This window comes from Garra rufa, chromosome 3 (genome assembly GCF_049309525.1).
Source record: "Garra rufa chromosome 3, GarRuf1.0, whole genome shotgun sequence".
NCBI lineage: Eukaryota > Metazoa > Chordata > Actinopteri > Cypriniformes > Cyprinidae > Garra > Garra rufa.
Genome location: NC_133363.1, coordinates 62,668,650 through 62,740,738, shown reverse-complemented (window position 1 = coordinate 62,740,738; position 72,089 = coordinate 62,668,650). Strand labels below are relative to the sequence as shown.

Here is a 72,089-nt window from a genome sequence, read left to right as displayed (position 1 = left end):
GATGCACCTGTATATCTTTTAAAAAGAAATGATCGTTTAACTGTGTGGTGCATAACAAAATAAACTATTCTAGCATTAAAAGGTAGAATAAATAATAATAATAGTAGTCAGTCCGGCCCATGGTATTTTCTTTTATAAACCCACCCGGCCCCCATTAAAGTAAAGGAAATGATGTGGCCCTCTCAGAAAAAAGTTTGGGGATCCCTGCTATACAGTATGCTTGCCCTGTATGGTTCATGATTAAAAAGGAAAATTTGAACAAACATAAAAACAATTAAATGTGTTATTATAATTAAAATGACGGGTAATGATAGATGATTACAGAATTTTTACGACCCTCTAACAAAGTCCAACTCAACCTCTGAATGGCACACTTTAATTACCACATCGTTTGCATTTTTAAACTCTCTAATACATAAACTGTTTTGATACAAATAGTTATACAATTTGTCTGAAGAGACTTACCTGTGCTGGTGGTGGTGGTGGTGGTGATGTGCCTGTTTTGGATGCTGGAGATTGTTTTCTGACCTGTAACATGCAAAATAAATTATTAAATGACATTCTATCAATGTTGATTATATAAGTATGAATTATGTGCATACAATGTATTGTTGACTATTGCTACAAATATTACCAGTGCTACTTAAGACTGGTTTTGTGGTCCAGGGTCACATATATTAAATGTATTTCTTGAATGGTGCTTGCACCATTGAGTGGTAAAAACAGGCCTGTAACAAATTGTATTGATGGTATAGTTTGTTTTCTTTGTTATGCTTTTATCCCATAAAAATACTCTGTTTCTCAAGTTTGAGGTGCTGAGTGTATTGATAGAGGTCGCGTTATCCAAAAATTGTCCGTCATTGACAGATTTTTTAAATCAGTGGCAGAAAATCAGATGGCCGTCCATCATTTTGACAGATTGCACTGCGGGTGATCTATTGTAACTTCTAACTGTAATTTGTAACTGTAAATAAAAAAAAAAAGTGTGGCAGCAGAACACTGGATCCAGAACAAAAACCAAACTGCCACAAGGAACCTTTTGCTATGCATTTGATAATACACATGCAATGCATGATACAACGATCATTAAAAAGTACCAAAATGGTATTAATTACTTGAATTTCCTAATGAGACTGACAGAATTTTAAATCTGAAATTTCAAAACCTTTTCATGTTGAAAGTAACAAAGATCTTAAGCTTATTGCGATTTATGGATAGGCGCATTACTGTGCTCTATCCTGTAGCTGTTCCGCCCGGAAACGTAGCGGCCCTGGAGAGTTCGCAGCCCTCGCGGGGGTCCTCCGAGGAGCTAGTTCAAGAGCTTCCTGCCAGTTCGCTGTTACAGCAGCAGCAGCTAGAGTTCTTACTAGAACCAGAAAGTATGACCATATTAGCCCGGTTCTGTCAGCACTGCATTGGCTCCCTATAAAACATCGTATAGATTTTAAAATCTTGCTAATTACTTATAAAGCCCTCAATGGTTTAGCTCCTCAGTACTTGAACGAGCTCCTATCGTATTATAGTCCTTCACGTCCACTGCGTTCTCAAAATTCTGGCAATTTGATAATACCTAGAATATCAAAATCAACTGCCGGCGGCAGATCATTTTCTTATCTAGCGCCTAAACTCTGGAACAATCTACCTAACACTGTTCAGGAGGCAGACACACTCTGTCAGTTTAAATCTAGATTAAAGACACATCTCTTTAACCTGGCTTACACATAAAATCATTAACACATTTCTATAATTCAAATCCGTTAAAGGATTGTTAGGCTGCATTAATTAGGTCAACCGGAACCGAAAACACCTTCCATAACACCTGATGCACTCGTTGCATCGTAAAAAGAATGGCATCTACGCTAATATTAGTCTGTTTCATTCTTATTCCGAGGTCACCGTAGCCACCAGATCCAGCCTGTATCTGGATCAGATGGTCACTCCAGTCCCCCGGATCCAGTCCGTACCCAGCTTAGATCATGGATCACCACCTGGAGATGACTTCAATAGCCGTGGATGTCAACCAGATGAGCTCCAAGGCGGACCATCAATAAAGACCCCGCCAACCTAGACGGCCATCGGCGCTACACCACAGGATCCTGATGAGTTCTCTACAATCAGACATTGGTACAAACTGTTGTTTGGTCTGGCCAGAGGAGAACTGGTCCCCCGACTGAGCCTGGTTTCTCCCAAGGTTTTTTTCTCCATCTCTGTCACCTGTGGAGTTTTGGTTCCTTGCCGCTGTCGCCTCTGGCTTGCTTAGTTGGGGACGCTTTCCAGCGATATCGTATACTATTTGAACTGAACTGACGATGATATCACTGAATTCATTGATGAACTGCCTTTAACTGAAAATTGATTGTTACAATAATGCGTTACTTACACACTATTGTGCTGTTTAAATACTGTGCAGTTGCTTTGACACAATCTGTATTGTAAAAGGCGCTATATAAATAAAGGTGACTTGACTTGACTTGACAGGTCTCCGAGTTAGTTCCTCGAGCAGCCATCCTGCGGCGCGAAGCGCGGGAATGAGGCGGCGCGAAACGCGCGAATAGCGCGGCGCGGATTGAGCGTTTCAAGCGATTGCCGCGCCATTCGCGCGAATCGCGCGACTTCAAAAATCTGAACTTTGGCGAAAATCCACGCCACGTTAACCAATCAGGAGCTTGCTCTAGTAGTGTGACGGAGGCAGAAATCCGAAACAACAATGGCGGACAAAATCACCGTTGCTGTCTGTGGTTCCTCAGAGCTGTACGATACATCTTTGGACTTTTGTAGAAACAGGAATAAAAGGGATCTTGCTAGGAATAAAGTGAGTGAAGTGGTCGGACAATCTGGTTAGTTTTAAAAAACGCTCTTTACTCAATTTGACCTACATATACATACATATTGAGACAAGCAAGCTAAAGCTGGCAAATTGAGCTCATTCACCTATTTTACAACTACTTTCCCGCTGACGAGTGGCAGTCTGGCAGAAGCCCCTCCCTTGACGCGAATTCGCGTCTGTTGTGAAGAAAATGTCACGCGCGAATGGCGCGAGTAAACAAAATGTTCAAGCGTTCAACTACACGCGAATAGCGCGTTTTTTCCGCGAAAGTCGCGTCTGGTGTGAACGCACCATAAGACTCCTCATGTGCCTGAGGGCCGCGGAGTACCTCTCGTTCTGACTGGCGACCAGACAGAGGAAGACCTCCATTCCTCATGTGCCTGCGGGCCGAGGAGCACTCTTGGGGTCATGTGCACTGTCCTCTCGGGTCTACGGACCGAGGACTACCTACACCATCTGTCCGCGGAATGCTAGACAGTGGTCGTTGCAGTCCCTCTTGTTCTGGCTACTCCCAGACAAAGGACTAAGACTCTGCGTGTGCCTGAGGGCCGCGGAGTACCTCTCGTTCTGGCTGGCGACCAGACAGAGGAAGACTACCATTCCTCTTGTGCACGAGGGCCGAGGACTACAGGGCCTTCTTGTCCACGGAATGCTAGACAAGGGCTCTCTCTTTTCCACCCTGGTTGAGCAGACACTGCGCAGGGTTTGGAAATTATGGGGGCGTTGGTAGTCTCGTTCCCCATAGCATTCCTTGACGCGGCTCGAGTTCCGGGAACGTCTCGGGTTACGTATCATAATTCCCGCACCCTGCGGCGTTTGCTTCATTCCTAAAAGAGCTGCCGCCGGCTTGAAATGCACGCGCTTTATACTTCCCGATCGATGACGTCACCGCGCCTGTGACGTCACTCCCGTCATTTCATTGGTTGTAGACATGATTCAGAGTGCGGCCCGCCAATGACGTTCCCCATAGCGTTCCTTGACGCGGCGTCTCGTTCCCTCAGGGAACTAATGTTACATACGTAACCCGAGACGTTCTTTGTTCAATTTGCACAATCAAAATTAAACAGATAAAAATTGGCTTCAAACTTTCTTTCTTTTTTCTTTTCTTTTTTTTTTCAAATACCTCACAAACAGATATTTGTCTCTGTTTAATTTCCTGTTCTACAAGTTTAGGTTGTAGCATCCAAAAAAAAAATGTAACACGTAAAACATGAGTCATTATTCTGATTTTGCGCTCGCGGTTGGTCCGTACCATTAACGCCGGGGGAGGAGACTGGGTGGCTGGATTAGCCTATACAGCGCTGCCGCTTTATGTACTGGAATGAGGTTCATGGATTTGACCATGCAATAATTTTATGGATAGGCCTAATTCAGAGCTAGTGGTATAGTGCAGAGTATACATAGGTATATGGCGACTACCCACTTTATCAGTCGCCTTTCCATGTATCCACTTATAATTCACTCTGATGCACATGATTCAGTAGTGTCCTGCATTAGCCAAAAATCATGACAGTACATCACATGAATAGCTAATTCATGTTTGCGCCTAATGCGCCCGCTCTGTCCACTCTACGGGTGTTCATAGTACGCAAGAGCATGTCAGGGTCAGAGCCACAGAGAGATCTCTATACGGCTCTGGTCAGGGGAGGCGCGTAAAATAATAAGTATTATCGATTACTAATTTGGATCAGTATATTGCAACTAAAACATTACCTTAACAATGAAAACAAGCAGTTTTTATATTTCTTAAACCAGCTAGTGAATAATTTATACTGTGGCATAAATTATGCGTATAGCCTACAACCCACACTGGTCAGATCTCAGTAACATTGGGCGCGTTTTCATTAAGCGTATTTTCAATTCGCAGTTTCAATTTGCGCAATTTAAAGGGTAATGTAAAGGCAGCTAGAAAGGAAAAAAATTATACAGTTTTTCCAAAATGTTACAAAAATATGTAATGCAAACGTGCATTGTGCGTGTTTACAGCCAAATTTATGATGGCGTGGTGAAGTTATTTTTAGTTTCGATATTCGAAACTTCCGCTTGCCACTGTTCAAAGATATCACTATCAGGATTAGTTTTAATAATATGCAACCAATTTATATAAACATGAAAAATTATTTAAAAACTGCCCAAGTGTGTAGCAGTAAATTTAAACTGGAGACAGATGCGCTTTCGCAGCGCTTGATGTGTAAGGGACCGTCTGACAATTCCTTCAACTGGGTTTAAACGTATTTTAATTAAAATGACTTTTAACATTGAAAAAAGCACATTGTTAAACGGTAAAGCTTGTAAGAAATAAGTACAAACAGCAAACGGTTTTTATGTTCCAGTGGTTGTAGGATGTTCCTAGTGGCCAGAAGAATTTGCCAACAGCTCATTTACTGTGTGAACGGTACACAAATAATTTTTAGAAAACAAATGCAGTTTACCAAAGAGTTTTTTTTCATGCTCCAAAGGTAGTATATTCCTACTTCCATGACTGACCTACAACAGGTGAGATTTTGTCAATATCTCTCTTATACTGTATGTACAGTACACAATTTATGAAAAACGTACAGTAAATTACTAGTGGGTTTTTTACGTTCCGAATGTTGTAGTATGTTTATAGTGACTAGACAGACTTAGTATAGGTGGCATTTTGCCAATAGCTCCTTTACTGTATGTACAGTGTTCAAACATTAGCATAAAAACCGACTATACACTCCCAAAATATTTTTTTTCATGTTCTAGGTTGTAGAATGTTCCTAGTGGCAAGATTAACTTACTACATGTGAGATTTTGCCAATATCTTCCTTCATATATACAGTTTTCTTTCATGTTGCAAAGGTTGTAATATTTTGCAGTTACAAGACTGACTTATGAAAGGTGAAATTTTGCTGAAACCTCCATTACTGTACGTACAGTGAATAAAAATAAATCTTGAAAAAAGTAGTTGTAGTATGTTTGTTCCAAGATACCAATACCTCCCTTTAAATGTGTGAAGTATGAATTACCTTTGGAACATGATAAAACCTTTTTGGTAGATTACAGTAATTATTTCTTGAAAATATTTGTACACTGTACTGTAGCCCAAGCCATTCTGGCTGCTAGTAACTTATTACTACCTTTGGAACATTTAAAAAAAAACTTTTGATAAATTACTTTAAAAAAATGTGTCTGCTGTATAAATAGTAAAGGAGACTTGGGCAAAATTTCACTATTAGTAAATAAGTCTTGTAACCAGGAATGTACTACAACATTTGGAACATTAAAAACCTTCTGGTGCATTACAGTATTTTTATTTTTATTTTTTATATATTTTTTTTATAAAAATATGTATACTGTGCGCATACAGTGAAGGAGATATTGGCAAAATCTCACCTGTAGTAAGTCAGTCACCTACAGCCTTTATGAACAGCCTTCTATGTACTTACAGTAGATTTTTAGTGTACATATATGAAGGAAGGTATTGGCAAAATCGCACCTGTTGTAAATCATTATAAGTGTTAAAAGCTTTATGGTTTAACAATGTGTTTTTTCAATGTTAAAAGTCATTTTAATTAAAATGCATTGGACGTTTAATCCAGTCAGTGGATTTTTCAGATGGTCCCTTACACCCTTACACATCAAGTGCTGCAATAGTGCATCAAAGCTTTCTCCAGTTTAAGTTTGCTGTTGCAATACAACAGTTTTAAATTGTTAAAACTAATCGTGATAGTGATATCTTTGAACAGTGGCAAATGAAAGAAATTCGGGGAATATCTAAACTGAAACTAACTTTACCACACTATCATACAGATAATCTGTGGCTGTTAAAGCAGTCACAGTTACTGGGTTCTGATTTCGACAAAAAATTATACTATACCCAAAGCAGCACCGCTCTGGCTGTAGGCCAATCCAGCCACCCCGTCTCCTCCCTGGCGGTAATCAAACAGACTATGGCTCTGGAACGGACCAACTGCAAACGCAAAACACACAAAAAATGGAAAATCTGAATAATTAGTTGTGTTTTATGTTTGTTAAAAAAAATCTGCCACAACCTAAAATTGTAGAACAGTAAATTAAACAGAGAGACAATTTTCCGTTTTGAAAAAAAAACACGAAAAAATTAAAGTTTGAAGTTTAATTTTGATGGTGCAAATTGAACAAAGAACTGCAAACCGTTACACGGACCAATAAAACACACAATGACCTACAAACCTTTCATTTGGACCCTAACGCATCATATTAACTTGTGTAAAATGGGCATTGGATGACCCCTTTAACATGCTTAGATACAGCACTCTGTGAACAGCCAGCTTCTTTGACAATAAATGTTTGTGGCTTACCCCCCTTGAGAAGGGCGTCTGTCTTCTGGACAACTGCAGCTTTCTTCATGATTGCTTAGCCTAGTGAACCAAACAAAGACCATTTTAATGGCTCAGAAAACCTTTGCTGTTGTTTTGAGTTGATCTGCTGATTGGCATGTCACCATATTCTAATTTGTTGAGTTAGTTAATTGGTGGGTTTTTGTTAAATGTAAGCCAAATCATTACAATTAAAAGAACCAAAGACATAAACTACTATATAAACTTTCTATTTCTATATTGAGATGCACCTGTATGTCTTTAGAAAAGAAATTATCATTTGTCTGTGTGGTGCACATCAAAATAAACTATTCTAGCATTAAAAGGTAGAATAAATAATAATAATAGTAGTCAGTCCGGCCCATGGTTTTTTCTTTTAAACCGACCCGGCCCCCCATTAAAGTAAAGAAAATGATGTGGCCCTTTCAGAAAAAAGTTTGGGGACCCCTGCTATACAGTATGCTTGCCCTGTATGGTTCATGATTAAAAAAGGAAAATGTAAACAAACATAAAAACAATTAAATGTGTTATTATAATTAAAATGACGGGTAATGATAGATGATGACAGAATTTTTACGACCCTCTAACAAAGTCCAACTCAACTTCTAAATGACACACTTTAATTACCACATCTTTTGCGTTTTTAAACTCTCTAATATATAAACTGTATTGATACAAATAGTAATACAATTTATCTGAAGTGAATTACCTGTGGTGGTGGTGATGTGCCTGTTTTGGAGGCTGGAGATTGTTTTCTGATCTGTAACATGCAAAATAAATTATTAAATGACATTCTATCAATGTTGATTATATATATGAATATGAGTATGAATCAGATAAACTACTCACATCAGCCTGAGTACTCACTCTTTGGTCTTTTGGTTCGACTGCTTACTTTTATCAACCTTTTGCTTTCACTGTCATCTATAAAATATGTTGTTGAACCTGTATAAACCGGCTCTAAAAGAAGCAGTCGAAATGATAAGCATTTTATATTAGTTTCTCTTCTGGCTTTGGTACTATTTTTATATTTTTATTGTCTGTGTGTTGTTGTCTCTGTGTACTGGAAGCTAATAACACTGAAACAAATTCCTTGTATGCGCAAGCATACTTGGCAATAAAGCTCTTTCTGATTCTGATTTTCATAAACAACTTTTTAAAAAGGTGTATTTTTTTCAAACATTTAAAAATAGTTTAGTATAACTACAGTTCACATGATCACAAAGTATCCTTTTCAGTAGTGTAGTGTCATTTTTTTCATTTGCTTGTCTTCTCATTCAGTTTTCTAATTTGTTTTTTTAATTAGTCTAACTTATCTTAATAATTGAGTAGTGACTCATTTGCATGTATCTCTAGATATAGTTTCAATAGATATATTTTCCAAACACTTTTTCACACCGGGCCATGTGGGTTTGGATTTTGTTTTGTTCCCTTAAAAAAAAAAAAACTTTATTTAAAAGCTTCATGTTGTGTTTACTTGTGTTATCTTTGATTAATATTTAAATTAGTTTGATGATTTGAAACATTAAAGTGTGACAAACACTCAATAGGTTAGTTTAATGCTTAGATTCTTTTGCCACATTCATACATGCTCCGCTCTCCACCTGCTATCAAATGTCAGAGTGTGCCCTGTTTTATATAAAGAACAGGTTGTTGAACATTTGTTAAAGTCTGATCATGTTTGTGGAAGTGAATCATGACACAAACAAAACAGATCTCTAAGGACCTCAAATCAAAATGAATAAATAAAGACATTAATAAAATGCACTTGGAATCATTTTTGATTTTTATTAATCAGAAAAAAAGGTACAAAATTAATTTGTAAAATCTTGCTTCAAGAGAAATTCAGTTAAAATATAATAAATAAAAGACACAGGAGACAAGATGAACCCATTAGCTAGCACATAAAAAAAAAAAAAAAAAAAAAACATTAAAAACATTTTACCACATTTTAAAAACCTGTAATATTGAGCTAATACACACAAAAACACAAACCAACATATTCTCACTTGTGAAAGGTTATCCCATTTTTTTAGGAACTTCAATCTTGGCAGTTGTGTTACATCTTATACAAAGGGCCATAATAGGATAATTTGATTTTATTTTAGTTTCACATTCTGTTGTCTTTATAAACAAAAGCTATAAATTATTGTACATCTTGTATCACTTATTTTGTCAGTTCAAATTAACAAACTATATTTTGACATTTCACTTCACTTCTGATCTAGCATTTCTTCTTGCAATCATTTCTGTGGACAAATCATTTCCATTCCACTCCCGAATGACGGGAGTGACGTCACCGACGTGATGACGTCATACGACCAGGAAGTATATAAGCACGTGCGTTTCAAACCGGCTTCAGCTTTTGTCATCCCTGCCAGCGATTCATCGTTGGTGGGGATACACACAGCTTGTGTGTGTTTTGTTTGGGAGCGGAGCATGCTCAGTCAGCCCTCGAGGGGGCTGGCTGTCTGCAGTGTGAGCGCCTTCCGCTGCGGGTGCTCCGTTCCCGGAGGGCTCTCTTCGAGGAGGGAGCCTTCACCAGCGTTCCTCGCGGGTCTGGCCCCGCTTCCGCTGAGGCGGAGCGGCACCTGCACTCGTGGGGTTCGCAGCTCGATCTGCTGGAGGGTATGGAGACGGGTGATCCCCTATCTCCTTCCTCACCCGGCGGATAGGTTGATCTCCTCTTGGATGCGGAAGCCCGCACTGCGGTTTCTTCCCCCCGAGAGGAGGTCTCAACACTACTCTTGTCTTCCTCCGAGGAGGTTGACGTAGAGAGTGTTGATCTCACCCAACCGCCAGTAAAATCCCTGCAGTTTGAGGAGCTCCTGGAGGTGGTGACTCGTGCGGTAGCCAGGCTTAATATCAGCTGGCCCGCCGAGCACAGTCGAAATGAGCCGCACGAAAGGAAGCTAGATGAGCGCTTTCTGCGGACACACAGCCTTCCGTTTTTCCCTGATCTCCACAGTGAGCTGTCGAGATCATGGGAAAAACCCTTCTCAGCCCGCGTCTTCACCCCTTCCTCCGGTTATTACGGTAACGTTGGGGGGGTAGAGGAGCGCGGCTATAAGATGATGCCCAGGGTTGAGCAGACGCTTGCGAGCTATCTGTCGCCCGCAGCGGCATCATCTTTGAAGGCTCCTACCTTGCCCACCAAGCCATTAAAATTAACATCCAGCTTGCTGGGCAAGGGGTACGCAGCAGCAGGTCAGGCTGGTTCATGCTTGCACACAATGTCGGTGCTGCAGGCTTACCAGGCTGACCTGCTTATTACATTTTCTAGCAGCGTGGAAACTACTGCCAAATGTGTCTTCATGGGTTCTCCGTACGGTAGAGAAAGGATATCAAATCCAGTTCAGCGCTCCTCCGCCTCAGTTCAGCGGAGTATTTCCTACTCTGGTAGGCCCAGAGCAGGTTCTGGTGATGGAACAAGAAGTAAATTCTCTTCTAAGGAAGGGAGCCATCGAGCTGGTCCCTCCTCAGCACAGAGAATCTGGGTTTTACAGCCGGTACTTCATCGTTCCCAAGAAGGATGGAGGACTGAGGCCCATCTTAGATCTCAGGCTACTGAACCGCTCAGTCATGAAGCTAAAGTTCAGAATGCTAACTGTCAAGCAGGTCGTGTCTCAAATCAGGTCCGAGGACTGATTTGTCATGATAGATCTCAAAGATGCATATTTTCATATCTCCATCCTTCCTCAGCACAGGAAGTTTCTCAGGTTCGCTTTCAGGGGCGAAGCTTACCAATATCGAGTTCTTCCTTTCGGCCTAGCACTCTCACCCCAAACATTCACGAAGTGTGTGGATGCTGCGCTGGCTCCTTTGCGACTCCAGGGCATCCGCATACTCAACTACATAGACGACTGGCTGATCTGGCTGGTCACCAGATGGAGGCCTATCACCTCGGGGCCTGAGGGCTGAGGTGTATAACTCTCCCTCTTCGCTGGGTGCTCCCCAGGCAGAGATGTTATTCCGCTTGCGCCCTGGCAAATTTCCCAGGCGAAGCAACCGAGCGTCCTGGCATACTCCCCAGGCGCTACCTGTCCCTCTACGTCTGGCTGGTAGACACTCTCCTCGTGAGTCCGAGGGCCGAGGCAGATCATATCCCTCTTCGCTGGGTACTTCCATGCAGAGATGTAATCCCACTCGCGTCCTGGCAGTTTTCCAGGCGGAGCTAATTCAGTCCCTCTCGTGCTGGCTGTTCCCCAGACAGAGTTTGGACTACTCTCCTCGAGCGCCTGAGGGCCGAGGTCCTTGCTATGATTCCTCTTGTGCTGGGCACTCCCCGGGTAGAGATGTAATTCCACTCGCGTCCTGGCTGTTTCCAGGCAGAGCCATTTCCCGTGCTCTGGCCAGAGTTTCCAGGCACTAATTGCATCCCTCTTGATCTGGGTGCGCCCCGACAAAGGATTGCCCTCTCCTTGTGTGCTCGAGGGCCAAGGAGGACCCCTCTCTGGCTGGTGACCAGACTAGGGTGTATGACCTTAACCTCGTGGGCTCAAGAGCCGAGGTTTATATAATCCCTCTTCGCTGGGTACGTCCCAGGCAGAGATGTAATCCCGCTTGCGTCCTGGCACTCTTCCCAGGCGAAGCAACCTAGCGTCCTGTCATAGTCCTCAGACGCTACCTGTCCCTCTACGTCTGGCTGGTCCCCAGAGAGTCCCCACTCTCCTCGTGAGCCCGAGGGCCGAGGCGGATCATATCCCTCTTCGCTGGGTACTCCCAGGCAGAGATGTAATCCCGCTCGCGACCTGGCAGTTTTCCAGGCGTAGCTAATTCAGTCCCTCTTGTGCTGGCTGTTCCCCAGACAGAGTTTGGACTACTCTCCTCGAGTGCCTGAGGGCCGAGGTACTTGTTATGTTCCCTCTCGCGCTGGGTGCTCCCCAGGCAGAGATGTCATCCCACTCACGTCCTGGCTGTTTTCCAGGCGGAGTTCTTCTGGTCCCTCTTTTGCTGGTTTCCCCAGACAGAGTGACCACTTTCCTCGCGAGCCCGAGGGCCGAGGCATATGCCATTTCCCTCTCGCACCGGCACTATCCCCGGACAGAGGTGTAATACTTCTCCTGTCCTGGCAGTTTCCCAGGCGGAGAACCGTCAGTGCTCCTACAGGTAAGTATCAGCGGGCACTGCCCTCTGATTCTGGGCTGGTCCCCCGGACAGAGGTGTACCATCTCTCTTGCCCTGGTAACCCCAGGCAGAGAGCTTTTTCCTGGCTTGATCCACCAGAAGCAGCGCTTCCCTTTTCTTTCCCAGACAAACACCACTGGGCAGGAATTTGGAATTCTGGAGACGTTGGCATATCGTTCCCCAAAGCGTTGATGACGCAGTGTAGAGTTCCCGAAAGGGAACGTCTCAGGCTACGTATGTAACCCTGGTTCCCTGAGGGAACGAGACACTGCGTCATGGGCCATAATTCCCGCATTCCTACCGCGCATCGCTTCATTCCTGGAAGCTGAAGCCGGTTTGAAACACACGTGCTTATATACTTCCTGGTCGTATGACGTCATCACGTCGGTGACGTCACTCCCGTCATTCTATTGGTTGCAGACTGATTCAGAGCCGGGTTCGCCAATGGCATTCCCCAAAGCGTTGATGACGTAGTGTCTCGTTCCCTCAGGGAACCAGGGTTACATATGTAACCTGAGACGTTCTCCTCTGGCCAGACGAAACCAGCAGTTTGTACCAATGTCCGATTGTAGAGAACTCATCAGGTTCCTGTGGTGTAGCGCCGTTGGCCGTCTAGGTTGGCGAGGTCTTCATTGATGATCGGTCTCTAGAGCTCATCTGGTTGACATCCACGGCTATTGAAGTCATCTCCAGGTGGTGATCCATGATCTAAGCCGGTGCGGACTGGATCCGGTGGACTGCAGTGACCATCTGATCCAGATACAGGCTGGGTCTGGTGGCTACGGTGACCTCGGAATTAGAATGAAACAGACTAATATTAGCGTAGATGCCATTCTTTTTACGATGCAACGAGTGCATTGTGTGTTATGGGAGGTGTTTTCGGTTCCGGCTGACCTAATTAATGCAGCCTAACAATCCTTTAACGGATTTGAATTATAGGAATGTGTAAATGTTTTATGTGTAAGCCAGGTTAATGAGATGTGTCTTTAATCTAGATTTAAACTGACAGAGTGTGTCTGCCTCCCGAACAGGTAGATTGTTCCATAGTTTAGATGCTAGATAAGGAAATGATCTGCCACCGGCAGTTGATTTCGATAATCTAGGTATTATCAAATTGCCAGAATTTTGAGAACGTAGCGGACATGAGGGACTATAATGTGATAGAAGCTTGCTCAAGTACTGTGAAGCCAAACCATTGAGGGCTTTATAAGTAATTAGCAAGATTTTAAAATCTATACGATGTTTTATAGCGAGCCAATGCAGTGCTGACAGAACCGGGCTAATATGGTCATACTTTCTGGTTCTAGTAAGAACTCTAGCTGCTGCATTTTGGACCAGCTGGAGTTTGTTTATTAAGCGTGCAGAACAACCACCCAATAAAGCATTACAATAATCTACCCTTGAGGTCATGAACGCATGAATTAATGTTTCAGCATTTGACATTGATAGCATAGGTCGTAATTTCGATATATTTTTAAGATGGAAAAATGAGGTTTTGCAAATGCTAGAAATGTGGCTTTCAAAGGAGAGATTGCTATCGAATAGGACGCCTGGGTTCCTAACTGATGACGACGAATTTACAGAGCAGCCATCTAGTATTAGACTGTGTTTTAGGTTATTACTTGTGGAGGTTTTAGGTCCAATAATTAACACCTCTCTTTTTTCAGGATTTAACAGTAAGAAGTTATTTGCCATCCAGTTTTTAATGTCAGCTATGCATTCTGTTAGTTTTTCGAATTGATATGTTTTGCCGGGCTGCGAAGAAATATAGAGCTGAGTTTCATCAGCGTAACAATGAAAGCTAACACCATGTTTCCTTATGATATCTCCCTACGGTAACATGTAAAGCGTAAAAAGTAATGGCCCTAGTACTGAGCCTTGAGGTACTCCATACTGCACTTGCAATTTAAATTATACCTCTTCATTTATTGCCACAAACTGATGACGGTCTGATAAGTACGATTCAAAACCAAGCCAGTGCACTACCATTAATGCCTACATAATTTTCAAGTCTATTTAAAAGAATGTTGTGGTCAATAGTATCAAACGCAGCACTAAGATCCAGTAGCACTAATAGGGAGATGCAACCACGATGGGTTGACAAGAGCAGGTCATTTGTACCTCTAATAAGAGCAGTCTCAGTACAACGATATGGTCTAAAGCCTGACTGGAAATCCTCACAGATACCATTTTTCTCTAAGAAGGAGAATAATTGTGAGGATACTACCTTTTCTAGTATCTCTGACAGAAAAGGGAGATTCGAAATTGGTCTGTAGTTAATTAATTCAGTGGGGTCAAGTTGTGTTTTTTAATGAGTGGCATAGTAACAGCCAGTTTGAAGGTTTTGGGGACATTTCCTAATGATAGTGACGAATTAATAATATTCAGAAGAGGATCTATGACTTCTGGAAGTACCTCCTTTAGTAGCTTAGATGGAATAGGGTCTAACATGCATGTTGTAGGTTTAGATGATTTAACAATTTTATACAATTCTTCCTCTCCTATAATAGTGAATGAGTGGAATTGTTCCTCAGGAGATCTACAACGCATTATCTCATGCGATACTGTTGCGGGCGGCTGTATGGTTACAATTTTATCTCTAATAGTGTCTATCTTGGAGGTAAAATACTTCATAAAGTCATTACTGCTGTGATGTTAGGAAATGTCTGCACCTGTTTCTGCTATATTTTCGTTAATTTAACCACAGTATTGAACAAATACCTAGGGTTATGTTTGTTTTCTTCTAAGAGAGACGAAAAGTAATCCGATCTGGCAGTTTTTAATGCTTTTCTATAAGATAAGTTACATTCACGCCAATAAGTACGAAAAACCTCTAGTTTTGTTTTCCTCCAGCTGCGTTCCATTTTCCGTGCTTTTCTTTTTAGGCCGCGAGTGTGATCGTTATACCACGGTGTTACACTGTTTTTCTTAATCTTTTTAAGCGCAGTGGAGCAACTGTATCTAAAGTGCTAGAAAAGATAGATTCCATAGTTTCTATTACATCATCAAGTTTTTCTGAGCTATTGGATATGCTGAGGAATTCAGATAATTCAGGAAGATTACTTACAAAGCAGTCTTTTGTAGTAGAAGTGATGGTTTTACCGTACTTGTAGCAAGGAGTTGAATTTACAGTTTTAGCTATCTGGATTATACAAGAGACTAGATAATGATCTGAGATATCATCGCTTTGCTGCAGAATTTCAACACCATTAACATCAATTCCATGTGACAGTATTAAATCTAGAGTATGATTTTATGGTATTTTCGTCTTTTAAATAGCTTATAAATGCGTGCGTATTCTACTTGCACTTTCAGTTTTGCGGGTATTGGCAAGTTGGCATCAATTGTTTGAATGGGCGACAACGAAACTACAAAAAAAAAAACACTTTGAACCCAAAATATTGCCAAACAGGTGCTTTTGCATTGCATTTTGACACTAAATCGTACGCCATTCTCTTTCTGTAAATTCGACTCCTCTCGTTCTCCTCACGTGATAAATGAAATATGACGCATTATAGTTCAGTTTTTAATTATAGTGCATGCTCTCGTCTTCTTTCCTAGGAAACCTCCACGCCCAAGGTGATACCAGTATTACCAGTGTTGTCACATGTCGATTAACCAGTGGGGAAATTTCCTCATCGTCACAACCCTAGTTTATATTAAAAAATATAAATTCAGTTTTTACACAGACCGATCGTTTTATGTCTTAAAGCGATAGTTCACCCAAAAATGAAAATATGATGTTTATCAGCTTAACCCCAGAGCATCCAAGATGTAGGTGACTTTGTTTGAAGTCTGTCAGCCTTATGATGGATATTGTTATGAGTTAACCATTTAGAAAATAATAATAATAATAACAACAAAAATGATAACACATTTTTTTATCAAGACTTTGTCATTTTACTATTAGGCACATTCTCGCATTTATATTCTATGTCCATGGATGGAATCGACCAACAAAATAATGCTTTTAATATTTTTTATTATTATTAATATTATTAATGCTGATGATTTATGAGTGCATTTAAAATATACATTTTTAAATATTCTTCTTTGTGCCATTGGAAAACAACTGAGTTGATCACAAATTTGGACCATTCTTAAATGTCCAGGATGGATCGACTTAAGGGTTACAGTTTTAATAACATAAGTTAGAACTGTTATAAAAAAAAAAAAGATTGTTTTATGTCTTAAAGCGATAGTTCACCCAAAAATGAAAATGTGATGTTTATCAGCTCAACCCCAGGGCATCCAAGATGTAGGTGACTTTGTTTGAAGTCTGTCAGCCTTATGATGGCAGTGGATGGGCACAAACCTTTAAAAGTGAAAAGTAAACAAAAACATGCACAGACAAATCCAAATTGATGTCCTCAGACACGAAACGATTGTTTTTTTTAATGAGAAACTGAACAGTATTTATATCATTTTTTACCTTTGATCCACAGCCACGTCCAACTGTCCTGAGCACGATCATCATCCGGCTCGTTACATGTGTACGCGTTCTGGCGTAGTATACGTAAATGCCGGAAGTCATCTATCCCGTGTGTATGACACTCATTGTTTGCACAGTGCACAGAGATTTGGTGTATAGCGGCTATTCAAAATGATAATTACTTGCACTTATCCTGATTGTTCAAACCGATTTAAAGCTAAAAATTACGTTTGCTTGCGCGAACTCATCCGGGACTGCTGACTGTTCACCGATTTCCCCTTATGAAGTTTGCGTATACTACACCAGCGAGGACAGTTGCTCAGGACAGTTGGACATGGCTGTGTATCAAAGGTAAAAAATTCTATAAATACTGTTGTGAGAAAGGCTCATTAATAATGAACAACAACCTACCATGGGCATGCGCACGGACACACTTTTCCAGATCACAGGGACTCTGATTAGACGGCAATTCGGCATATTCGGCGGAGTCGAATATTGCATCAGCCGTAACCTGTCTTCAGCGAGAACGAACTACGAGCCTCAGTGTCAGTGTCATTTAATACTGTATATGTTGCTATGAATGTAAGCATACAGATATTGTGTACTGTGATAAGAAGAAGCATTGCACGTTAGAATATATCTTTATTTGATATGTTGCAGACCACACACACGCACGTCGACATCCAAGTCAGTGCTGACACTTCTACGGACGTAGAGTACCAGACTACAGCTCTGCATAAGTACTTCTGCTCACCTTCTATGTGCAAACTGGAACATTGACTCACCAACACCTGGTTCCCCCCTTCACAGCATATGCTTGTACCAATAAACCATTAAACTTGATTTGTCTCTGCTCTGGTGTTCTAACCGGCACACCCGGACCAACTCCACCACCTTAGATCCGACTAGCACCTCACAGTCCTTAGCCCCTCAGCTATAACTGTTCAGTTTCTCACAAAAAAAACTATTGTTTTGTGTCTTAGGACATCAATGTATCGTCACGAGACGCGGGGTGTAATTTGGATTTGTCTGTGCATGTTTGTTTTTTACTTTTAAAGGTAAAACCAAGCACCAAGCCCATCCACTGTTATTATGTGGCTGACAGACTGCAACGGTTTGAGTTAAATATCTGAAGAAACAAAGTCACCTACATCTTGGATGCCCTGTGGGTAGGCAAGATAAAAAAAAAAAATGGTGAACTATCCCTTTAAGACCTCAATGTATTGTCATGAGCTGTAGGGTTTAATTTGGTTTTGTCTGTGTATGTTATTTTTACTTGTAAAGATTTGGTAACCACTGACTGACCTTTAAAGAGCATCTCTTCAAAGTTATGAACCTACTTGTTCAAAGTAATGTAAAAGTTAATACTTTTTTTAAACCTGTATTTGACCTATATATTTACTGACAGCTTCGAACATTTGAACAGGAAATAAATGGGAAACAATTAGAAGCAGCAGCAACTATACATTTGTGCTTACAATGCAGACAGTCACTCGTGCATTCTAGACATCCTCTGTACTCCTCCGTCTCTTGTTCCAATTTTGAGAGATCCCCATCAGCTTCTTGCCAATCAGTGCAGCCTTCTTAAGAACCTCTGCAAAACAAATTTGTTTAAATATACTGAATATGCAAGATCAAATTACAAATAGCATTTTTGTGCTTGACTGAATTAGGCTAATGCTTAAAATGAAAATAATTTTGTCAAAAAGATGACATAAAATAAGGAAACTGCCCTCACCTACAGAAAGGAAAACAACAGAGTAAAAAACAAGCTGTACAGATTCTATTCCAATAGACAGCTTTTCTAGAATGTGTTTAGTAAATGTTAAAAAAAAAAATGTTAAAACAACACATTAAAGAAAAACAACTATTACTCAGAATAATACTAAAAATAATAATAATAATAATAATAATAATAATTCTAAATTGTCATAGTATTGGAGTGTCATTGGAGGGGCATTAGGGAAATCAATAGAGAATTAATGTTCATTCATTCAAACTAATGTAATTTAATTTTGTATTGATAAAATCAGTTTATGAAGGATGAATATGCAATGTTTTTTAAAGGACCACTTAAATTATTGTTATGAGTTAACCTTTAGAAAATAATAATAACAGCAAAAATGATGATACATTTTTGAGAGGTAGGACAAAACAGGATGCAAAATTGAAAAAATAAAACTTTGTACTCAGACAAAGGAAACTACATTTATGTATCTTATATGTACTAAGCTACTGAGCTATGCTTTGATACAACCTCCCAACTTTTCTCTTTTTAAAAAAAAAAATGTGTTTTTTAACTTGGAATGTGTAATATAATTTCAACTTTATCTTTAACAGCTTTCTATATGTTTTTAACATTTCAAAACACATTCTCATGTTAGTAGACAGATTACACTTTCACATGTGACCAACAATTCCACAACAAATACAAAATATCATAATGAAATATCATCAAAATATTCATCTGACGGAGGTGACAGAACTGACGGAGTTGACCAAAACCTGAATTTGTAGTCATTTTAACTATCAAATACATTGAATCAATTAATTGCTGTATTAAAACAACCACAACAAACAGTGAGTATGTTATTGTTTATAAAGCTTCTATTCAAGAGTCACATTTAAGTATTTTGATATATTATTGGAACACAAAATCTTACGGTGGTGACATCTGACGGTGTTGACAAATTTGCCATTTCTTTCACAAAACAAATGGAGTTCATGTAGTAGACATTTTTTTTTTTCTGTTGATGCTAGAGGCTAATGGAACCTGCTTCAGGAGAATAAAATGGTTTAAAGATTTCAAATAATTTTCTCAGAAATTGGATGTTTGGTGTTGACATATCATAGTTGTGACACACGAAATATTAACATTAGAATTAAAATATTCTTAAACTATAAAACTTAGCAGAGCCTGTGTGACATTGATGTACTCTGCAGAAGAGGACTGTGGCAAGGGGGTCCTTTTAGAGTGATAGCCCCTGATATTCCCTGATTTTATTACATTTTAAGTAATGTCTGACGGTGTTGACAAAAAGTGAGGAAACACCTTCGAAACCTTATTAAACACACATGTCTGACTGAAAAACAACCTTGCTTTAATATGAGATATTATTAAGTGTTGCCTTTGATAAAACAAGGTCTTTTTCATCATTAAAATCTTTTTTTAATCCATTTTATAGCATATGAATGAATAAACCCTTCTCTGTGGACACACAGTTTTAGATGTAGTGAGAAGACAATAAGTGTCATAGATTTCACATAATAATGAGCAAATGAAATTGAAGGGGATAATTGTGTTAAATACATTCTATTATTAATCCCCATAGCATTTACAATTGAAAATATGTTTTATTTTTAAAACTAATAGCAGTTATAATTGGTGGACATGTTTTGTCCCATGTCTCAAGAATGACTGTATATATATATATATATATATATATATATATATATATATATATATACACCCTGGAGCACAAAACCAGTCTTAAGTCGCTGGGGTATATTTGTAGCAATAGCCAAAAATACATTGTATGGGTCAAAATTATTGATTTTTCTTTTATGTCAAAAATCATTAGGAAATTAAGTAAAGATCATGTTCCATGAAAATTTTTTGTAAAATTCCTAGTGTAAACCTATGCAAATGTAATATTTGATTAGTAATATGCATTGTTAAGAACTTAATTTGGACAACTTTAAAGGTGATTTTCTCAGTATTTTGATTTTTTGCACCCTCAGATTCCAGATTTTCAAATAGATGTATCTCGGCCAAATATTGTCCAATCCTAACAAAGCATACATCAATAGAAAGCTTATTTATTGAGCTGTATGTATGATGTATACATCTCAGTTTTGTAAAATTTAACCTTATGACTGGTTTTGTGGTATATAGTGTTCCTTCTTTAATTGGACATACATTCAGTTATGTCTACCAACTTGTCAAATATATTGTTAATACCATTATAATTAGTTCAAAACAATTAATGGTATACAAGTATTTAGTATTTACAGTTTTTGCATAAGTTACTTATTATATTGGACTATATATAACATTATGAAAATTAATTTATATGCAATGTTTTACTACAAATCAATTTATTTTCACTGTCTTTAAACTGAGATTTATCTTGTTGCACCCTCGTGTATAACATTAGTACTATGGCCTTCATCTCTGAATCACATTAATATAAATGGCTAATATTTTTTGGGATGATTACAAATGTTTAATGATTACTTTACTGATAATAAAGCCTGTATTAACAATGTGATTCATTTTGTGTGCGCCCCCCTAAATTTTTTTAGCACCAGCCGCCACTGTTCGAAGCACTGAAGTGTTCCCCTCAACTGTATCGTAAAAAGCTTAATCACTCGAAGCTCTTCAACACGTTGTACACTAATGACATCTTGTGGTCAAAGGTGGAAAAAGTCTCTTTTGCGTCCCAGATGATTATGATTTTTGGACAGTTTCATAAAATAAATCAATTTGTGCTACGAAAACCATAATGTTTTACTTACACAAGGTATAAATTAATTAATCTGTAAATAAACTTATAAAAGTACAAGTAGCTATGATTCGTGTAGGCATAGATGATTAAAGTAAATTAAGAATATTGTTAAGTTGACTAATATTACCATTCAAAGCTTCTGTGTTGAACGTCACATCACAATTTTTTTTTCGTATATTGTAGCTTGACCATTCAAACACCCTGTTTCTCTGTGTTAAACGTGAATGTATTAATTTTTTCTGGCATTGTCACATGATTTTATTCATTTATTTTATTTTTTTAATTATTTTATTATAATGTTTGTGTGTGTACTTCTATGTTTGGTAGGTAAAGTAAATGTTGTAAATTAAAAAAAATTGAAGCTATAAGGTAACAATAATCTAATAAGACCTTGTATGAAATGGGTTTGGCTAAAAGAAAACTTTGGTTTTGTCAATACTACTAGGTACTTATACTATATTGATTGGGTTAAATAAAATTGCATTACTAAAAATAGACTAAATGTAATCAGTTTTCTTCGACTAAAACTAGACTAAAATGTCATCAGTTTTTGTCGACTAAAACTAGACGAAAATAGTCATGGGTAATTCTGACTAAAATAAGACTAAAATGCTCAGACTTTTAGTTGACTAAAACTTGACTAGACTAAAAAGAGTATGAGCTTGACAAAAACTAATAAAAACTAAAATTACAGGTTCACACAAAGACTAGACTAAAACTAAAATTAAAATCGGCCGCCAAAAACAACACTAGTTGCAAACACACATACACATCAACGATGAGACCGGACCCAAAGCATAGAACTCAATCAACTAAAGGGTGGCTAGTGATACGCAGACAGGTGAGGGTGATTAACTAATAACGAATTGACGAGGACAGGAACTAATATAAATGGGCACATGACGAGAGAAGACAACCAAAAAGTCCAACAGGGTGTGACACTGTTAAGCATAATGTTTGTTAATGATTTATTAATGAAAGTTATTATAAAGTGTTACCAAAAAAGCTTTTATTTTTGGTTTTACACAAATCACAAACATTCGTGTACCACTTGTCCAAACACAACAAACAAACCACTGTAATTTGTCATACTATCTAATGAACATGGTATATTTTCAACTGTCCCTAAACTAATAACTAAACACAACACAGTGAATGCAGTTTTCCTAATCGTTTACACATTTAATTATAAAATGGAAGGTACAAAGACCAAGAAAAAATATGCAAAAATAAAAAAACAGGCACGGGGTGTAAGTCTATATGAATGTGGAGTGAGTAGAGAAAGTGATGGAAGGTGGAAGGGGTAGAATGAGATGGGCAGAGAAGATGATGTAAGAAAAGAGAAGAGGAGAATGAAAGGGAGAAGAGACGAGTGGAGAGGAAGAAACTGTAAGAAGACATGGATATAGAAGTAGACAGAAGGAGACGTATAGAAGGTGCAGATGCATTTTAAATACAAACACAGTTACCCTAATTGACCATGTGAGAGATCATGGCCTCTCCTTTAGAGAAGATTGGAAACCAAAAAAGTCAATAAGTGTTGATAGTATAGATTTTTAGCCCTCTGTCACATCAGTTTTCCTTTTTGTCTTTTTTTTTAATGCAACAGAAGCAAATATAGTACCTTCTCATTTATATGAAAAGCCTCTGCATATGATACTGCTGCTGCTCTCTTCTCTGCATCATACACTGAATCGGCTTCTTCTGCTGTTTTGTATCTTACAAGTCGTCCTCCAACTGCTCCTAAAGGTGAAGCTCTGAGAAAGACCCCCGCTGCAGTGACTCGCCTGTTCAGGCCCCATTTCTACTGTGTTTTTCTTCTGTATTCGTTTACAGTTTGGGCTGCTGCGTTGACTCTTTGTATCACTGTTGGAAGGTGTTCTGGCTGAAGTAAAGTCACAACTGATGCCACTGCAACACTAATGCCCAGAAAAGCACCAATCAGTGTCCCTCCAGTCACTCCTTCAAGCCTTTTTACATATTCCATATGAACAATGTTCTTTGCTTCTTCTCTTTTCTCTTGCAGAGAAAGAGTTTTATGTTTGATTTAATATTTAATGGTGGAGTCATTATGTATAGTAACATTCTATATTCTTGTCAATCACCATTTGAATTTTGTCGTCCATCATTTTAAGCATGTCACTGGTATAGCAGCCATTCACTTTTACCATCTCATCTATCGTGTCCAGCAGATTTTTCACCTGAACCTCATTGCTCTTGTACCCTGAATGACAATCATTCCAGTAAGTGTTGTCGATGACATGACAGCGGCCTCCACATTTATCAACCAGCTGCTGTAGTTTGGGACTTTTCTGAACAAATTTCTCAATTCTTTGATTCTCTTTTAGTTCTTCACCATGAGTGAATAAAACCACTGAGTGTTTAAAGGTATTTTCTTGGCAAATTTGAACAATTCTGTCCACAGTCTCCATTTCTTGTATTGTGTACCTCCCGACCTTCAGGACAATGACTAAGGCATCGATAGCTGGAGCGCTTTCAATCATACATCTTATGATCTCATGTTTAATCTTCCTATCATCATCATGATTAGTATCAAAAAATCCAGGTGTGTCAATAACTCTGATCTTTCTTCCATCAACAGTCTTTTCACTGCTAGCACATTTAGTTGTCTCAGATACAGGTGAAGCAGCACTTGAAAATACATCATTTCTAAGAATTGTGTTCCCAGCACTGCTTTTGCCATCTCCTGTTTTTCCAAGAAGAACAATTCTTCTTTCTGGCAGAGATTCACTTGCTATTTAGGAAAGACACTTGTTATTAGATTTTCCAAAGCAAACTGAACATTTTCTGATTGTGTTGCCACTTTATTAAACATTCACATGGACACTTTTTTCAAACACTCACTATAATTATAATAATCGAAAGCTGACATTGTGCACCATCACTCAAATAAATAAACCAGTCTTAAAGGTTGTATTAGCGATTCTAACATAAAAACATAAAGTGTCAAATTCAGCTGACCTTTCTTCACGATCCGCTCGCTGCCTGCCCCATAAATCAGCTGTAAAAAAAACGCGTCTCTCTGGTCAGCCTAGAGATATGCCAAAAAAAACAATCGGTGCTACCAACCTTTCCACACATAAACAAACAGTGTTCCAACCAATCACCGTCAGGGGTTTGGTGTTGTGGACTTTCGCTCCGCCTCCCTCACATCCCTGCACCAGTAGGAAAGTCCACAACACCAAACCTCTGACGGTGATTGGTTGGAACACTGTTTGTTTTGCTCTGGAAAGGCATATCTTGGACCCTAGGCTGACCAGAGAGACGTGTTTTTTTTTACAGCTGATTTATGGGACAGGCAGCGAGCGGATCGTGAAGAAAGGTCAGCTGAATTTGACACTTTATGTTTCAGCCTAGAATCGCTGATACAACCTTTAAGCTACAGGCTAAATGTCCATGTTGCCAGCTTTGTATGTTTAAATGTTGAATAATACAAATGTATACATGCACACATAATCACAAAATCCAGCATTTGTTTGCTGTTACCCATTTTTTGTGAAACTAGGTGTATAATATAAGTGGTTTTATACCTTACCTCCCATTTTTTTTCTTTCTTTCTTTTTATTTAAAGATGATGTGGGTTTCTGTAAGGAAAAATGATATGTGATTATTCTTGATTAATTATTAGGAGAAACAAGTTGCAACAGTCTCTGTTCATCATGATTTACCTTGGCGATGTTCTTATGTTAAGAGAAATATAAGTGCGGTCATGGTACCAAAATAAAATAATAAGTGAAGAGCGCTGTTCAAACGGCTTTGTTTTATTTAATAATATTTTTCAAAATATTAAATTACCTGAATTAAAAAAAAAAAAAGTTTTGGAGAGGAGAAGGTAAAAAGCAATACAAAACAAATAATGTACAGGTTATGTTGCCATTCCTTTGCTCTCAAACTTAATGCAATGTAATAATAGGCCTTATTTAATAATAACATTAATAGTGCAGCATGCATCTAACTCTGGGTGAAAAGCTTATCATAATCACAAATCCATGAGAGCAGTTTACAAATTTTGGGAACGGATTACGAAAGCGTGCGCACGGATTATGATTTTGTGGGTACGGATTCAAAATCTGAGGGTCAAAATCTGTCGTGGGCACGGTTTGTTAAACCGAGGGAACAGTTTAAGAATTTGTGAGTACGGTTTATAAACTGAGGGAAGGAATTGCAAACCGTCCCCACGGATTAATTATTTTTCTTCTGAAGGTGACGTAAGGGGCTCCGTGGTACGGGGCTCCATATTGACGAGTCATTTTTTTTTTTTTTTTTTTTTTCTAAAAGTCATAGTGGAGTGGGCTACAGGAATGACAGCAGGGGAAGTACTGTCAACAATAAGTATTCTTATGTGGAGACTTATAATTAGCATTTCACCTGTAGTTCTACTCCTTCGTTTGGACATTTATTCTCCAAGACATTCAAATATGCAGGGATTAAAGTTCTTCCGTTACCTGCAACAAGCCCACGACGGATCTCCTTCAATTAGAGAAAATGAGGGGGGAAAAAAACATATAGCGCATTGTTGTTGTTCTGCCATCACACCAAAAATCATCCCAGCCGCGGCCTCAGCTTCTCAGTGACAACATAGTGACGCCGCTCGCATCATTCACAGTCAGGTAATAGGTTGTTGGCCCATGACGTCACTGCTGTGCCTGAGCGCATTAATTATTATTATATTATTATTAATTTGATTGCAACGTTATATTGTTCTAAAGTCTATTTTTCCACCGTGTACCACTTGCATAAACACCACAGCCGTAGGGGCTGACATTGTTGTTTCATGGGCAGAACTTGAGACTGGGAGTACATCGATCTAGAGTTCACGAGTGGGAAGTCACGGGTTTGACTGCCGCTCCAGTGCACTTTCACGGGCAGAAGGTTGGAAAAACACGGGTAACAGGTTGCCTGGAATGCGGCATTCAATAAATGCACTTCTTGTTAAAGGTGCACTGTGTAATATTTAAGATGATCTCTAGACAGAGGTGCAATATAATATACATAACTATGTTTTCAGGGGTGTATAAAGACCTTAATTAATGAACCATTATGTTTTTATTACCTTAGAATTATCAGTTTATATCTACATACACCGCGGGTCCCCTCACATGGAAGTCACCGTTATGTTTCTACAGTAGCCTTGAATGGACAAACTGCTCTACCGATCGCATTTCATCACTGTTGTTCTAGGGAAAAAACAGTGAACAGAAAATTTTGTGTCGTTGTAACGTATACTTACAGTTTTAAAACGTAATATTTCTATATTCAAAAATGTATATTTAAAACATTTATCTCAACATGAATTTATTTGCACTTATGCCACCTCTGAGCCTCATTAAATGTCTGAAATTGCAACTGTCAATGGGATCTCTCTCTCTCTCTCTCTCTCTCTTTTTTTTTTATTTATTTATTTATTTTTTTTGTTTTGTTAAGTTTTAACTCTATACCATATTCCAATAGAACCTAGATGTCTGGTCACTTATGTTTCTTTACTGTAATAATAATCTGCTGTCTAAGTGTGTGAACTGCAGAGTACTCACTTTTACTTCCTTTAATTGTTCCTCCAAAAGAATCAAGACAGAAAGTGGAGAGTTCACTGGATGGTCACACCAAAATCGAAAAAAGGAAAGAACAACTTCCTCCGTTTAGGAACTTTTTCAGATGATTATATATATAGGCTATACAGTGGTTTGAAAAAGTGTTGGCCCCCTTCCTGATTTTTTTTATTTTTCATTTATTTTTATTTTTTTTCATGTTTGTCACATGTAATGTTTCAGATCATCAAACAAATTTAAATATTAATCAAAGATAGCACAAGTAAACACAACATGCAGTTTTTGAATGAAGTTTTTTTTTTTTTTTATTATGAAGGGAAAGCAAAATCCAAACCCACATGACCCTGTGTGAAACAGTGTTTGCCCCCTAAACTTAATAACTGGTTGGGCCACTCTTAGCAGCAACAACTGCAATCAAGAGTTTGCAACAACTTGCAGTGAGTCTGTTACAGCTCTGTGCAGGAATTTTAGCCCACTCATCTTGGCAGAATTGTTGAAAAACACTTTTTCACACAGGCCCATGTGTTTATATATATATATATATATATATATATATATATATATATATATATATATATATATATATATATATATATATATTAGGGCCGGGACTTTAACGCGTTAATTTAGATTAATTAATTACACAAAAATAATGCGTTAAATTTTTTTAACGCATTTTAATCGCACTTAGTTTTGCACCGCGGAACGTTTCTCACTGGATGAGATTCGGCGGACCCATTATACTGGAGCACCAACTAGCGTTCAGACAAGGGCTGTATCCGAAATCGCCCCCTATACCCTATTCACTATTCCCTACATTAGTCCACTAGTACAGTTCACTTGAAGGAGTGAATGAAAACGAGTGAGTGAATTCGGACACTAAGCGCACCGGAAGGACTGACGCTTTTGCATAGTATATTGCTTACTGTTTAACAATCATTTAAAACGCACAGTTCGAGTAGTAAGATTAAAGGATTTATCTTGAACTAGGTCAAGGAGTTTATGTATAAACATTGGTTAAACAATTTAATAATCAATTTACAACAAATTTGTACCTGTGTTGTACGCTGCATTACGCAGTGGACGAGCACGTTGTAAAATGAACAGATGGATGATTCAGCTGCGGGCGCCATCGTCTGGAGAGACGCGGGAATTCAGTCGGCGCTCGACTCTCACAGTGCATTATGGGTTATCTCTAGCTGTTGAGCGTACATCGGTTGTACACTCGTTTTTGCGGTGCATTGTGGGATTGAATGAGTGCACTCGAGAACGTCCACTATGGTTTCGAACACCACTTAAAATGGCTGTCCCCTCAAATAGTGTCCTATTTGAGGGTATAGGGGGCGATTTCGTATACAGCCAAGCTGCGTCCTTCCTAAATAGTATTGTATGTCCCAAATCGTAGTATGTTAAACAAGTATTCCAAAGATTCCCGGATGGTCTACTACTTAACGATCAATGCACACTCTAACGGCTAATATTGCCCACAACACACTGCGCCGTGAACAAGGATTCATTTAGAACTACAAACACGCATAAAAAGTGTTAAAAAAACTACAAACATGGAGGATATGCGCGACCAACGGACAGGTAGAGAAAGGGGTTTGAGTGATAAATAATCAGTGTGTAACCTGATAAAAAATATTTTTAAAATATTATCCGCGTATATTCCATGTGCAGCAACATTTATAGTGATAGGTTTGGTCATTAACGTTTAAATGCATAATAAAGCAAACACAAGAGCAGAGTTCTCGGCATGAAAGATTCGTCAAAGAACGTGCCTCTTAATTTCTCTCTAATACGGTAGGATATTAAATTAAACGAAATGTAGATAATGTTAACTGTGATGATTGACAAGGCAGTTTAAACAGTGACAGGAATCAGGTAACTAAGCAACAGAGCGTCAGTTAAAGAAGCAGTTAAGCATTAAAGAAGCAAGTAGTATGTCCCAAAGCTTGCTTACTATTCTGCTATATACTCAAAAGTATGTACTTTTCTTCACAAAAAGAGTACATACTTGTAAATAATTTTGTTGGCTTAAGCTTATGTATTCAGTCATTATTCAATGGTACACTAAAAATCCATGTAAAAATCTTACTTCTCACTGTTCCCAGGTCAAATGCAATTAATTTCGATTAATTAATTACAAAGCCTGTAATTAATTAGATTAAATTTTTTAATCGAGTCCCAGCCCTAATATATATATATATAAAGTTGATCAATTTTATAAGCATTATTCCTTCAGACTTTATGGCTGTTGTAAACTTTACCACTCAGAAGATGGCGCCAAACAGACTCCAGACAATGCCTTTATATATATATATATGCTTTAATCACGACAAGGAGGACTTAATACAATCACAGAGAGTCCCCCAAACATAAAGAATACAGCAGTTTATATAGCAAAGACACATATCAAAAGTAACATTATGTCCTATTACATCATTCTCCTTTAATAAGATTGGTTAATTTATAAGCCAATTTAGCAACTCCCCTCTGTTACTGATTACTTCAGCTTGTTCCTTAAATCCTGAGATTATTCTTATTCTTATAATTTTCAGACAGACCGATGTTTTAGCACTACTAAAGTTTAGACGACAACACTGGATTAGAACATTTCTGTTCCCTAAAACATACTTAAATGTTAGGCCTGCAGGGGAAAAAAGTAAGTGTAAACTGATTTTATGATTGACTTGAAAATGATTAAATGCAAAATGTCTACATACTAACAGTCTAATTCAGAAAATCCTGCTGGTCTGCAGATCTCACCATCACTGGATGGTTGCCTGTTAGTTTGTGTCTCGTAGTGAACAGGCACACAGCGGTTTTCAATGACCTCACAAGCAACAATCACATAAGAGCGCTCAGTCTGAATCTGAACGTCACACTGACCATTAATAAAGCTGCTTCTAACAGTGTACACGTCAAACCTTCCCTCACTGATGCACTTGTTTCCTGTGTCTCTGACGCCTCGTCCATTGCAGATTCTTACAATTCTACTCTTGTCATTTTTACGGAGGAAGGACTGGCGCGGAGTTCTGCCACAAAGACCCATACGCGTTAGGTAACCTGCCCAAGAATGTCGACTCCTTGTGTTGAAATCAGATGCAAGAATATGTCGGTGTTTGAAATTATTGTAAGCGTTGTTATTCTGAGATCTCTGGCAGGGAAACATGTCAGATTGATCATTGCTGATTCTGCTGTTATCCCATCCATCAGTGAACACCAGAGGGACGAGGAGTAGGAGGACAACTGCCAGTCTCATCCTGAGAACAGAAGAGTGACAGACAGCTTCACAATAAGTTGAAATATGCCAGATGATAAGATAATAAACACAATAATGAACAAAATCCTATAGTAGTGCTGCATGTGAATTTGGGGGGAGGGGAACTGCAGTTATATAAAAAATAAAAAAAAACTCCAGGTTTGCTGTGCTTATTCATAGGATTGCACAATTGTCATTATATATCAATATGACTTTGACAACCACAGCTTGTAGATCTCAACAAAATTTAAAATGCTTATAGCAATAGTTACACAACAGTTACAAATTGCCATTGTTTGGCTGCTAAACATAAAGTTTCTGTGCAATAATAACAGACATCACATTATTGTCTGAGATGATTAAACACAGCAGATAAAGATCCTTCAGTATCTGAACTATATGGTTTAAATTGGTACAGTGTACAGATTTACCTGTGTGTCGTTCTTGAGCTTGTGCAAATGAAAGTGTCTCGTTGAGTCTGTGCTTCAGAAAAGTGTCTGAGATGCTCTTTTGACTGATTTTTATTGGGTGGAAAAGTGAAGTGAAAATGTACTCAGTTCTTGGAAATGCACTGCGTTTGCAATTAAGCGAAATTTAGCGGATGGATTTGCATCTTCAAGATTTTGCGCTTAGGAAATTCACATTGTACCGCAGTAAAAACAGAATGAAGTGTACTACATTAATAAAACAATGAGAAAAAGTGCAATGAGAGATATCACATCTCATAATAATGTAGATGGTTTAAAGGTGGCTCTGCACATTTCTCTAAATAAGGTTAGCACTAAGGTAATGGCAGTCAAATGTATTCAAAAGTAAACGTGTATTATGACCCACACAATCATGATCCTACACCAAGACTCTTAACCATATAGGTCCACCATGGTTTGGTGCCTTGCCCAAGGGCAAGGTCTCATCTCAGTCGTGCACTGTGAAAAATGACTGTGAATTTAATGGTAAAATGCTAGAGTACATGTTAAATGGTTAATGGCAGGGCCGTGCACAGGGGGGGTGGCCCAGTGGCTAGAGCCACTTCCCCTCTGCCCTCACAATTAGTCATTTGGTTGTTTTTGCAAAGTCAGATTGCAAATGACTCATCTGGTTCCCACGGACTTGCGCTGATGGCCGTCTAGATCAGGGATTCTCAACTGGTGGGCCTCAGTGATCTCTTTCAGGCTTAAATTAATTAAAATATTATCCTAAAATTGTTTAATTTTTATCGTTTTAAATTAAAATGATCAAAGCACGGCCTGTCTTGCGTTCTGTGATTGATTGCTTTGGACTGATCATCGCACTGTTAAATACAGACTGAACAGTGGCTCAAAACTTCCAACCACTGCACGCAAACTTTATTTTAGAGACCTGCAAGGGACATCATTTTTTAGTCCCGTGCCCGCCCGCTCCCGCATAAATATGTTATTTCATCCTGCCACGTTCATGTTTTGTCCCACTCCGGTCCGCAAAAGCCCGCATTAAAGTAACTTACACCCCCCGGAAGTGCAGGTCTGTACTTCATCTCTTGGCTGCATGAAACAAACCATCGCGCTAATGTAAAGGTAAAGACGATCAGAGTAATAGTAACGAACTTGTGCATGCCTAATGTATGACACTCTTGTATATCAGAGTCGTACACTAGGCATGCATAAGTCCGATATTAATTCACAAACTATGCATGCTTTAGGGTGCTAAACCACCATCTGATCTGGGTACGGACTGAATCTCTCCCCACATACAATACCTGCCGGTAATGAGACTCAAATCAACGACTTTCAGGTTATAAGTCCGACTCTCTAACTGTTAGGCCACACTAACTGATGGGTACACACTAAAATATTTTTAAAATCTTATAAGAACTTCAAAATGTATGAGACCACAAACATGAGGACAAAAAATCCTAGATTTCACCGTTTTGCTCCTATAGTGTGTGGTTTGCCGCAATGTGAAAAAGACAGCACGCCACACACACATTTTCAACCAGAGTCCTGACTGTGAACACGAGAAATCTTGCCAAATCTCTCAAGACTTGAGAATAAACATGGCGGACGATAGGCAGGAGGAAATTGCAATGATAGTGTTTGGAATGATTTTGACAGAAAATTCACTGGGAAAAAAATGAAAATAGGTTTGGGTTTGGGTGAAGTCGTGGAGATGGCGGGAACATGGTCTTTATATGTTTGCTTCCATCTTCTGTCAGCTCGCTTTCTGATTGGATATTATTTCAGTTCACGTGATAATCTCCAGATCATACTCGCATTTATCCTCGGGGTTCCCCCCACACATCAGGATTTCAATTTTTCCTAACTGATTCCATCACTCTTAACGCACCTCACAGGAAAATCTAATAAGATAAACTTTAGAACCACCAAGATAATCGGGGACATTACCTAGGATTGTTGTAAGAGGAGAAATCGGCCCAAAATCAGAAATTATCTTGTGGTGTGTTCCCAGCATAACATTGCAGCATAACTGTAACAGGATAAAAGGTTTGAGTTTAAAGTCCCCCTGAAATCAAAATTAAAGTTTTTTGGCTTGTATGAATATCAGGGGGACCTTAAGATTATCTATAAGCTAGTGTGCTTCAAAGCAATGACAAAATTCGCTTTTACAAGAAATGGGCATTCAACACTTCCAGTCTCGTCACTTCCGCCAATATGAATCAAGGATTTTGATGATATCACCGCGCACTTCAGTTTCTGATCAAACGTTCTGTCCAATCAAATGCGCTCTAAAGTCCGTAGAGTCCCGCCCCCTACACAGAGATGCGGAGGAGATCATATGCGCTCATACGCGCGGTCGGACTCGGCATGTATTAAACTACACAGCCTCAGCATGATTATTATCACTATTTCGTTTTAGCAAGAGTTTCATATTGAATCTGTGGGGTAATTTATTAGTCTGTGGCTGTCATAAGCTTACAAATGCGGCTTTACCGAGCTCAACGGCTCTGGCCCGAGCAGATATTAATGGAACGCTATTGGCTGTTCAAAATAAGTGGGCGGGGCTTAGCGATATGTTTTTATTTCAGTTAAAAGAACGTCACCACATAGAAGAACGCTGCGTGTTTCAAGGCACTTCAGTGGACCTTTAAGATGTTCGAACCTCGAGGGTTCATTCCAACTCCATTGAACCCAGTATCCTATATACTATGTCATTGCTACTATATGCTGCAATAAACACATGTTCAATGTCTTTTTTTCTTACACTACAGATATTCTTATGTGATTCTGTGCATTACAGATGATTATTTTTTGGCAGTGGCAATTTGCACTAAGTGAAAATAGCATATTTTCTTAGCCACAGATGAAATTTACACTAAGTGAAATAGCAATGGATTCTTTGTACACTAAGTGAAAATAGCGGTATTTTTAGTGATATCTTATTACACTGTAAATTCTGTTTACACTGAATAGGAAAGGAAAGGAAATAGGAGTACTAAAGGAAATGAAAGGGCGTGACGTGTGGCCAAGTATGGTGTCCCATACTTGTAATTTGTGCTCTGCATTTCACCCAAAGTGCACGCACACAGTAGTGAACACACACCTGGAGCAGTGGGCAGCCAATGGTTCAGGGTTCGGTGCCTTGCTCACCTCAGTCGTGGTATTGAGGGTGGAAGAGAGCGCTGGTTATTCACTACCCCCACCGACAATCCCTGCTGGACCTGAGACTTGAAACTGCAACCTTCGGATTACAAGTCCGACTCTTTAACCATAGGTAATAATCTGCACCTCACTATTGTAGTACATTATATTCAAATTATTAAATGGATGCCACCTTATTGGGACTATAGAGCCCTCCTCAAATTCTTTATTAACATTTTGGTTATTTCTTAATTTTTATTGAAAATAAATGCCTTTCCGATGTGATATCAGATTTAAAAGGGGGGGGGGGGGGGGGGAGAGTTTGTCAAAAGGCGGATTCAAACTCGGGTCAATTGTGTCAAAAAGACTACGGCATGCGTTTTACCATCTCACCACTAGAGGTGATGTTTGACAATCGTCTTTTGTGCTGTTGACTACCCCAATCACATCTGGTGGGCAGAGTTTGTGTAAATAGCCTCTGCCAACAACTATCCATCTGGATGTTGAACATCAGAAAAAAGGGAAGTGCATTTTGCCACTGAAGGGAAGGGAAAGTGCTGATGGTGCCCTGAAGTTGCATAAGGATCAAATCTCTTGGGAAATTTCAGGGTCAAATACGTGCTGGAAATGCATGTTAAATTATATGTATTTCTTGGCTAGACAATTTGCCTCTTTAAATAACTTCTATCGGATACAAAATATGCTTTTACGTGGTGTTTGCATATAAATGTGTCTTAGCAGTGTGTGAACACACAGCCACCCTACAATGATAAAAATCCATTCACTGTTTTTTAAATCCCCCAAAAACCTAAACTGTCTCAATAATTAAGCTGTATTGATTTTCTGAGCAATGTGACGACATATTACTGACAAACTGTCCTGTATTAGCATATTCCCACCTTTAGCCTGTTGTACCATGTTCGCCATGTTCTCCGTGCTCCAGCAGCTGTCTTGTAAACAATGCAGGTGTTTTGTGGTTGGATGTAAAAGTGAACATAAAAGTCTTAATTTTCTCATGACCTGTTATTAATAGTAATGCACTATCAAATTAACCTAAATTTGGGGGCAGTCGTCTATAAATATTTATAGAGAGTGTAAAGAATGAAATATTTAACATAAAAGATATTTACTAAGTCCAGATTAGTTAAAAAGTAATGTTTGAATTCATAAAATGACCCCAATCAAAGTTTACATAAAGTGCATATATAATATGTGTGCTACCCAAATAATGACTAAAAGTAAGTCTTTGAGAACGGTTTTCTCAAGCCAGGTGGCACATTAGACCAGGGGCTCATCTCCTGTTTGCAAACTGCATCACAAACTGCTCAAGAAAGCTGTTCTACTATGATAATTGGTGATGAAAATAAATGATGTTCAATAAGATGCACTTGTGTTTACTAACTAACAGTGAAATAATTTTTTCTACCTATTAGATTTTTTTTTTTGACGTCTACACCTACCCAACCCTAAACGTAGCCCTTACTATAATAAAAAAAACAGTATTATTGTTGTACAGTGTGATAAAAATATACATCTACGTATATATATATATATATATATATATATATATAGATATAGATATATATATATATATATATATATACTAGCCTATAGAGGGAGTGAAGTTCGCAGCTGGCATCAATGAGGTGTACAGTAACGTCGAAGGTAGTTATCGTTGTTGACATATGTCCAATGGTCCCCAGTCAGTGATACACACCTCGCCTCTAACACATTAAAAGTCATCATAGATGGCGTAGTATTGACCCAGCCCCTAACCCAACTTTGACAATAGATTAACGGCGATATTTTTTTTATCGCCCGATAAGAGTCTCACGTTAATGTCAGTATTTTGTCCTGTCTTGTTCTGTTCTCCTAGTGTTTTCCCCCCTATGTTTCTAGTTCATTTGGTTTAGTCCTTTTGGTTTGTTCTTGCCCATATTTGTATTTCCCCCTCGTCATCCTGTTATCTCGTTTGTGACCACGCCTTGTCTTTGTGTATTTTAGTCTGTTTGTGATCAGTCCCCGCTGTCTGTCGTTAACGTTACATGTACTCGGTTTATGCTCCTGTTTTTTGTTTGTTTTGTATTAGCATCAGTATTTTATTTAATAAACTATTTTCATTTCATTCATATCCGGTTCTCCTGCTCATCTCCTCCACTCAACCCACCAAGATTGTGACAGTTAACGCAGCACTTTAACGCCGATATGGCCCACCACTAATACTTATATATATATATATATATATATATATATACTGATGTTTTTTTTTAATAATGTCTAAGTTAATACTTGTTCAAAACAATCGCTTTAGCATATATATTGTATATATATTGTCATTAAAATTGTATTTTTATATATATAATTTGTTGCCACTACTGTAAATCATATTATAAAAAATTATATGTAAAAAATTATAAAAAATACAATTTTAATGACAATATATATACAATATATATGCTAAAGCGATTGTTTTGAACAAGTATTAACTTAGACATTATTAAAAAAAAACATCAGTTTAGATAAAGTATTTATAACAATACTGTGAGCCTTTAACCTCGTGTGTGGTGTGTTTTCGGTATTAAAAGTATATGTCCATTAGGTTTTTACTGGTGTTTCTTATTTTGTGTTGTTCACAATTTATGCCTATGTTGTTCATCAATGCTTTGTAGCTGTTTCCACACCACTGCAGCTTAAGTCTAACACACAATGATCCATTATTTCAGTTTCTCTCTCTTTTACTCTTTCTCTAAATGCACCCACTATCTGATTCCTGCAAAACACGTGACACAATGAAAGTGAAACTAAACACAATAGTCACCACATTTTTGCACTTCTCAGCAGCTGAACCTGAAAGTTCAGCAGTAGTAGCAGGTGTGTGTGGGTCCTATATATATTATATATATAGTTTCATTTGTTTTGATCAGCTAGCCTTGTTTGATCCTTGCATCTATTCAAAGTATTATTTCTAATTATTACTCTGCATACATATATTCATTAAAGTAATACATATATTAAAGTAATATAAGAATGAGCTTATAGTTGTCACAAATGTTAACTCTATACAAGTTTTAACCCCTTAGCATTCCAACGGTCCACCCGCTGAAAGTTTTGCATTGAGTTAAAGGGGTCATATGATGCCGTTTCTTGATTTCCTTTGTCTTTGGAGTCTTACAAGCTGTTTGTGCATTGATAAGATCTGTAAAGTTGCAAAGCTTAAAGTCTCCAAACAAAAGAGATATTTATTATAAAAGTTAAGATTCAGCCACGTCTCCCTAAAATGGCTCGTTCAAACACGCCCTCACTTTAACACGTCACGGATAGATTAGCGTCCATATGTATATGGAAAGAAAGAAGGTGTAACGTTTACCGGCTGTGATAGTGTTGCAGCCACCATGTCCCTGTTGAAAAACCAGCATATGCTGGTTAGGTATGTTTTGGTGCTGGTATGCTGGTTTATGCTGGTCCTTTGCTGGTTTATGCTGGTCCTTGACATGACCAGATAAGGACCAGCTTAAACCAGAAAAGGACCACCAACACCAAAACATACCTAACCAGTATATGCTGTTCTTTTCATCAAGGGTTGAGGAGACGCAGTGTGTTTCATTGCAAAAGCAAAAGTACTTTGTTTTCATTCCAAACTAGGACACAACTAGAAAATCAGTGGTTACGTTATATTTACAACACTGTTCTGGAACAGTACAATGCAAAGATTCGAGTGGTTGATGTGAATTTCACAGAGTACTGTTTCCTGAACCTGGGAGAGCAACTTACAATGCAAGCTGAACACAAAAGGTTAAGGCTATAAAGTGGGGCAATTAAAATGTTGCAAGAACAGTTTGGCTTCTAACTGATGGCCTGTAAGTATGTTTTCATATTTAAAGAATTCAGTTCTAACTATCCAACGCAAGTTTTGAGCAGTGTAGAATAGTGCTTGTTGTTTCTCATTCCATGATTGCAAATGCAGACATGGTGTTATGTTTACGAGGCGCAACGCAACACGTAAAAAGACAGTATGAGTCATTATAATCAGTAGTTATGTCCCCACTGGATGCAACAAATTTCTCGTTTATAAAGGGTTTTATTGTTTCTGTCTCGTCGCGCCGAGAAACAGCATCAAAACATGATAAGCGGTATAATATTTCCGTCACACGCTTGAGGTATTTGGCCAATCACAACACACCAGATCACCTCGGTTTACATCAACGCTGAGTTTTGTAAAAATCAAAGCGTTTCAGAAAGGCGGGGCATAGAGGAGCAACAATAATGTACAGTATGTGGAAAATAACATGTTTTTTTAACCTCAAACTGCATAAACACATTGCATTCCAACAAATACACAAAATAATCCTCTTTTAGCAACATCAAATGACCCCTTTAAGTTTGACAGGAATGCTAAGGGGTTAATAAAACATTCTAATTGAACACAGTTTTAATTGTTATAAAAATATGCATTTATTAGAACACAAAAATACAAAGTATGCAACTACTACTACACACACACACACACACACACAGATAGACACACTAGATAGATAGATTTTCATATATGACAAGGTTAATGAAGTAGATGACAAAGCATGATTTAAATGTTTTGTTGTTGTTTTTTATGTTCAAAATAAGTGTGCCATTTTGCTATTAAGGCCAGTCATTTCTTCTGCCTTCGACCGGTGGCTATTGCTGGCTTTGTTACGGCATCACACACAGATTCAGCTTCTACTGCTGCATTCCATCCAGAAATTCCTCCTACAACACCTCCAATCGCACCTGCAACTGCAAGCACACCTGCAGCCAATGTACCTGCACCTACACCTGCTGCTCCTACACCTGCTGTTGCAAATGCTACTTTTAGAGTTGAATGTGAATTTAAAATAGCCAGAACTGTAGATACTGCAGCACTCATGCTTACAAGAGCACCAACCACAGTCCCTGCCATTAATCCTGCAGACTGCGCCAGGTATTTCTGGTAAACATTTTTCTTTGCTTTCTCTCGAAGCTCTTCTGGAGGCACATTGTCTTCTTTTATATTCTTCATCTCCTCTCGAATGTGTTTTTCCGTTTCTTGAAGCGTCTTATTGCTGTAACAACCATTTTCTTTCACTATCTCATCAATGGTATCCAGCAGATTTTTCACCTGAGCTCTGTTGCTCTTGTTCCCCCGTTTACGTTCATTCCAGTATTTGTTGTCAATGACGTGACAGCGACCTCCACATTTATCAACCAGCTCCTCTAGTTGTGAACAGTCCTTCATAAATTCTTCGATGGTCTTGCCTTCTAGTTGTTCACCAAAAGTGAATAAGATCATTGTGTGTTTCAAGACGTCTTCATCTTTGAATGTGTCCAGGATTTTCTGTACCACCTCATTTTCAAGTCTTGTGTATCTTCCAACCTTTAGGACAATGACAAAGGCATCGATCTCAGGAGCGCAGTCAATCAGAGCTTTAATGATCTCAGATTTTGTCTCATCATTGTGATCTGTGTCAAAGACTCCTGGTGTGTCAATAACTGTTGTCTTTCTTCCATAAACCTTTCTTTCACCTTTTTGATATTCAATTTTTCCATTTGAAGCCGAAGCTTTAGTGGTGAACACATTTTCTCCAAGAATAGTATTGCCGGCGCTGCTTTTACCATCTCCTGTTTTCCCAAGAAGGACGATCTTTCTTTCTGGCAGTGAAACGCTGGCTGTTGGGAACAGAAATATATTTTTAATTGAAGTTATAATTAAGATCATGAAGTTGTTTTTTAAACTTGAAAACACTGCAGCATTCAGTAGCTCTACTCTTTGCAGTTGTAAACACACTGTCACGTATCAGAGATGAGATCAGGGTCCAACTGCAGGTAAGGTGAGCTTTAATAAAACAAACACAAACAAAAGGCCAACACAGCATAACACGACTCAAAACACAGGCAAACAGAACTCCAAAACCAGACAGAACTGAACATCAAACTCACAAACAGAATACAATGCAACCAGACAGAGTGCTGGGAGAGGGGAAACTATATAGTGGTGATAATGTGGAACAGCTGTGGGTGTAACGAGTGTGACATGTGTGCACAATTAGTGGAGTGGGGTGCGGGAGGAAGGGAGACAGTGACCTCTGGTGGGGAAGGGAAAACACGCAGCCCAGAGTCAGGACACACATCTATTTTACACTACATATGTGACATTGTGCAACAATCATAACTCACAGGTGCATCCCATGATCCCTGTCTGCTGATGATGTACGTCTCTGTAAGTTAAATGATGTTCTAATTAGTCTTGACATTAACCGATCAACAAATTAATCAATCAGTCAATCTATACACACACACACACACACACACACACACACACACACACACACACATAGATATATATGAACACACTACCAAGCACAATAAGATGCAAAAGAGAGCTACTGGCACAAAATGACCATTTTGGGTTGATGACTGTGTAAACACTGTCTTAAATGAGTTTTTAAAAAGTCCTAAATGACTGTAAAGAGTTGGGAGAAAAACGGATATGTGTCAGATCCTCATCATGACTCATGAGTGTCAGGTCTTAAAGCAACAGCACTTCTTTTAAAGTGAAACCTGTTGCAGTCTGTGTCTTGGATGTCAAAGAACAAAAGAGAAATCACTCAATGCTCTGCTCGCTGATTAAACTTCATAGCCTAAATATAGATTTAAAATATATTCAGTTTATAGTTTATGTGAAAATTGTTTTTAGTTCACTTAAAATTAAAAGTTGTCATATTTTTCAAAGCATATTAAATGGTAATATACACATTCAATACTTAGGAGCTGAGACCAGAGTTAGAGATCTCTAAAGTGCATCATACTCCTGCATTACATAAGTTATACCTGTTGCATTCACAAATGTCTGGACGCTACAATTGCTTTTGGAAACACAATACCATGTTACTGTCTGTTTATGATGTAGAATGCAAATTAAAGGCCTACTCACATTTACCGGCCAATTCTTTGTTTCTGCACAAGATCAAAACAGAAAGTAGAGAAATTGTTGGTCACGCCAAGCTTTCGTTGTTTTCTTAAATCAGCCAATATTAGTAAGAAACTTTCAGAAACATTCTTCAAGTGTCACTACTTTTCTAACAAATAAACAAAACCTGTAATCTTTAAAGTAGTTGGCGCCGTGGTGGAGATCAACCTATGTCTGATCTGCTCAGATCATCAAAGATTTCAAAAAACAACTGAAGACACACCTCTTCCTCATGGGCTGAACCACCACAACAAGAAACAAAAAGACTTACTGTAACTCCTTTTAATAAAAACTATATTTTGACATTTCACTTCTGATCCAGCTTGGGCAGAAATCCTTCAATCACTTAGACTGTTGATCTCTATAATAGTATGTCTATTTGTCAAGATTTAGAAAAGAACACTGTATGCCATTTATAATTCAGAGGAATTTGAAAGGTGTGTCAATGCAGCCATGTGAAACAACAACAAAAACATTACTGATGTGCATCTTGAGACAGAATAATGGCACCATAGAAGGAAATCGCAGTGAGTTCGGTGCAAAAAAAACAAAAAACTTTTTAAGTTGAAAAAACATTTTGAACCCCCCTCCCTTTCCTCAGTGTTTTGTTCCACTGCCTGCTTTATCCCTTCACTTCTGGCATATTCACTGTGGCTGCGTCTGAAATCACATACTCTCTTGAGTAAGCACTTGAATAACACCGTGTCCTACACGAGCCGCGCCGCCGCGACATGCGTTAAAAGGTATCTTTTCCATCAAAGAGTTTTTTCTTTTCATTGAAGATGAACCAGCAAAGGACCTGCATAAACCAGCTAAAACCAGCATACCAGCACCAAAACATACCTAACTAGCATATGCTGGTTTTTCAACAGGCTTTTCTTTCCTTATGCATTTGTCCTAACTAGCTGCGATGGCGACACGCAAAATTTCTATTTTTGAAACGGTTTCTATTCTGCGACGTCGCGGCTGGAACAGCAGCATACAAACCAATGACAGTGATAATCTCAGGTAGGGGAGAGTGGGGATGGTTGCAACAAGGCGAATTTCTTCAAGCAAGAATAAGATACAGTGATGATATTCATACTGCACATGCTTCCCAGCAGGCACATCATATGACGTTAATATTAGGTTAGATTTAGGTTGTGACGTCAGGTGACCAAAATTCAATGTCTAGCCAGCGTCTAAAGACAACGTTATTTGACGTCCAATAACGATGTCAAATGATGTTGATGTTTGGTTGATTTTAGGTTTAGTTGGAAAGTGACCAAAATCCAACATCGAGCCAACATCTTAAACCAACGTCATATTGTTGTCAAATACTGACATTTATTCGTCAGGTATGGCAACCAAAACCCAACGTCTGATAGACGTCATAGTGGTAACGTCCACACAACGTCAAGCTGTAACATCATTAGACGTTGATATTTGGTTGTTTTTAGGTTGCGTTGTCAGAGAATCCAGGTTGGGTGAGTAAAAGTCCTCCCCAGTATTTAGATTTGCTAATTAGCACAGCTTTTCAGCCAGGAGGACAGAGATTGGACCAAGTCATTCCTTTTGAGTCTCAAGGCAAATTCCAAGTCCTCAGAGTTAAAGGTAATGAGATAACTGAATGATGATTGTGCATTAGTGATGAACACCTGTTGTTATTATAGAGTATCAGATGTTGATGTTTTATTGGTTAAAATGATGTGACCATCGTGGAGATCAGTATTTGCTTTAGTTGGGCTCTTGACCCTTGATTCCTGAGGTCTCTCTTTGATACAATGCATATGGTGTTGTAAAGCAGTGAGATCAGAGCTGTACAGTGAGCAGTTAATAGCTGTTTTTATATGATGAAATGATCATCAAGAGCTTATTTGAACACACACAATATAACTTTCTTTTCTTCTTATGTTAAGGTTTTGCACTATGAAATATGCAAAGCTACCGCAGGTTTAGCACCTCTAGTGTTCTTCTAACAGTTATAGCGTGTAAATTTAAAACCTTTATAATGCATTAAACATTTTTTAACATCTGTACCACTTAGACACACACAGACATCAAGAACCAGCATATGAATCTCAATAATGGTGACAATCAACAAAACGCTTCATGCTGAAATGCATGTTGGGTAACAGCATAGTAAACACTCCCATCATGCACTGCAGTATGAATAATTATTGTCACCACTGTTGAGGAGCGTAAGATAAGTGTTCATGTCTTAAAGCCTGAGCTGCTGCAGTTTTTTCTTCCAATACTTAAACATTACAGTGACATTTGTTTAATAAGTTTTTTTTATATTTATTGCAGTTCCACAATAGCTACATGTAACTCAAATAAATCAAAGAGAGAGACCACTTCATGATGCTTATCCAACTTAGTTATATGGGGAAAGTGAACTCATCTGCTTCTGCAAGCTTTCAATCCAGCAATACACAAATATTTTCTGAAAAACAGCATTGAAATTACTTTAAGTTACTCCAAAAGTCAAGAGACAAACTAAAGGAACCCTTGGGGCTTGGGATTTTACTTCAGATTTGCTTGAGACTCAAGGAATGACTTGGGTCAGAAAAAACTGGGGAGGACTTTTACTCATGGAACCTGGATTTTACACCTCTGTGCATTGGAAACTGACCAATCCAACATCGAGCCAACGTTGGACATTGACATCGGCCTGACATTGGGTTCTGACGTCAGCCCGATTTTCTTTCCAACCAAAATGCAACGTCTAATAGACGTCATAGTGGTTGGGGTTCAACGTCAATTTGACGTCATGTTGATGTCCTGTGCCTGCTGGGTTCATTGGCCCCTCATATTTCCAGGAAGAAATCAGGCACATGTGACCATTCCTTCTACAAAAAAATCATTTTTTTGGTAAAAAATATTTTTTTAAAGATGAGATTTTTGGTCTAAGTTGTGTGGCGCATTGTAAAAACATTTTGATCAGTACGTTCTGAGCTTCTAATGGGCATAGCTAGTGTGTGTCAGTGATATTGTGTCTAGCTAATATACCAATTTTATCATATCACTGTAGGGACAGTTGCAACACATTGTTGCAACCGTCCCGACTTGCTGCCCCTTACCACAACATTGATTTAAAAGCTTGCCATAACATGATATAATTGTAATTTTATAATGATAATAATAATGAACCCCTTTAATAGTTAGGTATCTCTCCTTTTTTAGGTGAATAGGTAAAAAAATTACTTTTTTTTCGTTTACTATTCTTTGTTTTTATACAGCCAATTTGCCTTATTAAAGACCTTGACTGTGCACAAATAAAATAAAGAAATTGCAAAATGATATTTAAGAAAGATTTAATTACATTTTATTGAATGTTGCAACTGTTCCCTATACTGTGGGGTCAGTTGCAATGTTTCCCTTTGTCTATTTAAGTGTAAGTTGTGCGTATATTATCATATGTCCACATGTTGCAGCAATATGGGTGAGTAGCTGACAGATGTGGCTTTATTGTAGTAAAATTTGAGCTTTCTAATATAAACAGTCTCTGAGAAACTGAAGCAAATGCAAAAAGTGTTGCAACCATCCCCACTCTCCCCCTACTAATTATATGCTTTATTCAATGTTAAAAATGTCTAATGTGAGTCTGAATATCATATTGTGTGACATTTATAGCCATACTGAAAGCAACAACAGATAGTTTACCTCAGATCTTGAAAATACATTTAAGCAAACATATACATTAAAACTGCGAACTCAATACCAGCAAGAATCAGCAAGTGTTTTCCGTGATAAAGATGGTATCAGTCACTCAGTATGCAGTTTTAATAATCGAAAAAAGCTTTAATATTTATGAATTGGATTAATTGTCCATTTCGTTGGAAGTGCAGTGCACTGCTGTGCTTCTGTGATTCTGTCATGTCACACTGTCACGTCGCGTCTGGTGTCGACAGACAAATTCTTACTTGTTGTGTCGCGTGTAGTTATGAGGACATGGTGTAAGTAGTTACTTTGTGACCACCAAAAGAGTATGTTGCCAAGACTTCATACCAGACCAGTGCACAAAAACAAATTTAACAGAAAGTAAAGTTAGTAAAAAGTAAAAGTAAAGTTACAGATATGATACAACTGAAAATACTAGAATGAAGGATACTAGGAATATTGGCCCAGCAACTAATGCTGCTGCTCCTGTAACAAGTGTTCCCACAAAAAAAAAAAAAAAAAAAAAAAATTCAAAGTTTGTAGTTTGGGTCCACAAAAAAATCTGAATTGAAACTGAGAGAATAATTTGCATAATGATGTGTCTATGAATATCCTATTTTTCTTGTGCAGCATGCGTCCCTATAACTCCCCCCTCACTGACAGATTTTCATCTGAAGTATTCACGCCATACTACTAAACGTTGGTTTGTGCAAGACTCACTGGTGCATACACAACACGGATGTCATCCACCCGGAGCTGCTTCCGTGTACAAGTTGGGGTAAGCTAGATTAAAGTGATCATTACGTTTTAAAGGAGTCATATGATGTTGCTAAAAAGATAATTATTTTGTGTATTTGTTGTAATGCAATGTGTTTATGGAGTTTGAGGTTCAAAAAACATTATTTAACATTATTATTATTACATTACCTTTCCACATACTGTACATTATTGTTGCTCCTCTCTACTTCTTCTCATCGTTGATGGAAACCGAGGTGTTACCTCAAGCATGTGACGGAAATGTGACGCCCCTTAAAGGGATAGTTCGAGCATTTAAGACATGAAGTTGTATTCAATCCTTATCAGCAATATAGTGTATACACACTGACCCACACTGCGTTCACCTCCCTGGTCAGAGTTCTGGCCGCTGGAAGTTTTTCAAGAAAGTAGTCACGGTTAGTTTCCGGGGCCTCAAAACTGTGCGTTTTTACGTGAAAAAAATATATGCGTTTCAAAGCTTGATTAATTTACATCACAAAAAACACTCCTGACAAAAATCATACCTCAGTTTTAATCGGCACTATATTCTTCCCGTTTCCATCAATCCGCGCTGCTGTCAGTTCGCACGTTCCGATCAGCTGTTCCATTACACACTCGAATGACAACGACGTAAAAAGTAGAAAATTAACAATGGTGCGAACTTGTAAATTCCCAGGTTGTGACCACAAGAATGTGCAGGGATCGCCGTTCAGATTCCATCGTTTTCCTGTTTCTGATATAGTTATGAGACAGCTTTGGCTGGTTGCCATCGGCTACTCTGCGGGAGCTAAAATATCCAGTATCAAGGATTTTCGTGTGTGCGCTCACTTCAGCGAAGACGATTACATCCCCAACCAAGGAGGAAAAATCAAAAAATGGATTTTAAAGAGTTCTGCTGTACCAGTACCACGGGTAAGCTCTATTTACTAACTTTATGTCGCATACGACAGGTTTATTTTGAAGCTAACGTCAGTTTTTAGGCTAACGTTACACTGAGAATATTCTAACCGGGGCAGTGATAGCATCGACAATAATCGACTGTCTATGTGGTGAGAAAATCGGCAAATGTCATAACTAATGAATTTAATTGAATCTATATAACACAACAAAATATGATGCTTTGCTATATTTGTTATTGTCTGTAACTATGCGGAACGTGTGTCGGTATCATCGTGTTTATCAGTGTGCTTGAAGTCACATACAGGTAACGTTAGGTCTAAACCAGGTATCTCCAACTCCGGTCATCGTGAGCTACATTCCTGCAGCTCGATGTTTTCCTATGACAGGACACCTTTCTCAAATGAGACATTCTGTACAAGCCTGCTAAGTACACGTTGATTTGAGTCAGGTGTGTTGCATCAGAGAAAAACTAAAACCAGCAAGACAGTAGCTCACGAGGACTGGAGATCCCATGTCTAAACTGTACAGTAAACAATCTGATGTTTAGACTCCTGTGGAAATCACGTGAAACGAGGTCTAATATAAAAATATATAGCCTATATATCGTCTGTTCCGTCTGACATTGTGCTAAAATTGGTTTCATCATCAGAAGTTTCGTATTCAGACATGTTGTCAGCGAGTCGCGCTATCAACAGCTGATCGGAACGTGCGAACTGACAGCAGCGCAGATAGATGGAAACGGAAAGAATATAGTGCCGATTAAAACTGAGGTATGATTTTTGTCAGGAGTGTTTTTTGTGATGTAAATTAATCAAGCTTTGAAACGCATATATTTTTTTCACGTAAAAACGCACAGTTTTGAGGCCCCGGAAACTAACCGTGACTACTTTCTTGAAAAACTTCCAGCGGCCAGAACTCTGACCAGGGAGGTGAACACAGTGTGGGTCAGTGTGTATACACTATAGTGCTGATAAGGATTGCATACAACTTCATGTCTTAAATGCTCGAACTATCCCTTTAACATGCCGTTTTTCAGCACGACGAGACAAAAACAATGAAACCCATTGTAAATGAAGCATTTGTTGCATCCAGTGGGTACTGACATAACACCATGTCTGCATATGCGATCATAGAACAAGAAACAACAAGCACTACACTACACTGCTCAAAACTCACATTTGAATAGTCAGTAGCAAATTCTTTAAATATGAATAGGTACTTGCAGACCACCAGTCAGAAACGCAGACTGTCCTTGCAACATTGGAATTGCCCCACTTTATAGCCTTAACCCTTTGTGTACAGCTGGCATTCTAAGCTGCTCTGTGTAAACTTTGCAGCTTTACAGATCGTATCTATGCACAAAGAGTTTGTAACACTCCAAAGACAAATGAAAACAAGAAACCGTATCATATGTCCCCTTTAAATATGGATATTTTTCCTACAAAAACGAATCGATTTACTAAAGAAGGCATTTATTCAACCCCTGGAGCTGTGTGAGGCACTTTTTAATATGGATGGATGCTTGTTTTGGACTGATGAAGAAAAACACCTATCCATGCAATTCTAAAGCTTGTAAATTCCAGGATAATTTTTAATGTAACCCTGATTGGATTTGCCTGAAAGACGGAAGTCATATAAGTAGGTAAGATAAAACTATTAATAATGGGCAAATTTTTGGGTGATGTAACCATTTAAGGAATGAAAATTACAGTTATTTGGAATATGGGTCTTAGATATGTTTAACAAGTCAAGTCAAGTCAAGTCACCTTTATTTATATAGCGCTTTTAACAAAACAGATTGTGTCAAAGCAACTGCACAGTATTTAAACACCACAATAGTGTGTAGGTAACGCATTATTGTAAACAATCAATTTTAAGTTCAAGGCAGTTCAGCAATGAATTCAGTGATATCATCGTCAGTTCAGTTCAGTATTATATGATATTGCTGGAAAGTGTCCCCAACTAAGCAAGCCAGAGGTGACAGCGGCAAGTAGCAAGTCATATTGTGATTTTTACAAGTGCAGTTTCTGTGCTATGATGGGGCCTGAAACCTGACTGAAATTCTTCAAAGAGATTGTTTTTTTTGCAAGAAGGAGCACAATTGAGCGGACACAACTTTTTCTGAAATTGTAGACATAAATGGAAGATTAGAAATGGGTCTGTAATTTGCCAATTCACTAGGGTCTAGCTGTGGTTTCTTAATAAGAGGTTTAATAACCGCTAGTTTGAATGGTTTTGGGACATGACCTAGAGATAATGATGAGTTAACAATATTAAGAAGCGGTACTTCTGCTACAGGTAACAACTCTTAGTAATTTAGTGGGTACAGGATCTAATAGGCATATTGTTGGTTTAGATGTGGTGATAAGTTTATTTAATTCTTCCTGTTCTATAGTTGTAAAGCACTGCAATTTTTCTTCTGGTGTAATAAATAATGCTGAAGTATCAGTTGCTGTAGTATCTATATTTGTTATTATATTTCTGATGTTGTCTATTTTATCAGTAAAGAAATTCATAAAGACATTACTATTAAACTGTGCAGGAATATTTAGGTCAGGCGGCGTCTGGTTATTTGTTAATCTAGCCACTGTGCTAAAAAAAACCTTGGATTGTTTTGGTTTTTTTCTATGAGTTGGTGGATGCACTCAGCTCTAGCAGCTTTTAAAGCCTGTCTATAGCTGGACATACTGTTTTTCCATGCAATTCTAAAAACTTCTAATTTCTAAGTTAGTTTTTCTCCATTTACGCTCAAGTTTTCGAGTTTCTTTTTTGAGAGAATGGGTATTACTGTTGTACCATGGCACGTTTTTCTCTAACCTTTTTTAGCTTGATGGGGGCTTCTAATGTATTAGAGAAGATAGTGCCTATGTTACAAGTCATTTTGTCTAGTTAATGTGTATTTATGGGTGCACAGAGCAGTTGAGATAAATCAGGCAGGTTATTTGTGAACCTATCTTTGGTAGCAGGAACAATAGTTCTGCCCAGACGATAGCGCGGAGCTATATAGTTAACATCAGTGATACGCAGCATGCACGATACGAGGAAATGATCAGTAACATCATCGCTTTGAGGTACGATATCTATATCAGTAAGATTAAGTCCGTGCGATATAATTAGATCTAGTGTATGATTAAAACGATGAGTGGGTCCGGTGACGTTTTTCTTGACTCCAAAAGAGTTTATCAGGTCAGTAAACGCAAGTCCTAAAGCATAATTTGTATTATCAACATGAATGTTAAAATCCCCAGCAATTAATGCTTTATCAAAATTAACCAATAGGTCTGATAGGAAATCTGCAAATTCTTTTAGGAAATCTGTATACGGCCCTGGAGGTCTATACACAGTAGCCAGAGCAAGAGATAGGAGAGATTTATTTTGCATATCTGACAGAGTAACATTGAGTAGAAGTACTTCAAATGAATTAAACCTGTACCCTGTTTTCTGAGTAACATTGAAAATATCACTATAAATTGTTGCAACACCACCGCCATGACCAATCTGACGGGGTTCATGCTTATAACAGTAGTTTGGTGGAGTAGACTCATTCAGACCAATATAATCGTTTGGTTTTAGCCAAGTTTCAGTCAAGCAGAGTACATCAAAACTATTATCTGTGATCATTTAATTTACAATAAGTGCTTTGGGTGCGAGTGATCTAATGTTTAGGAGCCCAAGCTTTAAAAATTGTTTTTGTTTATTTACTGTGCATTTTTCTGGTTTAATAACGATTAGTTTTTTTCTAGAACCTGCATTAAATGTCTGTTTTGACCTCACTATTCGAGGAAAAGACAGCACCAATACTATTGTTTAAATAGGCCATCAAAGGCCATCATCGCAACTATTTGAAGATTTGCTTACTAGTCAAATGGAGTGCAGCGTCCTGGAGATGTTGTCCGACAGGAGTTCTGCTCCGACTCTGCTGGGGTGCAGGCCATCAGCGCGGAAAAGCCTAGGACGCTCCGAGAAAAGATTCCAATTATTAACAAAGAGCAGTTTCTGTTCTTTACACCATGACAACAACCATTCATTTAGAGCACCGGCGCTCACATCGTCCTTCAGGATGGCAGGTATCTGTGAAGAAACATTGAGAACGCGAGCACCAGGGCAACAGCGAGTGTGCACTTTACTGTTAGCTAAGTTATCACGAATGTACCGGTCGATGGAGTCTCAAATGATCACAACGTCGCATTATGTCTCGCGGAGGGGAGCGAAGCGGTTCCGGGTGGAGATCTCAAAGACCGGAGGCGGCGGAGGGGGAGAGGTCCTCGCCCGGGGCCTGGCTCGCGTCTTCCGCTGCTGCTGCTGCACCCAGGGTCCGTGGTGTCCAGGCGCCGGAGTGAACGACATCTGGGAGGATCGTGTCCTGGGTGTGCCGGACCTGTGCAGAGAATCACACGGGGTAGACGTGATGAGACTGTTAGTATCGCGGTGTAAACTTACCCAGGCAGATTCGAGTGCGGCCTTCCGTTCGCGCAGCTCGACCTGCCTGGTCAGCAAGCCCTGGATCTGCTTCTCCACGGCCTCCAGCTCGACCTGAACCGAGTGCAGCTCGAACGTGTCTGCACCTGTGTAGATAAATGATGTGCAATATAGTTAGAATGCATTCAGACTGTGTTTAAGAAGACCATGTACATATATGGTATTACCGGTCCTGGTATGCCCCCTTGTGGTTATATGTTACCTATACAGGTGATGAAAGTTGTTTAAGTTATATGAGCTCCTGATGCGAGCTAATAAACATGTTGTTCTCCAGCATACAAACGTCTTCGTTTCTCTAACTACATGGTGTCAGAAGTTAAAATACTCAAGAAAGAAAGAAAATAAAGGAGGACATAATGGCCGAAGGATTTCGCCGACCAGACCCGCTGATCTTCGACGGCAACATAGCAGAAAACTGTCGAAAATTCGAACTGGAATTCGACATATTCATCGCAGGAGCCCACAGTGAAAAGCCAGATAAAACTAAAGCCTGCATACTCCTCAATCTTGCGGGACCAGAGGCAATTGAAAGAGCGCGTTCATTCACATATGCTCCAGCGATACTGCCAATGGGCAAGATCTAGTTACACCAGCGGAGTCAAGAGAAGATCCAGAATGTTTAAAGCGAAAATTCAGAGAAGTATGCAGTCCAGAGACAAACGTGACGATAGAGAGACATTCGTTTAATACCAGAAATCAAAAACCAGGGGAAACTATCGAGGCTTACGTGAGTACACTGAGAAATAAAGCAATAACCTGTAACTTTGGTGCGCTCACGGACGAATTAATCAGAGACAGACTGGTGTGCGGCATAGACAATGATAGCGTGAGGAGAGTGTTGCTCAGAGAAAGTGATCTAACTCTTGCGAAAGCTGTTAAAATATGCCAAATCAGCGAATTAACCGAACAGCACACAAAGGTACTGGCTGCACCGTGTAGTGGGCCTACGAGCGTTGATGCAGTTCACTTTAAAGCAAAAGGGAGAAAAGCCGTAGTGCAACAACCGCAACAAAAGCAAATGAGCGGGACAAAGAACATTGTTAACTGTAAAAATTGTGGTGGAAATCATTCAGCAAAGCGTGACCAATGCAAAGCTTTTGAACAACAATGTCACCGTTGTAAAAAAGTTCAATCATTTCAAAGCCCAGTGCCGATCTGCATCAAAAGACAATTTCAAATTCATTGATCAAATCACTGATGTAAACACAGACAGCAGCGAGGAGTCATTTCATATCGACGGGCTGTGTCTTGGTGCCAGTGAGATAGATGCAGTCAATCATAGTACAACTAACAAGCAAGAAATACACTGCAGCCTGACAGTAAATGGTAAGCCCCTTGAGCTTAAAATTGACACAGGAGCAAAGTGCAATGACATTTAAACTGAAACAGACCAAGCAGTGAGAAAAGAAGAGAAAATCCAAGAAAAGTCAAAAGCAACATTAGTGGCATATGGAGGCACAGTGATTCAAACACTAGGAACTGTGATGCTGCAATGCTTGACCAGCAAACAAAAATCACACCCGTTGCAGTTTCATGTTGTTGATAAAACTGTCAAATCATTGCTGGGCCTGCCAGACTGTTTAAAAATGAACTTGATATCTCTCAAAGAAGAAGTGCATGGAATTGATTTCAACAAAAATCAAAACCTTTCACAAGAAATATTCACAGAGTATGCTGACCTGTTTGACGACGAGTTAGGCACCTTACCTGTGACATATTCAATGAAGATCAACCCAGACATTACTCCAGTGGTACGGCCCCCTCGCAGAATACCTGTGGCAATGCGGGACAAAGTAGAGGCAGAACTGAAAAACATGACAAAATTGGGTGTCATAACACCCATTTCAGAGCCCACACAGTGGGTGTCCTCAATGGTTACCACACATAAGAAAGACACTGACAAGATCCGTCTATGCATCGATCCACGAGATCTAAATGAAGCCCTTATGCGCCCTCATCATCCTATGCGCACAGTAGAGGATGTAGCTTCACAAATGTCCAATGCAAGCGTCTTCTCAGTGCTTGACGCTAAAAGCTCATTCTGGCAAATTAAGCTAGACCATGAATCTTCCCTGTGTACCGCTTTTGCAACACCCTTTGCAGATATCGTTTTTTTGCGCATGCCTTTTGGCATTAATTCGGCATCAGAGGTGTTCCAGCGGGCAATGGAACAAATCTTCACAGGCTTTCCATGTGCCATAATTGTAGACGACATCATTGTTGGAGGAAAAGGGGAGAAGGAGCATGACGAGAACTTGAGGAAGGTTCTAAATAGAGCACGGCAAGTGAATCTGAAACTCAACCCACAAAAGTGTAAGTTCAGGCTTAGAGAAGTCAGTTATGTGGGCCACCTGTTCACAGAACACGGATTAAAGCCAGATCCAGCCAAAATACAGGCCATTACAGAGATGCCACCGCCAAATGACAAAGCTGCCTTGCAACGTTTCTTGGGCATGGCTAACTACCTCGGCAAATTCATCCCAAATTTCAGTGAAATGGCAGCACCACTACGACAGCTGCTCCACAGGGACGTAGCTTGGTGCTGCTCACAGCAACAACACGAGGCATTTGACACACTAAAAAAGTGCATTACATTCCCACCAGTGCTGAAATACTTTGATGTAAGCAAACCTGTGACCATCACGTGTGATGCTTCTCAATATGGATTAGGCGCAGCATGTCTGCAGAATGATCAGCCCATTAGCTATGCCTCACGCACTCTCACTGAAACGGAAATGAGGTATGCTCAAATTGAAAAAGAGCTATTGGCAGTGGTCTTTGCCTGTCAGAAGTTCTATGACTACATCCATGGGAAACCGGTCTTAGTGGAAACAGACAATCAACCCCTTATCACGATTCTGAACAACCCCCTACATACTGCTCCAGCATGACTCCAGCGAATATTATATTACAGTATTATGTCTTCAGTACTTTGTTGGGCCCTCTTTTGCACTAATTCCAGCATCAAGGTAGCGTGGCATGGAGGCGATCAGCCTTTGACACAGTTGAGGTGTTATGGTAGCCCAAGTTGCTTTGATATTGGCTATCAGCTCATCTGCATTTCGGGGTCACTGTTCCCTCATCTTCCTTTTACCTGGTTTAATAGCCATGGAATAACTGTATTTGATTGGCCGGCAAACTCGCCTGACTTAAACCCATTGGAAATCTATGGGGTATTGTCAAAAGGAAGATGAGGGAACAGAGACCCCCAAATGCAGACGAGCTGAAGGCCAATATCAAAGCAACTTGGGCTTCATAACACCTCAACTGTGTCAAAGACTGATCGCCTCCATGCCACGCCGCCTTGATGCTGGAATTAGTGCGAATGGAGGCCCAACAAAGTACTGAGGACATAATACAGTACATTAACACACTTTTCAGAAGGACAACATGTGTTTAAGATCCTTTTTTTATTGGTCACACATGAAATATTCTAATTTTGTGAAATACTGGATTTTTTATTTTTTTGCCTTTAATCCATAATCATCAAAATTGAAACAAATAAAGGCTTGAAATATTTCACTTTGTGTGTAGTGAACCAATATAACATACTAGTTTCAGTTTTTGAAACAAATTGTTGAAATGGACCTTCCCTTGATATTCTTTTTTTTTTTTTTTTTTTGGCACATATACCTGTATGTTCCAGGAAACCTGAAAGCCATTTTAATTGCTGTGAATGTGCAGTGATTTGGATGTAGTAAAACTGAGAACCAGTACTTGCAACCCTTTTCTGGATGTTTGTACAAGTCACCTTTATTTATATAGCACTTTAAACAATACAGATTGTGTCAAAGCAATTTCACAATAAAGCCAATTCCATACCAAATGATACTGGAACATTTTATCACTGGGTTTCTCTGCATGATAGTAAATTCATGTTGCATGATCGCCATCTGCTGTACACCCAACCATACTGATAACAGAACAACAGCAAAGCTGAACAGTCACACCAATCAGGCATAACCACCGACAGGTGAAGTGAATAACACTGATTATGTTAGGCAGCAAGTGAACATTTTGTCCTCAAGGTTAATGTGTTAGAAGCAGGAAATTATGGGCAAGTGTAAGGATTTGGCAAGAGCCAAATTGTGATGGCAAGAAGACTGGGTCAGAACATCTCTAAAGCTGCAGCTTTTCATCATCATCATCATCATCATCATCAACTTTATTTATAAAGCACTTTAAAACAGCCACAGCTGACACAAAGTGCTATACATTAAAAACTAAAACAATCAACATTCATAAAAAAAAAAAAAAAAAAAAAAATGAAACAAACAGATACATTTATAACTAATTAAGTTATTAAGAAACTAAGTCTCACTGAGGCCAAAAGCCAAAGAATAAAAATGGGTTTTAAGACGTGTTTTAAAAGTTGACAGTGAAGGTGCCGTTCTAACATGCAAGGGCAGGTTATTCCACAATTTGGGAGCCACGATGGCGAAAGCCCTATCCCCTCTGAGCTTCCTCCTGGATCTCGGTACTTCCAAGAGAAGCTGATCAGCTGATCTAAGAGACCGACAGGGTGTGTAGGGGTGAAGAAGCTCAAATAGGCATTTAAAAACAAACATTAGAATTTTGAAATCCACTCTATAAGACATAGTCAGCCAGTGCAGTGAGGCCAGCACAGGGGTTATATGCTCTCTTTTGCGGGTTCCTGTTAACAGTCTCGCAGCGGCATTTTGAACCATCTGCAGACGTGAGAGTAACGACTGACTAACCCCCACATAAAGTGAGTTACAATAGTCCAAACGGGAAATAATAAAAGCATGGAGCACTGATTCAAAATGCTGCCTAGAAAGAAAAGATTTCACTCTTGCCAGTCGCCTTAACTGATAAAAACTGGATTTCACCACCGCTCTAACCTGGCTATCCAATTTAAAATCACTGTCCAACTTAAAACCAAGGTCATTTACAACAGGTTTAAAATATGCTTCGAAGGGTCCCAAATGAACAGAGGAAGGTTCACAGGGACCGTTCGGGCCAAACACCAAAACCTCTGTTTTCTTTTCATTAAACTTTAAGAAGTTTAAAGCCAACCAAGCTTTTATATCACCTAGGCATGTCAAGAGATGTTTTATAGAGATCCCATCCTTCTGCTTCAATGGAAAATAGATTTGACAGTCATCAGCATAACAATGAAAGCGGATCCCATGCTTTCTAAGGATGGAGCCCAGAGGAAATAAATATAATAAAAATAACAGTGGCCCTAAAATTGAGCCCTGTGGGACGCCACATGGCAAAGAAGCAGAAGGTGATTCGAAGCCGGAAAAACTAACAGAAAAATATCTATTTGTCACATAAGATTTAAACCAACTTAGTGTCGTGCCACCAATACCCGCTAGATCACTTAATCGGGATATTAAAATATTGTGATCCACTGTGTCAAAGGCAGCTGTTAAGTCAAGCAAGACCAGAACAACGTGGTTACCGGAATCGATGCCAGTAGGATGTCATTAGTGACTCTTAATAGAGCAGATTCTGTACTATGAAGTGTTTTAAAACCTGACTGAAAAACTTCAAATATGCCATTTTCATCTAGAACTTGTTTCAGCTGACAAGAAACAATTTGCTCTAACAATTTGGAAAGGACAGGCATCTTGGAAATAGGCCTATAATTAGCTAAAACTGTATGATCAAGACCACATTTCTTAAGCAGTGGCTGTACTATTACATGCTTGAGCTTTGCAGGAACCACACCCGAGGACAGACTTCTATTTATAATGCCCAGGACAGACTGCCCTATACTAGGAAAGATTTCCTTAAAAAATCGTGGAGGTAAACAATCCTGGGGGGAACCTGCAGGCTTAATATGACTGACCACATCCCATAAGGTGGCGAGAGTCACAGGTTCAAACTGAGTAAAAACAGAGGTGCAAGAGACAAAAACAGAGGAATCAGTTTCAGGAGCTGTAATAAGAGCCCTGGTGGCGACAGCCTTTTCTATAAAAAAGCTCAGAAAATTATTACACATATCAGATGGATCTTCATAACAGACATTTGATGGTGTATTAAGAGCAGAGTCGATGGTCTGAAATAACACACGTGGATTATGGCTGTTAGAAGAGATAATATTTGCAAAGTATTCCCTTTTTGACTCTTTAACAGTATTCTGGTAGCGGTGCCAGCAGTCTTTTAGAATTTGAAACGACACTTGCAGTTTATCCTTTTTCCATCTGCGTTCTGCTCGGTGACATTCCCTCTTAACAGCACGAGTGTGGTCATTAAACCAAGGCTCAGGTTTGACGTTAGGCTGCTTGGTTTTTAATGGAGCCACAGAGTCCATGATGGCTTTTGTGGCGTGTTCCTGGTCAGTATCTATCAGAAGAGGAACAATGAGTCATGGCCAAGGCTCATTGATGCATGTGGGAAACACATGGGATCACAGGATACATAATGGGAAAAAGGCAAGCTGATGGAGGCTGTATGATGCTTTAGACAATGTTCTGCTGGGAAACCTTGGGTCCTGCCACCCATGTGGATGTTACTTTGACATGTGCCACCTACCTAAGCATTAATGCAGACCACGTTCTTTATTCCCTGGTGTCTATGGCCTCTTTCAGTAGGATAATGTACCTCACCAAAAGCAAAAATGGTTCAGGAATGGTTTGAGGAGCACAAGAAGTTTTAAGTGTTGACTTGACCTCCAAATTCCCCAGATCTCAATCCAATCGAGTATCTGTGGGATGTGCTGAACAAAGTCCAAATCAGATCCACTGAGGCCCCACCTGACAACTTCGAGGACTTAAAGGATCTGCTGCTAACATCTTGGTACCAGATACCACAGCACACCTTCAGGGGTCTAGAAGAGTTCGGTGTATGTGTTAATATAATACATATAATAAAGAGATAAAATAGGATTAAAATTGTGTACACTGAAATTATGCCTGTTGAAGAAACTAAAATGTTCAGATTCAGCTGCTGTTATGCAGACCAAGATTAGTCATATTCTCGTGAAAACAAGACTTATAGAACACAAATTGTACATATGAAAATTTTTATTTTTCTACTTAATAACAACAAAAAATACATTATAATAAATAAAATATAGACTGTATATATGTTCATTAAATACAGAGAGAACTGAAAACAATCGCAACAACAAACACAATTGATCTGTGTAATCGTCTTAAAGTTTAAGAGTCATAGATCAGTAAAACGGTGGGGTCCCTTTCAGTAGAAATGCTCTTTTGTTAAAAATTTGTGTTATTTTTTCTTTGCACCTTATAAATAATAAGAGTCATTAATATTATAAATGCAACCAATAAAACTAACACTTTACACAAATAATATAAAATAATATTTAATAGTGAGAATTAAAAAAAACAGTCATGTCATTTTTGAGTTAAAGCTGCAGTCCTTAATTTTGCCTCTTTGTCAGCATCTCCGTTTGAAAGCTGCAATGGCAGTTATTTAAAAATATTAAATTTTCACCACCACGGTAACGCAGATGAGTCAATATTGTTAAATATATATATTTTTTTTTCTTTGGGTACAAAAGTATTCTCATTGCTTCATAAAATTCAGATTGAACCACTGCTGGCAGATGGACTCTTTTGATTATGCCTTTTACACTTTTTTGGGTCTTGAAAGTGTTTTTTACTCAGCAGTCAATGGGACAGACAAGCCTCCTGGTTTTCATCCAAAATATCTTAAATGTGTTCCGTAGACGAACAAAGCTTTTACGGACTTGGAACGACATCTGTTAATTGTCATTTTGGGGTGAAGTAACCCTTTAAATAATCACACATAGATGACTAAAAAACTAGTTTGTTCCCTGATCAGTACATTCATTCTTCTCCTTTTTAAAAAGTTTGTGTTGATGTTTCTTTGCCTTTTTCACGGCTCCTTTGGCATTCTCATAGTTGAGTTTTGCAGCATTCTTTATTGCGTCACGCACCGAATCGGATTCATCTGCAACTTTGGATCCGGTAACTCCTCCTCCGATCGCTCCAGCAAGAGCCGCAACTCCAACAACGACACCCGTAGCTGCAGCGACCCCCGCACCAGCTACTCCAACACTGGCCCCCGCTGCAATAATCCCTGCCTTCATCGCTACTGCTCCTGCTGCTATTCCCGCGGCTCCAGTGGCTCCGGCAGCTCCGGCAGCTCCGGCGGCTCCAGCGGCTCCAGCTACAGCTCCAGCTTTAAGTAAAGTGACGACAGACGCCACAGCGACACCAATGCCCAGAAAAGCACCGGTCAGTGTTCCCGTGGTCACTCCCGCAAGCTTAACGAGAAGTTTTTTGTGCACAATCTTTTTGGCTTCTTCTCGTTTTTCTTCTGGCGACATATTCTCCTCGTTTATGTTCTTCATCTCCACTTGAATCTCTTCCTCCACTATCTCAAGCAGCTCATTGGTGTAGCAGCCGTTCTGATTGTCCTTCAGCTTCTGCTCGATGGTCTCCAGCAGGTTTTTCACCTGGACTCTGTTGCTCCTGTATCCCATTTGCCGTTTTTTCCAGTATTTACTGTCGATGACGTGGCAGCGACCTCCGCATTTATCAACCAGCTCCTGTAGCTTTGGACTCATCTTGATAAATTCCTCAATGGTTTGACCTTCTAGCTGTTCTCCGTGGGTGAATAAAACCACTGAATGATTGAAGGTATCTTCTCCACAATACTCAACGATTTTATCCACGACTTCCATTTCTTGTCCCGTGTATCTCCCGACCTTCAGGACGATGGTGAACATGTCTGGACCCGGAGAGCTTTCGATCACAGATCTAATGATCTCCGATTTGATGGCCTCCTCATCCAGACCGGTGTCAAAGAGTCCAGGTGTGTCTATAACGGTGATCTTTTTGCCATGGATCTTCCGGTCTCCACTGACACATTCAGCCGTCACAGATTCGGGTGAAGCTTTGCTCTTGAAGACTTGTTGTTTGAGAATCGTATTCCCGGCGCTGCTCTTGCCGTCTCCGGTTTTCCCGAGAAGCACAATCCTTTTCTCAGGTTGAGAGTCAGAAGCTATTTGGAGAAAAAAAAAAATAAATGCTGTTTAAAGGAATTTTTAATTATGAGATAAAGTAATAACAGAAGTCATAACAATGGCATAAAAAGTAACAAATATGCCATAAAAAGTAAATGTATTGACATAGCTTTTCATAAATATGAATTTGTGAAATTATGAGAAATGTTAAAATATGAGATGCTGTCATAATTATGAAAAAAAGTAATATTTATAGTTATATAGAACCTAAAATTCTGATATAATTTTTTTTAAAATTGTAACACAAGTCATAGTGATGGCATTAAAAGAGTCATAAATATGCCATAAGTAGATGTATTGACATACCAATTCATAATTATGAAAATTAAGAAATTATGAGATACTATCATAATAGAAAAATCATAGTTATAGTTGTAATTATGAGCTAAAAACTTAAAATTCTGATATAAAAAGTCAAATTTATAACATAAGTCACAATAATGGCATAAAAAGTCATAAATATACCATAAAAAGTAAATGTATTGATGTACCAATTTATAATTATGAGAAGTTAAAATTATGAGAAATATTAAATTATGAGATACTGTCATAATGATGGAAAAAAAATCATAGTTGTAGTTGTAATTATGAGCTAAAAAATTTAAATTCTGATATAAAAAGACAAAATTATAACACAACTCATAATGAAGGCATAAAAAGTCAAAAATATACCATAAGTAAATGTATTGACATACTAATTGATAGTATTCAAGTAAAAATATAAGATACTGTCATAATAATGAAAAAAAATCATAGTTGTAAAAATTTGATAAAATGTAAAATTTTAATATAAAAGGTCAAAATTATGGCAACTCATAACGATGGCTTTAAAAAAAGTTATAACTATGCCATAAAAGTATATTTATTAACATATGAATTCATTATTTAGAAAGTTGAAATTATGAGAAATGTACAAATATGATATACTGCCATAATAATGACACAAATTACAGTTACAGTTGTAATTATGAGATAAAAACTTATAATTCTGATATAAAAAGCCAAAATAATAACACAACTCCTAATGATGGCATTAAAAAAAGTCATAAATATGCCATAAAAAGTATTTATTAACATACAAATTCATTATTATGAAATTTTGAAATTGAGAAATGTAAAAATATGCGATACTGTAATACTGATGGCATAAAAAGTCATAACTATGCCATAAAAAGTAAATGTATTGAAATACTAATTCATAATTATGAGAAGTTAAAATTATAAGAAATATTAAATTATAAGATACTGTCATAATGATGAAAAAAATCATAGTTATCGTTGTAATTATGAGATTAAAAAAAACTTAAAATTCTAAATTATGCCATGAGTCACTTGTGAAATAAGTTTAAATTATGACATACTAAGTTATAATAAAGACAAAATTCAATTATTTCATAAATATTATGATTTAGTTTTAAGGGACTGTAAAGAACATTGGGGGCCAAACAATATTAAACCCCACTGATTTTCATTGTATGTAAATCTTTTATGTTCAACAGCAGAACTAAAATCATTCAGTTTTAAATCAACATGAGAGTCAGTAAAAGATAACCATTTTCATTTTGGGTGAACTGTCCCTTAGTATTAGTATTAGAGATAGTATTTACATTTCTAAAGGTTAAAAACTTTAGCAGCTTTTCATCTTAAATACAGCAACACTTGGAAAGTCAAAGTTAAAAAAAGAAAGCATGGTGTCATTTTCATGGTGTCATTTACCTCCCATATTCTTGTCCCGTCTTCAACCGAGGTGCTGTAACAAGTAATATTACGTCCCACTAATGATGTTTTTAATCTAAAATCTCATCCAGTCATGGTTCCAGATTCTCTATTTGATCCATTAACAAAAAGCTACTGTAAAGGCCATTTGTTGTCTATCAGCGAACAGCTTGAAGAGTTTCGCTGCTCGAAAAACACCCTTAAATTAGTCATTTGACACTACAGATGAGCTACAGGAATTACCAGAACGACCAGTCACCTGTAAGCTTTCACGCACCTCCTATTCACAGCGTCACACCCTCATCTTCACAGCAAATTCCTTCAGAATCAGAACCATGAAACTCTTCCTGCACTCTTCAAAATAAAGCTGCTTCACGATGCCATAGATTAAGATTATTTTTTGTCTAAATGGTTCCATAAAGAACCTTTAACATCTGAAGAACCTTTCTGTTTCACAAAAGATTCTTTGTGGCGAAAACAGGTTCTTCAGATTATAAGAAAGAGATGGTTCTTTAAAGAACCTTTGACTTAATGGTTCTTTTTTTAAAGTGATAACAGATGGTAAACAGTCAAACTCGGTTATTAGCTGAATACAAGAACAGAAAAGACTGAAGTATAATTGATTTACATTACCTTTTTGTGTTTTCATTTGTTGGAATCAAACAGATGGAAATGTGTTTGAATACTATGAATGGTATTGGTTTTTATTCACCAAAAATTGATTTATGAACATACTTTCATATATTTGTGTTTAAATAATGAAAAGCATGTTCCGAAAGAGTATGACCTGGATGACCTAGCATCTAGTCAGTAATGTCCTTAAAAGCGGTAGTACTCATGTTCAGTACGGCAACACTTGTTTTTGTTACTTCAAAATCCCATAATATCATGTTTTAGATAGATACTTTCTACACATCTTAATGTTTCTTACATCACATATTCATCATTGGTTTCTCTGGAGATCCTATAAACTAAACTGGCCACAGGGTGGAGCTAATATTGATCTTCATGAATTACAGCCGGCTGACATTTCTGCATTATATTGTATCAAAACATTTGCTCTTTCACAACCAACTACACTCTTAAAAATAAAGGTGCTTTAAAGGGTTCTTCAAGTGATGCCATAGAAGAACCATCCAGTCAAAGGCTCTTTAAAGAGCCTTAGCTTTCTTACCTTTTTATAATCTGAAGAACCTTCTTTTGGACAAAGAACCATTACCACTTAAGAAACCACCTAGCAACTATAATAACACCTTAGCAACCACCCAGAACAATCCTAGCAACCACCCACAATAACCCTAGCAACCACCCACAATAACCTTAGCAACCACCTGGAACAACCCAGCAACTACAATAACACTTTATCAACCACCTAGCAACTACAATAACACCTTATCAACCACCCAGAACAATCCTAGCCACCACCCAAAATAACCTTAGCAACCACCTAGAACAACCCTAGCAACCACCAAGAACAACTAAACAACCAACCAACAACTATAAGAACATTTAAGAAACCACCTAACAAATACAATAACACCTTAGCAACCACCCAGTACAACCTAGCAACTACCCAGAACAATCCTAGCAACCACTTAGAACAATCTTTGCAACCACCCACAATAGCCCAAGCAACCACATAGAACAACCCTAGCAACCACCAAGAAGACCTAAGCAACCACCCATCAACTGCAAAGACACTTTATAAACCACCTAGCAACTACAATAACACATTAGCAACCACCCAGCACAACCTAGCAACCAAACAACAATCCTAGCAACCACCCAGAACAACCTTAGCAACCATCTAGAACAACCCTAGCAACCACCCAGCAACTACAATAACAACTAGGCAACCACCCAGCACAACCTAGCAACCACCCACTTTAGCAACCACCTAGAACTACCCTAGCAACCACCCAGCAACTACAATAACAACTAGGCAACCAGCCGGCACAACCTAGCAACCACCCACTTTAGCAACCACCAAGAACACCTAAACAACCAACCAACAACTACAATAACACTTTAGAAACCACCTGGCAACTACAATAACACCTTAGCAATAACCCAGCAACACCCTAGCAACAATGTAAACACACAATCAACCATAGCACTAATTTATTTTTTATTTAGAAAAATTAAAATACACATATTCCACTACTATAAAAACATTCAGTTGTTATAGCAACCACACAGAACACCCTAAAAAAACACCTAGCAACTACAAGACTACTTAAGAAACCAAGTAGCAACGACAAGAACACCTTAGCAACAACGTAGACACACTCTAGCAACCATATCACTCATTTTCTTCAGAAAATTATTAAAATACACACATTTCATTACTATAGAATTATTTAGTTGTCATAGCAACCTTCATATTTAAGAGTGTACTAAGTGATTTTATAAACAAGTGACAAATCAATAAATGTGCTTACACAACTGTCTCATTAAATTACTAACGAAAAAGTAAATCACAACATCTTGATATATAGTGACATTTGATGTAAAGACATTATGATCCCAGATAAACAAGTTTGGTAAGTTAGAGTTATGCCCTTATATGTAATGAATTGATAAAAGTGACAAAAGTGCCCACCTTGGTGATTTTCTGAAAACCTTAGAACAAAAAACATATTTCTAAAATACATTCAGATTCCTGTGAATTTTCTTGATAATTTCATTCTAAAATCATTTATTCTAGATCTTTCATTCTGGAAGCCTGTAGACAGTCATTTCTCATCCATGTACTTCAGAAGACCATAAGCTGCAAGACGATATGAAAATGGGAGGGAAATAATACAAACATTTTTTATATATATATAATTTTTTGATACATTAGTATTTTGAAACATACTTTCACAAATATATGTTGAACTGAAAACCCCAAAACCCTTTTTTTTTTTACAACAAAATTGTTTTATATCACAGCTTTATTTGTTCTCTATACATTTGAAAGTATTATATAAATTATCAAAATAGTTTGCTCTGGAATTGCTCACTTTCACTAGAACACATGAACACAGACCATGAAATGCTTATTTGATGCAATGTGTCAATAATAACACTTACATGTGACAAACATACACTTCATGTCACATAAAACATCACACAAATGTACAGTAGTTGAACACAGTGATACTCCTTTATAAGGCAGCAGTGGCACAATCAGAAAATGCACTAATCACATTAAAAATACAATCAATGGGGTGTTCAAGTCCTCTTGAGAAATACAATTAACATTAACTGAAATACAATTTGAAATATTTGAAATTTGAAACCTATTTCATTTCAGCTAATTATTTCTAATTTTCATTTAGTTTGAGTTGAAGTAGAAACAACTACTCATATATAATAAAACATATTCAAAAAATAGGAGAAAAAAATGAAAACTTAATACACATTAACTGGAAAAACATTTAAATAAAAAATGTAATTTAGTTGAAGTACTTAACTAAAACTAAAACATAATAACTACTCATATTATAATAAAACTCATAAAAAATGTGAACAAACTTAAAATAAATAAACATTAACTGAAATAAAAGTAAAATTGAAATAACAGCCTATTTTATTTTGGCTAATTATTTCTAATTTTCATTTAATTTAAGTTGAAGTACTGAAAAATTACTTAGTAATTACTTAGCGTAGTTTTTGAAGTTTTTTTTTGTATTTTAATTAGAGTATAACTATATATACACAAAAAAAACTAATAACAAAAACACTGAGGCCTAGTTTCACAGACAGGGTTTAGACTCAGCCATGATTAGGTCATAGTTCAGTTAGGACATTTAAGTAATTTTTATAAACGTGCTTCGAAAAAAAAAAAATTTGGTGTGCATCTTTAGACAAAACAAAGGCACTGATATATTTTAAAGGTTGTATCAGCGATCAGCGTCAGGGGTTTGGTGTTGTGGACTTTCGCTCCGCCTCCCTCACATCCCTGCACCAGTAGGAAAGTCCACAACACCAAACCCCTGACGCTGATTGGTTGGAACACTGTTTGTTTATGTGTGGAAAGGTTGGTAGTGCCGATTGTTTTTTTGGCATATCTCGGACCCTAGGCTGACCAGAGAGACGCGGTTTTTTCACAGACAATTTATGGGGCAGGCAGCGAGCGGATCGTGATGAAAGGTCAGCTGAAATTGACACTTTATGTTTCAGGCTAGAAATCGCTGATACAACCTTTAAGATCAGTCAGTGCAATTTTCTTTCAGATGAAACGGCTCAGATTTACATTTTAGTCTGGGACTAGGCTTAAGCCCTGTCTGTGAAACCAGGGGAAAGATATACAAGACATAAAAATAGTAATATTATATAAAGTAATTAAAAAAATTAGTATCTAACATATTAACAATAAGTATAATAGTGTATCTAGGATACGGAAATACTGTTAACGACTTTGTGGTAGTGTTCTTGCATGCTCAACTTGTAAATACGATCTTTTTCTGACATGACAGACATCTGTTTGCTGTCTTATTACGTGATGTACAGCCGTCGGGCAGAATACCGCAGATCCGTCAGGTAGATCAGGAAGTTGAGAGCGGTGAGAAGAGCCACGGCGACCAGTTTATCCCACGGACATAAACCCTGACTGTACTGGCAGGAGGTCGGACGGCTCTCCGAATAACGGCTGCCGAATTTGAGGATTGGCCAAATGATGGTGGCGCTGAGGTACAGGGCGACCGCCAACAGGGTGTAGCCAAAAAGAAAACGCTTAAATTTCAGGCACACGGTGCATCCGGCGACGCACATCACCACTATGGCGGCTGAAATCACGAAACAGATGCAGTAGACGGCCATGCACCACTTCAGAGCCGGGTGACTGTCGTAAGAGTTAGGGTCGCTGATGAACACTAATATGACGCTGGCCACAAAGGTCTCGCAAACCTTCATTAGCCCTGGAACTGTTGCCATGAACCTGAGGTCTTCACCCGGTTGCGCTCGTGTCAGAATCACTTCGACGAAATAAGCCACGGTGGCCAGACAGGAGAAGACAGTGGAGGCGATCCGGTGGTCTCGCACCTCGCTGTGCACTGTTTGGCCCTTCAGGAAGTAGAGCGGGAAGATGATAGACGCAGACAGGCAGAGAAGCGTGGCATAGCAGGCGAAAGTAATAGGGAAGTCGATCCATGAGACAGGGGTTCGAGAATGGAGACTCATGAGCTCCACCACCAAAACCAGCAAGGTCCCAGCGAAGCTGAAAGCCCAGCAGAAGATGCTCCAGTCGGCCATGCTGCCGCCGACCGCCCCTCCATGGGCCGCCACGCTAAACGCCACGCAGGTGAACAGCAGAGCGGCCAAACGCACCCACATGAGACGGGAGGACTTCAAGACCACAAGAGGCATGATTGGAGAAGTTATCGGACGTCAAATTAAAGGTCTGCGACGTGTGTCCTTCTGGTGACTCTGCAAAGGACAAAAAAAGAGGCAGATGGACCATCTGAGTCAACAAAGCATGCTGTTGGCTCCAATCAGCTCCCTTAGATGGTTTGACACTTTTAGGAGGAACTGTGTGGGCTTCCTCTACTGCATTGGTTTTACTAAAGTGTGCATTGTATTGCATTCATGCCTTGGTTATATAACAATTACGTACTGATCAAAACAAAAAAAGTGATTTTAAAGGGATAGCTGAACTAAAAATGAAAATTTGGCATCATTTACTCAACCCCATGTTGTTCCAAATCTGTAGGAATTAATTTCTTCCGAGGAAATCAAAAGAATATATTTTGAAGAATGTTGACAACCAAACAGTTGCTGGTAGAAATGCACTTCCATATTTTTCCATACTATGGAAGTCAATGGCTACCAACTGTTTGGCAAATAACTTGGTACAACTTGAGGGTGATTAAATGATGACAAAATTTTCATTTCATCTCTGCATTTAGCCTATAATGCTTTCCCAAGGATGATCACAAGTATATGGAATGTAATATATATATATATATATATATATATATATATATATATATATATACAGTTACAAAACTAGATTTTGAAAGAGGCAACTGTTGTAACCTTTAAAAGACACTTTATCTCTACATATGTGCATCACTATATATGTGCATTGTATATTTTTCATCAAATAATGTGCTTTTTCACAACAAACCTATAATTGATTTTAAACAAGTGATAAAAATGTGCTTACCCGACTGTCTCATCAAATTACCTCTAAAAAGTAAATGCACAACTTGTTGATAAATAGCAACTTTTGATGTAAAGACATTATGAACCCAGATAAACAAGTTTAGTAAGTTAGAGTTATGCCCTTATATGTTTTGAATTGATAAAAGTGACAAAAGTGTTTTTTTTTTTTTTCAGTTCGGTGTTCATAAAACAAGGTCACACCTTGGCCATTTTCTGAAAAGCTTAATATTATTAAGCTTATAATTTCTTTCTGGAGTCATTCCTTCTTGGTCTTTCATTCTGTAAACCTGTGGACAGTCATGTCACATTCATGTACTTTACTAGAAGACCATGCGCATAAGACAATATGAAAATAGGGGTAAAATAATTAAAATAAAACAAAGTTCTGGCATGAAACTCTAGATGGCGCAGTTCGATAAATGACATAATGACATCATTATCACAAGGCACAGCTGATTGGTTCTCTCTTGTATCAGTAGCCAATTAGCTCGCTGCTCAACATTCAAATATATGACTAGTGCTTGGTTCCGCAGTTGCAACGTGCTTCAGAAACCCTCCATCTTCCCCAGCTCCACCTGCATAGATCTGCTACGGGGTGATTCATGTATTTCTTACATGCTCATGACAGAAATACTCTATAACCAATGAACAAAATGTAAATTATAATACAAACTTGTTTTCATATCACAACTTTATTTGTTCTTGATACATTTGAAAATATTATAGAAAATCATATGAAAATGGTTTGCTCTGGAATTGTTCACTTTCACTAGAACACATGAACACAGACCATGAAATGCTAATTTGATGCAATGCGTCAATGATAACGCGTGACAAACATACGCTTCAAGTCACATGAAACAGCACACAAATGTACAGTAGTTGAACACAGCGACGTGGATGCGGTACTCCATCATAAGGCAGCAGTGGCACAATCAGAAAATGCACTAATCACATTAAAAATACAATCAATGGTGCGTTCAAGTCCTCCTGAAAGTTTGTAGTTATGAGTTAGAAAGTCATGATCTTATTTTTTTGTTTCATCCAACTATAGAATGTTTGAAAAGTAATGTCTTCTATGGTCAGATGAAACAAACAAACAAACAAAAAAAGAACATTTTATCAGCAAACACTCAAGATGGGTTTGGTACAAACATGGCTAAAAAAGTACCCCAAGTGTTAAATTAAATATAGTTGTGGCCTGTTTTTCTGCCAGAGCTCCTGGACATCTTGTTCAGATAGATGCCATCATGGATTCCATCAAATACCAACAGATAAAAATCAAAACCTGACTGTCCCGCTAGAAAATCTTATAATGGGCCGTGGTTGGATGTCTAACAGGACAAAAATCAAAACAAAATTGTGTCAGTGAGCACAAAATGAAGAAAATATAGAAAATGAGTGGAGTGAACTGAAGAGAAGGAGCACCAACATGGAGCTGGAAATCTGAGAGTTCTGGAGTGATTCTGGATGAAGAAAAGATCTTTGATCTCTTGTCAGATGTTTTCCAAACTCATCAGGCATTATAGGAGAAAACAATGAGATCGTCTGACATTTAAAATTCTTATTTTCCAATCAAAAGTTCGATTTTTGTAATTTTTTAAAGTAAAAGATCAAAGGGATTGAGACATTTATGAATGTGAAGACTTCTATTTCAATAGCCACTGTAGAGAAATAACTAAACCAATGTGTTCATAATTACGATGGTACCATTTGGACCACAAAACCAGTCATAAGGGTACATTTGACCCAATCTGAAAGCTGTATAAGCTTTTCATTGATGTATGGTTTGTTAGGATAGGATTTGGGATTCAACTGTTTGAAAAAGTGTGCAAAAACCAAATATTGAAAAAAAAAAAACCGCCTTTAAAGTTGTCCAAATTAAGTTCTTAGCAATGCATATTACTAATCAAACATTTTTGATATTTGATATATTTATGGTAGGAAATTAAATTTTGAGTTTTGATTTATTTATGATAGAAAATTTACAAAATATCTCATTGGAACATGATCTTTACTTAACATCCTAATGATTTTTGGCGTAAACTAAATATTGATAATTTTGACCAATACAATGTATTGTTGGCTATTGCTACAAATATACCCATGCTACTTAAGACTGGTTTTGTGGTCCAGGGTCACATATGGTAAATATGTCTCAAAAACACAATAAAATATTACAACTTTGAAAACAGAAGACATAAAAACAAAATTGAATTCAAATGATCAACAGAAACTATGACAGTATATCAATCCGACTAAAATAACACTGTTTCCCACCCCATAATTATGACACTGTGGTGGTGTTCACACGCGTTTAACTCATAAATACAGTCTTTCTGACTTGAACGCACCATTATTCACTGAACGTGTTCTTCCTGCTCCAAAAACTTGGAATAAAAGCTTGAGCTCATTGAAGCACAGTCTGCAAAATCTTTAGCTTTCAAAGATTTCATCAGTGTCAGGCAAAAGACGAACGCTTGCTCTCTCATGCCGTGACGAACACCAGCCGGGCAGAATACGCCAGATCCGCCAGGTAGATCAGGAAGTTGAGAGCGGTGAGAACGGCCACGGCGACCAGTTTATCCCACGGACATAAACCCTGAATGTTTTGGCAGTAAGATGGTCGGCTTGAGCTCCTCGAATAACGGCTGTCAAACTTGAAGATTGGCCAAATGATGGTGGCGCTGAGGTACATGGCGACCGCCAACAGGGCGTAGGCGGAAAGGAAGCGAGCGAATGGGAACGGCAGCCACCCGGTGCATTCTCCGACGCACATCACCACGATGCCGGCCGAAATAATGAAGCAGATGCAGTAGACGGCCATGCACCACTTCAGAGCCGGGTGACTGTCGTAAGAGATGGGGTCGCTGACGAACACGAATATGACGCTGGCCACGAAGGTCTCGCAAACCTTCATTAGCCCTGGAACTGTAGCCATGTATCCAGCGACTTCACCCGGTTGCGCTCGTGTCAGACTCACTTCGACGAAATAAGCCACGGTGGCCAGACAGGAGAAGACAGTGGAGACGATCCGGTGGTCTCGCACCTCGTTGTACACTGTTTGGCCCTTCAGGAAGTAGAGCGGGAAGATGATAGACGCAGACAGGCAGAGAAGCGTGGCATAGCAGGCGAAAGTAATAGGGAAGTTGGTCCATGAGACAGGGGCACGAGACTGGAGACCCATGACCTCCACCACCAAAACCAGCAGGGTCCCAGCGAAGCTGAAAGCCCAGCAGAAGATGCTCCAGTCGGCCATGCCGCCTCCGACCGCCCCTCCATGGGCCGCCACGCTAAACGCCACGCAGGTGAACAGCAGAGCGGCCAAACGCACCCACGTGAGACGGGAGGACTTCAAGACCACAAGAGGCATGATTGGAGAAGTTTTGGGACGTCAAATTAAAGGTGTGCGACGTGTGTCCTTCTGGTGACTCTGCAAAGGACAAAAAGAGAGGCAGATGGACCATCTGAATCAACAAAGCATGCTATTGGCTGAGAGATCTGACATGCTCAACAGAAGCACTTCAGACGTGTTTGTCTGCGCATGTGGCCCCTTTAGATGGTTCAACACTTTTAGGAGGAAGTGTGGGCTGTTTCCTTCACTGCATTGGTTTTACTAAAGTGTGCATTGTGTTGCATTCATACCATTACGTGCTGATCCAAAAAAAAAAAAAACACATGATAGATATGCACTCACTCCCTAGACTGATTTAAAAGCATAGTTCAGCTAAAACTGAAAATTTGGCATCATTTATTTAACCCCATGTTGTTCCAAACCTGTAGGAATTTCTTACGAACGCAAAAGATATTTTGAAGACTGTTGGTAACCAAACTGTTGCTGGCACCAATTTACTTCCATATGTTTTCCAATTTATGGAAGTCAACGGCTACCAGCAACTGTTTGGCAAATAACTTAATGCAACTTGATAGTGAGTAGGCTAAATGACGACAGAGTTTTCATTTTTGGGTGAACTATTACTTTAATGTAGCACAACAAATTTTAACATATTTGTCCTCCAATTTATTGCACATGATCACTTTTAAAGCGATGGCTCACAAAACAATGAAATCTTTTATCATTATTTACTGAACCTCGTATGTGACCCTGGACCACAAAACCGGTCTTATGGGTGTAGCATGGGTGTATTTGTAGCAATAGCCAGAAATACAATGTATGGGACAAAATTATCGATCTTTTTCCTTGTCATTAGGATATTAAGATCACGTTTTATAAAGATATTTTGTAAATTTCCTATTGTAAATATATCAAAACTTAATCTTTTATTAGCAATATGCATTGCTAAGAACTTAATTTAGTCAACTTTAAAGGCAATTTTCTCAACATTTAGATGTTTTTTCTTTTCTTTTTTTTTTGGCACCCTCAGATTTCAGATTTTCAAATAGTTGACTGTAAAGCATCACAATGTCATTGTACAAGTTGACTGGTGTGTTTTTCCCCTTTACCATAACTCTCAAATCTGATTAACAATAGTGTGCATAAGCGATCAGTTCAGCAAGCAACAATTTAGATCTAGGTCTTCAAAAGGTCAACCAGGACATTCTGCCAAAGATTTACCTTTTAAAGCAGAGGTCAGTTGGGTTGAGGACTTTTTTTTTCATTTTTGGGTGTACTGTTTCTTTAAGAGCTAGTATTTTGCACAACTTCAGACATGATGTCCCAATTTAAGTATAGCATATAATCCTATGAGGTAACACCACGTATCTAACAAAACCATATCAACAGTGGGCCTACGTGACTCAGCTATGGGTCACTTCCTCCACATCACCACCCATTTTTGATGCAAGGAGCCAGCACACAATTAAAACAAAAAAAAACACATCTCAACTT

At 38.6% G+C, this 72,089-nt stretch overlaps 5 protein-coding genes across 5 annotated transcripts in view; all 5 read right to left on the bottom strand.

Moving 5' to 3' along the window:
• Positions 1-23,291: 23,291 nt before the first annotated feature.
• Positions 23,292-24,115, bottom strand: LOC141331705 (GTPase IMAP family member 7-like). Its single transcript, XM_073836739.1, has 2 exons — positions 24,088-24,115; positions 23,292-23,977 (listed from the first exon to the last, which is right to left on the bottom strand). Exons 1-2 carry the CDS (start codon positions 24,113-24,115, stop codon positions 23,292-23,294), a joined length of 714 nt encoding a protein of 237 aa, XP_073692840.1.
• A 13,976-nt stretch (positions 24,116-38,091) lies between these two features.
• LOC141331704 (GTPase IMAP family member 7-like) lies at positions 38,092-52,126 on the bottom strand. Its single transcript, XM_073836738.1, has 5 exons — positions 52,093-52,126; positions 50,347-50,471; positions 40,832-40,845; positions 40,573-40,595; positions 38,092-39,308 (listed from the first exon to the last, which is right to left on the bottom strand). Exons 1-5 carry the CDS (start codon positions 52,124-52,126, stop codon positions 38,275-38,277), a joined length of 1,230 nt encoding a protein of 409 aa, XP_073692839.1. The 3' UTR covers positions 38,092-38,274.
• A 5,252-nt stretch (positions 52,127-57,378) lies between these two features.
• On the bottom strand, positions 57,379-61,227 carry LOC141332500 (GTPase IMAP family member 7-like). Its single transcript, XM_073837636.1, has 2 exons — positions 61,091-61,227; positions 57,379-59,352 (listed from the first exon to the last, which is right to left on the bottom strand). The coding sequence occupies exons 1-2, from the start codon at positions 61,095-61,097 to the stop codon at positions 58,148-58,150; spliced, it is 1,212 nt and encodes a 403-aa protein (XP_073693737.1). The 5' UTR covers positions 61,098-61,227; the 3' UTR covers positions 57,379-58,147.
• A 4,135-nt stretch (positions 61,228-65,362) lies between these two features.
• LOC141332442 (myeloid-associated differentiation marker homolog) lies at positions 65,363-66,447 on the bottom strand. Its single transcript, XM_073837575.1, has one exon. It carries the CDS (start codon positions 66,440-66,442, stop codon positions 65,573-65,575), a length of 870 nt encoding a protein of 289 aa, XP_073693676.1. The 5' UTR covers positions 66,443-66,447; the 3' UTR covers positions 65,363-65,572.
• A 1,466-nt stretch (positions 66,448-67,913) lies between these two features.
• Positions 67,914-72,089, bottom strand: part of myadma (myeloid associated differentiation marker a) — a 4,798-nt gene continuing 622 nt past the window's right edge. Inside the window, exon 2 of the mRNA XM_073837429.1 lies at positions 67,914-70,673. Coding sequence (XP_073693530.1) covers positions 69,729-70,613 — 885 coding nt within the window. The 5' untranslated portion in view covers positions 70,614-70,673 and the 3' untranslated portion in view covers positions 67,914-69,728. The remainder of the gene's footprint in view (positions 70,674-72,089) is intronic.

Coding starts and splice junctions, on each gene's coding strand:
- LOC141331705 (XM_073836739.1), bottom strand. CDS start 24,115: ATGTCAGCTTTCGATTATTATAATTATA. Junction 23,978..24,087: donor TTTCGATTATTATAATTATA/GTGAGTGTTTGA, acceptor TTTCCTAAATAG/CAAGTGAATCTCTGCCAGAA.
- LOC141332442 (XM_073837575.1), bottom strand. CDS start 66,442: ATGCCTCTTGTGGTCTTGAAGTCCTCCCGTCTCATGTGGGTGCGTTTG.
- LOC141331704 (XM_073836738.1), bottom strand. CDS start 52,126: ATGTCTGGGTTGATCTTCATTGAATATGTCACAG. Junction 50,472..52,092: donor CTTCATTGAATATGTCACAG/GTAAGGTGCCTA, acceptor TTATCTACACAG/GTGCAGACACGTTCGAGCTG. Junction 39,309..40,572: donor CAAAGAATTGGCCGGTAAAT/GTGAGTAGGCCT, acceptor TGTTCCCAACAG/CCAGCGTTTCACTGCCAGAA.